Source organism: Physella acuta, unplaced genomic scaffold (assembly GCF_028476545.2).
Source record: "Physella acuta isolate Inbredline_101_S28 unplaced genomic scaffold, ASM2847654v3 ptg001072l, whole genome shotgun sequence".
In the NCBI taxonomy this organism is placed as follows: Eukaryota; Metazoa; Mollusca; class Gastropoda; family Physidae; genus Physella; species Physella acuta.
The window spans coordinates 5,976-78,064 of NW_026732589.1; the positions used below are offsets into that span (position 1 = coordinate 5,976).

Here is a 72,089-nt window from a genome sequence, read left to right on the forward strand (position 1 = left end):
GAATCATAGGAGCCGGGTGTGTGTCTTGATCTCCGCCGAACCCCTGAGATTGACTCACCGAACCCCTGGGGTTCGATTGAACCCAGGTTAAGAACCACTGCTCTCGCTGCTGTCTAATGGTTGATTATGTAGATGTAATGCTGTTACCTGTTGTCTGGTTTCTATGCCGTCTCAACAGAAAATGTCCCACATTTATTGCTCTTGCGTTTGGTATTTCTTTTTAGATATACAACTGTTTCAGAGGAAAATAATTCTGTGCCGCCTTAATAGAAAAAAAGTCTACCATTTATTCAACAATGCTCTTGCAATAGAAAACAGTTTTATTTATAAAACTGTTGTTTCAGAAAGAAAAATACATTCCTTAAATATGTAATACTATCCTAGTCTACCCTAACCCATCGCCTTATTAAAAAAAAAACAGCTAAAAAAAAAATCAAACAAACAAGCAAACGACTTTTTGCATTATTTAATGATTAACGGATTTAATAGTAATAGAGATATATTTATCCAGTTTTATCTGTTATACTGTTGTTTCAGAAAAAAATGTTTCCTAAATATGTAATACTATCCCAGTCTTCACGAACTCATCTTCAAAAAATCCCGACTTTATACATTCCGCGATGGATATAATAGCGAGCTCAGTCATCAGAGATTCACTGAATAATTGAAATCGTCTTTGAATTACAACTAGACTCGTCGGCAGAGGCAACTGTGTTGTTTTCTTCTCTCCCTTGTTTCCTAGGTAACGAATTTTAAGATCGAGTTGCTTCAAGTATTTCGTTTTAAACAGTTGGTGAAGATTAAAACGCGGGGGATTTTTTTTTTAGAAAAAAATAAGTTTAGGTGTGTGATTAAAATGAAAAAAAAGCTTGTACTCTAGACGGAGTAATGTAATGTAAGGTTTCTTTTTCTTCGTTTTAATGTTGGAGATTTCATCAATTAGGTATTGCGTACCAAAATTTTGTGTATCATATGACCCATTGACTTCAGTCGGCTTTTATTCTAGATTTGCTTCTATAGCCTTTATCCATCCCAAGAACAAACTACAATGCAGTAATTGTTTGATTTTGGAGTTGTCTCTCCTGGATGGGTTGCTTTTCCCAGCTAATGAGCTTCATCTAGCGGATGGGTTCAAACTATATGCTATGACGGAAACTTATGGGACAACTGTATGCTATGAAGGGCATATGTATGCTATGAAGGGCATATGTATGTTATGAAGGGCATATGTATGTTATGAAGGGCATATGTTTGCTATGAAGGCATATGTATGCTTAAGCGGCAGCTGATATGGTCTCTATATGCTATGACGGACTATGAAAGGGCAAATGTATGCTTTGACGGCAAGTGTATGCTACTAAGGCGGCAGTTGTATGCTCCTAAGGCGGCAAGTGTATGCTACTAAGGTGGCAAGTGTATGCTACTAAGGCAGAAGTTGTATGCTCCTAAAGGGATAAGTGTCACCGCTACTGTAGGATACACTTACGCCTTGTCCTTTACCACTAAACCCTAGCTAACACTGTAGTCTACAACTGATTGCGATCTCCTACGATAGGAGGATACTATTCAGCAACGTAAGTTGGTATTAGAACTAAGACCAACTTGTTCGCGCTGAGCGTCAACTCTCGCCCTGCCAATACCCCCGTCGATTTCAGCAAGAAAAATTAGCCTATCTGATCTGTAACAGGTACGGCTTTACCTGTATTGTAATCTCACCTGTCCCCCGTGTTGTCTTGCCCCCCACCCTCAGGACGGGATCATCTAACCCCTCCCTCACAACCTGCTGTACAGCGGTAATGTATGCACCACATACCTGCCGTGTGACGAATCCGGTGCGGGACTTCCGGTCCTCGTGGTTGTTGTTCCCTGAACTTTGGAGGTGGTGGAAGGGTTGGTACACTCCTGTGTCTTGTGGTTGGTGCACTCTTGTCTTATGGGGGGGGGGGGGGGCTGGAGGTGGTAGAATGGTCGGTACACTCCTGTCTTATGGCGTTAGCTTGGTCCAGTAATGGGAAGGGGGTTGGAGATAACTTTGGAAGTGGTAGAAAGAATGGTACACTCCTGTGTCTTGTGGTTGGTGCACTCTTGTCTTATGGGGGGGGGGGGCTGGAGGTGGTAGAATGGTCGGTACACTCCTGTCTTATGGCGTTAGCTTGGTCCAGTAATGGGAAGGGGGTTGGAGATAACTTTGGAAGTGGTAGAAAGAATGGTACACTCCTGTGTCTTGTGGTTGGTGCACTCTTGTCTTATGGGGGGGGGGGGGCTGGAGGTGGTAGAATGGTCGGTACACTCCTGTCTTATGGCGTTAGCTTGGTCCAGTAATGGGAAGGGGGTTGGAGATAACTTTGGAAGTGGTAGAAAGAATGGTACACTCCTGTGTCTTGTGGTTGGTGCACTCTTGTCTTATGGGGGGGGGGGGGGGGGCTGGAGGTGGTAGAATGGTCGGTACACTCCTGTCTTATGGCGTTAGCTTGGTCCAGTAATGGGAAGGGGGTTGGAGATAACTTTGGAAGTGGTAGAAAGAATGGTACACTCCTGTGTCTTGTGGTTGGTGCACTCTTGTCTTATGGGGGGGGGGGGGGGGCTGGAGGTGGTAGAATGGTCGGTACACTCCTGTCTTATGGCGTTAGCTTGGTCCAGTAATGGGAAGGGGGTTGGAGATAACTTTGGAAGTGGTAGAAAGAATGGTACACTCCTGTGTCTTGTGGTTGGTGCACTCTTGTCTTATGGGGGGGGGGGCTGGAGGTGGTAGAATGGTCGGTACACTCCTGTCTTATGGCGTTAGCTTGGTCCAGTAATGGGAAGGGGGTTGGAGATAACTTTGGAAGTGGTAGAAAGAATGGTACACCCCTGTGTCTTGTTGTAATAGTTGGGTCCAATAAGGGGGGGGGGGATTTTGAGGTGATGCAAGGAATTGTACAGTCCTGTATCTTGTTGTGATAGTTTGGTCCAGTAATGGTCCTGACTCAAATTAGGAAAATAAGATTAAATGCGCCTTGGTACAGAGCTGAACTCTACTTCACCTATTAACCGCTGATTCTGAAAAGGTATCTTATGTTAAAGTAGTCTAGAAATGATGCACATACTGTCTTTTAACATACCGTATTCTACTCAATGTAAAAAAACAAACCCGGATTCTTTTTTCTTCTAGATCATTAGCTAGTGTGGCTAACTTTCTTCTGTGTAAATTTTCATCAAAATACTAACTAAACTACTTTTTCTTCTGCGTTCTTAATTTAGTTTATGGTTGAGGATTTAAGTCCAACTTCGTGAATGAACTGGACTGTGGTCTCCAGATCCTACTAAACTACGTTAATCCTTATAATACTAATCCACATGTTTTTTTTTAAATATCGTGGCACTAAACTTGAAACAGACACCATCCCATCGTGGGAACAACACAGCATCAGCAACTACAATACAACAATATCAGCAACAACAACATCAGCAACAACTACACTACAACAACAATGGCGGTGTTACCTGCGCAAGGCTTGGGGATCCCTGTTCTGTGACCTAGATTCACCCCCCCCCCTCCAGCACATCCAAGAACACACAAAAATCTTAACCTTTCAAAATAGGATCAGGTCTTATCATATTTTTCCCCCTCCCCTCCTGCTCACCGCGCCCAAAATTTCTTCACTTCCGCTCATTGTTGGCCCGGGAGTCAGGGCTGAGGAGTGAGTCCAAAGCCACGCCCTTCGTGGGGGTCGGTCTAGTTTACAGGAGGGATTTCTTGGTTACTTGGTGTATAGTTGGTGTTATGGTCTGAAAGATTAGTCTAGTTTACTGGGGGGATTTCTAGTTTACTTAGTGTATAGTTTGTCTAGTTTTTTGGCTGGTTGATCTAGTTTACTTACTGTACTGTTTGTCTGAAGGATTGGTCTAGTAGATGACTGTAAAGTTGGTCTAGTGGTCTGAAAGATTGGTCTAGTTTACTGGAGGGATTTCTAGTTTACTTAGCGTATGGTTTGTCTACTTTATTCGGTGGCTGGTCTTGTTAACTTCTTGTAGGGGTCGTCTGAAGGATTGGTTTAGTATACCGTATATTTGGTTAGTGGTCTGAAATATCAATCTATTTTACTATTTTACTCGAGGGATTTCTATTTTTACTTACAGCATGGTTGTCTAGTTTATTGGTTAGCTGGTCTAGTTTGCTTATTGTAGGGTTATTATATTGAATATTGGTCTGAATGACTGGTCTAGTTTTTTGTATAACTGGTCTAGTGGTTCGAATGATCAGTCTAGTTTACTGTATAGCTTTATAGTAGTCTGAAACACCAGTATAGTTTACTGTATAGTTGGTCTAATTGTCTAAAAGATCCGTATAATTTAATAGTCTGAAGGATCGGTGTAGTGTTAAGTACCGAATGCTCGTTCTTCATTCTAAACGGTCGGTCTACTTCAGTGATCCTACTCTGGTCACTCAGAATTCACAATAATTATTTGACCCCTATGTTTCGCCTGCTGCGGGAAGTGGTGACCTTTGAACTTTCCCCCCACAAATAGCTGTACGATTGTGTCTTGGGTGGTCGAGTAACCGCCAGCCTCGCTATCAGACGGGAGCGTTTTTCTTGTCACTTCTGCCTGCATTGTGAAGGTGGGAGCAGGGGGAGGGGGGTGGAAGAGGGGGGGGGGGGGCTACTTCTCAAGTAGAACAGTAGAAAATGATTACTCTGGCTTATTTGTTATTAAATAATTGGATTTGTTTTGTTTTCATGAGGGTTATGGGTTAATGGAAATAATCTTTCGGGTAGTTTTTTAATGTTATTGTCACATATAACTTAAAGCAGAATAAGAGATGTTTATTTTGTTAGTTAGGTCCGTGGTAAGGGTTAGTTATTACCACAAGTTTTAACACGATTTGGGTTATTGTTTCTATCATACAGACTGACTCTCATGTAATTGTAACTTAAATTAGGCTTTTGTCATTATAATGTATCGATATGTACTAGTTCCGTAGGCCGGATTTATTTGAAGAGTTTATTTTGACCATTATTACTACCCAATAATTGTCACTGGTCACAGAGCAGACCCTATTTCTTACCCAAGTACTCACATCGACATCAACAAAAATACTCCTTTCATTAACTGAAGTACAGTACTTATGTAATCTCGGCATGGGGGGGGGGGGTAGCTTACAGGACCAGGCTGCTGGGAAAAATTCAGGTGGGCCCCCCCTGAAAAAATCTCGTTGGGCCCTTAAGTATTGTGCTGTAATAGTCCTAGTAGTGTCTTGATTTAAAAAACAAACAAATGTTATTTTACCATTTCACAATTTCTTTACAACAAGACATAGTATTCAGGCCTTGTTGGAGTAAAAAAATTGCACATTGAAAATAAAAAAAAAAAATAAAAAAAATAATTCCCGGGCCTGTTAGACACAGCAAGTCCACCCTTGAAAGTGTCTAAACTTTTCCCTATCGTGTATCCATTAGTACTGGAACGTCCAAAACAACACATCATACGATACCGACAGTATACGAATGAATCCTACACTACCGATACACACTATTTGTTTCGTGTCTTTGTTTATGTGTGCGCATTTAAAAAAAAAAATCAAGCACTTACATAATATGCGTCAGCACGTTTCAAATTGTGTCCCCCCAAACTGTTTGATGATTTATAACGAATACCGCGACCTCCCCACTCCCCCTTGTCTAAGATAGTGTGGGTTATCAAGGGGCTCGATGCCCCCCCCCCCCCCCTGATAAGACGCTACCTTTTCCAGACCCAAGTGCCCACGGAGTGATCTTCGTGGCTCGGTTGATGACACTTCCCTCTCGGCACTCGGCTCCTTTGACGGAGTCGCTTACATCAGGGAAGGGAGACAAACGCTGTGCCGAGGAGTTGTGGTCCTTGGATTATTGTTATTAGTATCGTCATTAGTGTTTTGGTTCGCTCTCTTTCCTCTGATGTCATCGGATGGTGGGTGATACCAGGAGTATTACTCACGTCTTGGTTTGGGTGTGGGTGTTTGTGTGTGAGAGTGAGTGTGTGTGTGTGTGTGTGTGTGGGGGGGGGGGGGTTAATGAGCTAATTATAACAATTTAAAGACTATTTCGGTTTTAAAATTTGGAGTTAAACTTCATCATTTTCACCCTTTTCGTTTTCTTATACTTACACTTTTTTTTTGGGGGGGGGTGGGCATCTATAATTAGAACTAATTATAACAATCATTATCCATGCTTTTTGTTTAAATTTATTTTACGCTTATGAAGGCTAAAGAATATGCACGTAGGAGTCTTTTGCATATGACGTATTTACTCTCACGCCCCCCCCCCCCCCCCGTCCCCCAATGTCGCAAAAATACCCCTCCCCGACCATCCACCCAGTATCACAAAATAATCCCCTCCAGCCCTCCAGAAAATAACCACTCTACGTCAAAAACAAATCTTCATAAAAACAAATGCGAAACCACCAACACCTAGCACTCGATGTTCTCTCGTGTTTTAGTGCACTGAGGTGAAAACAAAACCCATCTATGGTTGTCGGCGTACCCTCAAGAAGACCATATAACTGTCATTCTTTAGACATCCGGGACACGACTGAACCATTAGAACTAGCCACTGTGCTGTAGGTTTTCTTGTATTTGGATTATACAACCATGACACAACTTTTTTTTTCAAGACGGTAACGCTCTTGCTTGATACAAACCGCAACCCTCTCCAATCCAACCCTCTCCCATCCAACCCTTTCCCATCCAACTCTCTCTCAGACAATCACTCCCACAAAATGCCAACCCTCCAACCCGCTCTTAGTCAATCACGTTCACAAAATGCCAACCCTCTCTCAGACAATCATTCCCACAAAATGCCAACCCTCTCTCAGACAATCATTCCCACAAAATGCCAACCCTCTCTCAGACAATCATTCCCACAAAATGCCAACCCTCTCTCAGACAATCATTCCCACAAAATGCCAACCCTCTCTCAGACAATCATTCCCACAAAATGCCAACCCTCTCTCAGACAATCGCTCCCACAAAATGCCATCCCTCCAACCCTCTCTCAATCACTCCCGCTAAAGTCTCCAATCCTCTCCCAATCACCCCCCTCCCCTCCACACACACACACAAAACGTCTGTCTTCAACCCTCTCTACGCTATTCAGCCCACCCCCCTCCCCAAGCTCCTGATAAAGCGTGCCATAATTTATGCAACACCTTGTTTATTTACAATTAGCATGTCGTACGTATATCTCACCTAATTATTCATTATGTTTTAAATTAACATTGGCCATCAAATCCCCCTCCCCCTCCCTCCCTCCCATCCCCGTCACCATAGCGCTAGTTATTTCACGGCACTGGTAGTATAATGAACGCAGAAACAGATGGTGATTTTTATGGGGTTTTTCTTTTATGTCAAGTAAGTAATGAATCATGCGATCAATAGTTAACGCCGGCTTGCTCCAGACATATTAGGTATGTTTTTGTTTAGCTGTTAATGTTAGATTTTGTGCACCGACAAAACTGCCTGTGACAAAGTGGCCCCCGACAAAACGGCCCCAACCCAACGACCCTGTCTATGCACCTCTCCTTACCATCGGCTTGCTCTAGTCATATTAGGTACGTTTTTGTTTAGTTGTTAATGTTAGATTTTGTGCTCCGACAAAACTGCCTGTGACAAAGTGGCCCCCGACAAAACGGCCCCAACCCAACGACCCTGACTATGCACCTATCCTTAACCTCGGCGTGCTCTAGACATATTAGGTATGTTTTTGTTTAGTTGCTAATGTTAGATTTTGTGCACCGACAATACTGCCTGTGACAAAGTGGCCTCCGACAAAACGGCCCCAACCCAACATCACTGACTATGCGCCTCTCCTTAAGTTGTATTACGCCGAAACTTCACTTTGCCGACGTACTTGGGTTGCAGATAATTTCTTAATACGTCAGGCCATATCATACCATCTTCTTCTTTTCCACAGCTTTAAATATTGAATCCGAAAGTAGACATAATTTTTTGACAGTTATAGCTGTAAAGTATTGCTGCAGCCAGCCATTTTTATTGGTTAACATCATTGCCTGTACCAGCACTGGAGTGCTAGTCATTTAACCAGTGTTTCTTTCATACTTTTTTTCTCCGGGGAGGGGGCGGGGGGCGGACACTGGTAAAAGAATGTTTTCCATATAAATTTCATTTAGTTCGGGGGGCGGTAGATTTTCTGGGGGGGGGGGGGGGGGGGGGGGGGGGGGGGGGGGCTCCGAAGAGATGCCTTGAAGAAACAGCATTTAAAGTCATTGCTGTAGTCAGGAATTCGGTGGATATCAGATACTTATCTGTGCATTTCAGTGTCTGTCGGATACTTACTTATCTGTACTTCCCAATGTCTATCAGATACTTGTCTCTGCTTTTCTAGCAAATACTTAACTGTCTGTGTCAAATTTTGAACATGTTAATATAGCTAAAGCAGTTATTCGGAGTTTTTTTTTTAATACTTTTCAAGCCACTAAAACTGAATGTTGACATAAAAAAAATATTTCCAATAAATTCCCATGCATATACGCAAGGTCCGTGTGTTTTACTGTGAATATTTCGCCAAGTCTTCAGATTATTTGCATAAAACACATCTCGCGTTATTTTAAACGATTATCGAATATTATCATAAGGAAACCCCCGCCATCACTTACTTTGTTGAATTTTGTTTTGTTAACGGACAGCTGAATGTCTAAACACTCCAACTTTTTCAAAATATCTGCACCCGCGCAAAGAAAGCATTCATGTTTTTGTACAAACGGTGGCATTACTCTCTAACTCAATCCCCTTTCATAAAGACACTATTGAATCTCTCTCACAACAAAGGCAAGTAACACATAACAAACACCACCCTTCTCCATAAATACGAACCAAAGCAGGATTTAAAAAAAAAGCTTTGGGTATTTGAATCTGCATATTGTGTTAGCGTTTGAAATGCTGAACTATTTCAATGTTGTCTGTCTATCCGCCGTCATTAAACCAGTATACTAAACCCCATAAAAAAAAAAAACAACATTTGACGGCAATGCTTGAAACACCACATTACTTTGAAGTGGTGAAACCGGTTTCAGAAACACCCTACACCTTGATAGAAGCGGTTGTGAGAAACGAAGCACCTATTGGGAGTGGTGAAGAAACACCGGATCACCTTAAGATATCGGTAAAAAAACACAACACCTTATTGCAGTAAGTTTAAGAAACACCCTAACACCTTATTGCAGTAAGTTTAAGAAACACCCTAACACCTTATTGAAGTAAGTTTAAGAAACACCCTAATACCTTATTGAAGTAAGTTTAAGAAACACCCTAATACCTTATTGAAGTAAGTTTAGGAAACACCCTAACACCTTATTGAAGTAAGTTTAAGAAACACCCTAACACCTTATTGAAGTAAGTTTAAGAAACACCCTAATACCTTATCGAAGTAAGTTTAAGAAACACCTTAACATCTTATTGAATAAAAGTTTTTTAAAAACACTAATATCTTACTGAAGAAAGTTTAAATAACACCCGAACACCTTATTACGGAAAGTTTTAAGATAGATCTACCACCAACAACTTATATTGAAGACACTTTAGAGAAACACCTCAACACTTTACGTTAAAGAAAGTTTGAGAAAAAAAAAACACACATTAAATAATGTTTGATCAACTCCCTAACACCTTATGATGAATAATGTTTAACCGACGCCCTAACATCTTATGATGAAGAATGTTTAACCAACGCCCTAACACCTTATATGTAGGTTTAACCAACGCCCTAACACCTTTATTGTAGGTTTAACCAACGCCCTAACACCTTTATTGTAGGTTTAACCAACGCCCCAACACCCCCTTATATTGTAGGTTTAACAGTTTAACCATCACCCTATAATGTTGAGTGTTTTAACCAACGTCCTATAACGCCTTATATATTTAAGATAGTTTTAAAAAAACTCCCCAACACCGTACTTTAAAGACAGCTTAACCAACACCCTCACACCTTAGATTGACTGAACCTCCTCCCTACCCTTAAAAATAATAAACCCCCGCTCCCTTTACCCCACCATGACGAACTCAATGATCACCCCCCCCCCCCCCCCCCCCGGCTATCCGTTACAGCCCTTCTTTGAGCCGTCTGTTTGACCGGGCACTTCTCCGCCCCGTCTTTTCGCCCTTACCTTCATTCCCCGGCCCTAGTCGATTATAAACATGTACTCTCAGAGATTTAACGCCGATTTCTGCCTCGTCTTTCTGCCTCGGTCACAGCGCCTTATGTTCAAGTTTTAGTTTATTTTAGTTTGATAATGCTGCGTAGAAAAATTATTTTCTCTTTTTTTAAAAAACATACCCCCCTTCCCCTCTTTCTTTACACGTCCCTCGTTTGCAATGGATTCCATTCTCTAAACTTTTGTTCGTCTTCAGCGAAGCGTGACTTTTTTTTTTTTCACTCGGGCGAAGGGTTATTTCTGGATCAATGAATTCTTGAAGGAAATACCCTCGCCTTTCCTACCTGTGCTTTTGACACCGAGACTTGTTCTATTTTTTTTTTTTGTAAAGAAAAAAAAAATTCACTGTAACACACATATTTCTTTCAACCTACCCTTATGCGTGTCAGTGGAGTCTTAAACGCCCGTAATAGCTCAAGTTTCGCGCCTGTTTTTCGCGCATGCGTCGATCTCTACTTCAAGCACAATGAAGTGAATACAGATATTGTGGAATGGATAATGTAAAAAAAAAAATGGCGATAGAGGTATGGGCCCATATCACACCAGCAAATGTCGCAGGTTTTTGAACATTTTTTTGTTACTGTACTTAAAACATGTGACAGCAACTTGTATCTAAAACATGTGCTTTCAATTTGTATCTAAAACATGTGCCCGCAACTTGTTATAGAATATAACTAGTATTTTAAGTCAGAACATCCTTTGTAAGTTGTACTCAAACGTGTGCTCGCAACTTGTATCTGAAACATGTGCCTGCAACTTGTTTTTAAAATAGAATTGGTATTGCTGATCTGTAAACTTTTGTAAGGATGTATACAGTTTACAGTGATTAAAAAAAGGTAATACACAGATTTGGATATTTGGATGGAATAGAGTAAACTTTGAGCGGCGTGGTTAGTTATCATAAGCATGGGGGGGGGGGGGGCTTTTTTGTAGGTGGAGTAGGGGTGGACAGAAGCGTCTTGGGGCCAGGGTGCGTACTTCACGGGTAGACACCATGTAGTTTGGGCATCAACATAATACAATATTGCTAATTTTAATTAAAAAAGATCTGCTTTTCCCTCAATTGTTTTGAAACAACGGTTTAAAAGTTATAAATATCTTAAAGCACAGGGTGATATGTGTTGGCGTTGGTACCATATGGGAGGGGGGGGGGGGGTCTCATTATATGTGATATGGTTACCTTATATGTAAGTAGTAGCTGGGATAATGTAACGCTAAAGTTTAAAAATTCACTTTTTGAAACTGACGGTCTATAGGGCAAGTGAATTCATAATGTTTTTGTTACCTCGGCATATGAAAGGACAGTGTGGTCAGCACTATGCCCATCCGCACTAACCCCCCCCCCCCCTTAAGATAAATAGCTGTTTCAAATAGTTGCTTGCCCCTTTCCTAGCTTGAGGTAAGCTATGATTTAGTAACGGGACACGGTTGAATGAGTACACGACCCGTGTCTATTTTTAACCTGCCGTTTTTTTTATACTTCCTCATTATGCTTTACCTACACGAGGTGTATCTGTCTCAAAATGGCGCCCCGTGTACCTGGTACACGACTATCGTCTCGTCTTAACACTTGGTGGTTGGTGAACGCTAACCTAACCCTAATCGTAACACAAACACATGATAATGGCTAACCTAACCCTAATCGTAACATAAACACATATTGGTGTGTGGGCAGCCTTTATGATTTGATCTTGGTGATATGGCTAAAAGAAATTAAGTTTAAAAAAATAATAAAAAAATTCACACTAGTCACTCTGTTGTTGATATCAGCCATCCTTATGGTGATGGTTTCAATTCTGATCAATTTTGATGAACACTAACCACCCCTTTCACCCCTTTTGCACACCTCTTCCTACTTAACACTTTTCTCTGACACACTTCTTCAACCCCAGAACACTCCAGTCCACCCCTCTCACGCACCAATCCACCCCTCTCACACACCAATCCACCACACCAATCCACCCCTCTCACACACCAATCCACCACACCAATCCACCCCTCTCACACACCAATCCACCACACCAATCCACCCCTCTCACACACCAATCCACCACACCAATCCACCCCTCTCACACACCAATCCACCACATCAATCCACCCCTCTCACACACCAATCCACCCCTCTCACACACCAATCCACCCCTCTCACACACCAATCCACCACACCAATCCACCCCTCTCACACATCAATCCACCCCTCTCACACATCAATCCACCCCTCTCACACACCAATCCACCCCTCTCACATACCCTTCCACACCTCTTCTACCTTCATACACCCCCTTCTCATACACCCTTCCACCCCAGATTCACCAATCCACCCCTCTCACACATCAATCCACCCCTCTTCCACTCCTTTCACTCACCCTTCCCCCATCCCTATGACACAAACACCCTCCATCCCTCACACACCCCTTCCCCCACCCCTATCTCCCTCCCTCTCCCCCCACCCCTATCACACCCCACCTCCCTACAACGTCGCCACTTAATCCACGTAAAGACTCACATGGACATAAAAATTAAAATCGATAAAATTGTCAACTAATCGATTACTTCGTCCGTAACAGCACCACAGAAGTGTATTGTATGAAATCCAGGAGTAGATCGATACCGTCCGTTGTGTTTGATGTTACTTTTATGGGCTGGACTTATTAAAGGAACAAAACTGCAAACTTTCGAGTTGGGTCTGTGGCTGCTAAGGATATGGACATTGATTTTTTTTCCTGGGGGGGTGGGGTTGGTGGGGGGGGGGATCTGAAAATGTTCGATTTCAGATAAAATTTATTGTAAAGGCGAGATTTTTCACACACACACACGCACAAGCACACACACAAAATCACACACACATACACTCATTTTTTTCTCTCCTCTCCGCTTTCATTTTTGTTTTCGTTTTAAAATTTTGTTTTCACCAATCCAAGCTAACCTCACCTACAATGTTTAGTTACTTTTGAACGAAATACCACCCAATGCGACTCGATTTTACCCAATTCTTCTTTTCATTTACGGTGTAACAGGCTGTTATCGATCTTATTCAACAGCAATCGCCCTTACTGACACTAATCCTAACCATATCCTAAATAACTATTCACCCTAACGCCGCACTAACTATTACAACCCTATTTCATTCATAACATTCAGACGTAAAGCAATTACAAATAGTGGTATCAACACGCTTAGCATTTCACTACGTACGTCAAATAAGACCGCATATTATAACCTAAAATCACCCCATGTCAGTTACACATATCTTTACATTTTATTTATATCGACTTTATCAATATAAACTGTATTTCTATGAGCAATCATACACCTACTTAAATCGAGACATGTACGTAGTTTAGAAGCTTAAACCCTCTCTTATACAACGCGGTTGCATTCATTAAGAACAACAAAGGAATAGAAATATAAATAAAAAATGTTTGCTTTTCTTTACCCGAAAAGAAAGAAAAAAATGTCAAGATCTAAGTACATTAAATAGCCTACTCAGAAATCGATTGTGCAGTATTTGCTGGCGTTCAGCTGAGGTAAGGAGTTGATCGAACGGGGGGACGGAGCATTGGCTTTAAAACATTCGTCTCGCCGGGTTGGTGGTCGCGCAAAGGTCAATGAAATGAACATAGATAACGCCTGCCAATTGTCGTACTGTTGAATGTCGTCTGTCGCTGAACAAGTGGGATCCGAGGGGGGGGGGTGTCTGAACTTTATGCTGTGACGCGTCTAGCACTAAATAATTTGCTGTTGGGAGCAGGGAGGGTAGTTAAGATTTAGGGATCGTTTTTTTTTTAACTCCTTAAAGAAGCGTAATAAAGCGTAATAGCAATGTTGTTGCTTTTTGAATTAATATTTTTCCTATACATCTACACAAATAGTGTTTAATTAAATATTACGACAATTTTTCGAATTACTTGCCCTGCGAAACCCCTGTCGTAGTTTTCAATCTGTGATAAATGTTACGAACTGCTGTTAAGAAAATGACATACTTGTGTGTTCTCTATAGACTAATCTAACGTATTGGAACTCTGGCTTTATTTAAAAGAAAGAAATTTTATCTTTTAAAAATTGTACTGTATACAACCTGTCATATTTATAAAAAATAATCTAAACAATGGATTTTAATCCTTTATTATTGAGACCTGGATTGTCGAGGGTTGTATGTGCAACTTGTATCTACTACCTTGTCATGTGCTACCTTGTATGTGCTACCTTGTATGTGCAATCTTGTATGTGTAACCTTGTATGTGCTACACTGTATGTGCTACCTTGTATGTGCTACCTTGTATGTGCTACCTTGTATGTGCTACCTTGTATGTGCTACCTTGTATGTGCTACCTTGTATGTGCTACCTTGTATGTGCTACCTTGTATGTGCTACCTTGTATGTGCAATCTTGTATGTGTAACCTTGTATGTGCTACCTTGTATGTGCTACCTTGTATGTGCTACCTTGTATGTGCTACCTTGTATGTGCTACCTTGTATGTGCTACCTTGTATTTGCTACACTGTATGTGCTACCTTGTATGTGCTACCTTGTATGTGCTACCTTGTATGTGCTACCTTGTATGTGCTACCTTGTATGTGCTACTTGTATTTGCTACCTTGTATGTGCTACCTCGTATTTATAACCTTGTACGTGTAAACGTGTATATGCTACCTTGTATGTGTAAACTTGTATGTGCTACCTTGTATGTGCTACCTCGTATGTATAACCTTGTACGTGCTACCTTGTATGTGCTACCTTGTATGTGTAAACTTGTATGTGCTACTTGTATGATCTACTTGTATGTGCTACCTCTTATGTGTAAACGTGTACACTATGTTGGCCACCAACGACCCTGACAATGATGGATGACATACAACCCGTGCCTTGCCAGAAAACTTTTTGCGGTACACGGGCGGGAGTTTATACCCAGGCATTGTCTGACCCGACGGTCTGGTGGGCTGTAGACACGGGGCCCCTGGGGGGTGGGGGAGCTGCTTCGATAGAGACTCAGGTATACGCAGGGTTAGGGGGGGGGGGTGGTAGTGTACTGCCTAATGTAAGTAAAATACCTCTTGTAACACCTACGTTTAATTAACATTATTATGGTAATGTTTGTAGTTATAATACAAAATACCCTGAACTATATTTCATTTGCTTTTAATTTTATCCCGATGAAGGCTTTTGGTCGAAACAACTTAAAAATTTATCTTGACCCTCTCTGTGTGTACATCTATAATTTTTTTTTCTAACTAAATGCACTCGACACTTTCTCGTTTTATCATACATTACCATTACATTGACATTGGTTATAATTGCTAGGGTACCCAGTAGTGTAAAATATTACTACAAATTCATTGTAGTTGTAGACATTAAAAGATCAAATTCATTGTAGTTGTAGATATTAACAGATCAAATTCATTGTAGTTGTAGACATTAACAGATCAAATTCATTGTAGTTGTAGACATTAACAGATCAAATTCATTGTAGTTGTAGACATTGTAATCTAGACATTAAAAGATTTAGTTTTTCTAGTTAAAATCTCTTGTGAATTAGTTGTGAAACTCGCTGTTATAACATTTCTCTATACCTGTCTACTCTAAAGTCAACTTCACACAACTTTAATAGGTTTCGTTTCCATAAAGTATAAGATGACATTTGGGTCTTGCCATCCTTTCTCTTCCTATTTCTCCTGTCTCTGAAGAGATTTTCATTAAACGTGTTTGGGAAAAAAGGTCATCATACACCAGTCAACATGACATTTGAATGCCTCCCTAGATGACATCTGTATCGAACTATTGATGCGTTGGGTTGTAAAGAAAGAGAGAAAAAATGAATATTCTAGACGGAAATTTTGAAAGAAAAAGATGAATTTTTTTGGGAAGGGGAGGGGAAGGGGGAAACTATCTCTGAGAATTGGAAAAGGAGCTTGATGGCATAAGCTCCCCTGGGAGCTAATAATTCAGAGAAGAAGAATTCAATAAATCATTATCGCGGCGAAAGGGCGGTTCATTTTAAAACTATATCCCGGGTCTGTGGGGACCCTGGAACGGGATCTTTAAATTGGTCGTTATATTCTGTGGTGGGACCCCGTTTCCGGGTCTATGGGGACCCGGGCAAGGGATCCTTAAATTGGTCGTTATATTCTGTCGGTTAAATCTTTGTTTTCTGGCTAGTTTGAAGGCTGGATAATGGCTATTTTGAAAGATGGCTAATGGCTATTTTTTTTAAATTGATATTTTGAAGGGCTAGTTTGAAACTTGGTTAAATGGCAATTTAGAAGGGTGTCTGATGATTATTTTGAAGGGTGGCTTGTTGAAGTAGCTTATGGCTGTTTAAAAAAAATTGATTAAATTGGCGATGTTTAAGGGTGGCTATCGGCTATTTTAAAAGAAGGCTATTGGCTTGATAAAAGGTGGCTAATGGCTATTTTGAAATTTGGTTAAATGTCTATTTTTAGGGGTGGATGATGGTTAAATAGTTCATTTAGGGATTGTACCAAATTTTCTGCCTGTTTTGCTCCGTCAGTCCGCCATGTTGTATAGAGAGAAGTAAAAGGCGGATGTGCATGATGGCGCTGCTGAACACATGACATCTAACTACATGTCATCTATTCACATGTTATTTATCTAATGTCATATCGCCACCTGTCAGCTCTCAATATTTCACCTCTCCACACAATTCACCACATGACATTTCTTGACATGACACCTACATGTCATCTCTACAAATATCTCTCCTTATTTCACCTTTCAACATGACATCTCTCCATATGTCATCTATCCATGCCACCTCTCCCCATGATAATACCACACTTACACCAGTCTTTGTACCTTATACACCGCCATCGTTCCTTATTACAACTACGGCAAACGACATCCACAAAACTCGAGCTCCTATCTCCATTGTTTTTGCTTTGTTTTTCCCTTTCAAAAGTAATTATCAAAGAAAATGGGACGCTTCACTCGGTAATTTTGGAACATATAGACATACACCGCCATCTTTCTGTTTTACAACTACAGCAAACGACAGCAACAAAACTCGAGTTCCTATCCCCATTGTTCTGTTTTGTTTTTCCCTTTCAAAAGTAATTATCAAAGAAAATGGGACGTTTCGTTCGGTAATTTTGGAACATATAGCTTGGGCTTGGAGCCTGGTTCCGTTTTTTTAGGGCATCACGTGACCGCTTGCCGCCCAGATGGCTGTCAGTTTGGATTGAACTGGAGTTTGAGGACGGCTGCAGAATCTTAAGCCCCACCCCGGAGACCGCTGGGTGGTGGGTGGGGGTGTCTTGTTTGATCATTATTGTATTAAACAAGCACGGTATCGATTCTACAGAGTGTTGGGGATAGCTGGTATCGATTCTTTAAAGTGGTGTGGATAACGGGCTTCGATTGCGTAGTTTTTGTGGATATATGGTATCGATTCTGCAGTTTTGTAGATAGCAGTAATCGGTTCTTTAACGTGGTGTGGATAACAAGCATAGATTCCACAGTTTTTGTGGATATATGGTATCAATTCTAGAGTTTTGTGGATAGCAGGCGTCGATTCCTTAAATGGGTTTTGGATAATAATTGATTCTACCAAGTCTGATTACTGGTATTGATACTACAAAACTGTTTGTGGATAGTTGGCATCGATTCTGTAAAGTGTTTGTAGATAGCAGGTATATACTTTACAAAGCTTTGTTGATAACTGGCATCGATACTACAAAAGTGGATAGTTGGCATCGATTCTGTTAAGCGTTTGTAGATTGATGTTGAAGACTTTACAAAGCTGTGTCGATAACTGGCATCGATACTACTAAACTGGATAAATGGTGCCTATAACACAACGAGTTATAGATAGCTGGCATTGATTCTACATAGTTGATATGAATAATTGGCATCGATTCTGCTAATAAGGTAACTCATCGATTCTACAAGTTGATGTAAAAATCAAGAATCATATTGAGTGATCCAAATCATTCTCGTCATATTCTATTTACGACCGTTAAAACCAATTTTAATAAAATCAACTCGTTTATTCAAATATACGCGCCGGTGTACGTTTAGCGAGCAAAATAAAAATACTGCATAGATAAGCATATCATTGCACACACTACCAGCAGGCGTCTTGTACGTTCGCGCACCATTTGGTTGGCTGTTGTTGTTGAGATACTCACCGTACCTCTACACCGGCTGTTGTAGTTTTACTCTCATACCCTCATATTGGTGAGATATTGATTTATATATTTTTAGTTGAATAATTGCTGGTATAAGTAGACGGGTCTATACAACAAATTAAAAATATATACGTGTGTATTTTTCTTGGATTAGGTTAATTGTACGTAATTTATTTTGTAGCCGCGTTTTTTTTTTCTTTTGGTTAAAGAACATTTAATTATTTAAAAAAAGGAACATGGTATTTTTGTAGGTTTACAGTAATGGATTCTTTTTAAAATTTTATATATTTGTGGTAAGCTTGTCTTCAAGACCCCAGCATATTTTTCTATACCTATTTTGGAGTGGACGAGTATTAAGTTGTGGTGGGGTAATATGGCATCGAATCTAAGTTCACTTCTGTTTTCGGCTTTAGGATTATCGTTAAGGTATCGAAACCGCGAGGAAAAATGGTAAAATCAAAGTTAGTTTAAAGACAATTTGTTTCGTAAGTTTGTGAACACATTTTTATATGTTTCATTCACCCCGCCCTCTGTTGTTGTCCCCCCCTCCCCTCACCCCCAATGAGATACGTGCGTGTATAGTGTATGACCACGAAAAAAAAAACCCGGGTGAGTAGGTGAGGTAAAGGTTACGTCATGCACGTGAAATGTCTAGATAAAGTTCACCAAGGTCAGTCCTCGCTCTGATCTATACACACACCCCTCGCAAAACTCACCCCTCACAACACTCACCCCTCACAAAACTCACCCCTCACAACATCCACCCCTCACAAAACACACCCCTCGCAAAACTCACTTCCCACAACACACACCCTTCACAAAACTCACCCCTCACAAAACTCGGGCCGTAGACCTTCTGGGGACAGTTCTCTGTACTCTACTTAGGTACATATGCTTTGTTGGTGTCGTCAACTCTCCCCCCCCCTCCTCACTCACACACACTCCACACACCCACTCTTACAATCTTGACAGTGGACTGGCTAATAATAGTTTTAGTTCTCGACTACATTTAGCTCTTATAAAAACGTCTTTAGTACCGTATCGAGAATTGTTTTTAACTATCGATATCCATATAAGGTCGGGTTTAGATAAAGGCTAGGGTCATGGGGGGGGGGGGGAGGGGGGATGTATGGGGTCATGGGGGGGGGGGGAGGGGGATGTATATAAAACAAAAGATCGCGTTTGAACGAATACATTTTTCTCTGTATTGTAATTTTCAGTGTTATATTTGACGTGACTTTATTCTCAGTGTTTACCAGATATCGAAAGTAGTTGTCAAATCTCGCGATATTTGACCAAACCCGTCATATTCTTCTAACGATGTCGTCAAATCTCGCGATATTTGACCAAACCTATCATATTCTGCTAGCAACATCACGACACCTTCAACTTTGAATTGTCCTCGCGCTCTCTGCGTCTCATTCATTTGTTTGATACTAATTCAACATCACAATAATAGAGTTTTGTCAAATCCAGACCACAATAATAGAGTTTTGTCAAATCAATATAGAGCTAAAAACACGACGCAGGGTCTCGTGGAAACAGGTGCTTCATCGTCTGGTCACTGTGACCTGGGATTGTACCTTGAGTGGATAGTGTGGGGTGGGGTAGGTGTGGATGCGGTTGGGGGAGATGTGGACAAGAGTGGGGGAGGTTTGCCCTAGGGTGGGGAGATTTGTACCAGGGTAGGGACGGTATTCCCTAGGGTGGGCGAGATTTGGACCAGGGTAGGGACGGTGTACACCGGGATGGGGGAGGTGTGGATCAGGGTGGGGGAGGTGTGCATATTTCTGGTCTCAAAATGCTTTCCCATTAAATAACGTTTAACGTTTTTACTAAGGTTCTTAAAATCGAAGTTATTTTTTCTAAGAAACTTACGGATTTGATTTAATTTTAGTGCGTTTCATTTCTTAATACCCTAACTTTTTAACGCAGACTTTGTTTTAATAAAGTAAGATCTTATTTCAAATTAACTGAAATATTACTATAAAAAACCAGCTTTTAGTCTCTTCTCCTTTTATAATAAAAACCAATTTTAAAAAGATTAGCCCCACATGTCCCGTAACTCTCTCTCTCCTACGGGCAAAATTACTAGTACAGTAAAGTTTAGCCTACCGCGACCGGATCAGTTAATTAGACCAGGCTTTACACTATTGCACACCGTTCTACGCGTAGTCTCGACACAATTCCTTTAATTATGTTGGATAAATGTATGGATAAATTATCCGCTAACCCTGTGGGCGGGGGGTAAATAAAGAGATTCATATCATTTATGTTTTGTGTTTTTTTGTGTGTTACAGGTTGGTTATGGAGAGATTTGTGTAACGCTGTGAACTTGGGCTAGCCGCTTACCAATGGTGGTGTTAGGTTTATCCATTGTGGATACACTTTATGGGATACTTTGTCGGACGTGGGTTTATGGATATCTAGGAATCAACGACACAAAGGTGAGTAAAATTATACGAACGCATATTCGTTCACACTTACGAACACACATATGAATGATATGTTCACGCATAAGAACACACTTACGAACACACATACAAACACATACAAACACACGTACGAACACACATATAAATATTTGAATATGTTCACGCATAAGAACATACATACGAACACACATACAAACACACGTACGAGCACACATATATTCACACATACGAACACATAAAATGATACGTTCACACACACACGAACATACACCTGGTAGAGCCACACACACACACACACAACACTACCGTATGTGATTGTGGCCATAGATCTTTAATCACTGCAAGTAATTGGTCATCGATTTTTGCTTTAGTTTAACCTGGTTTGGGTGAATGTTTGAACTCTAATTTATGGCCACTGGCTCATCTACTTTTTTCGTAATTGTACCTAATACCTAATTACAGCACGTCTATTAACCTGATTTCTCTGTATATATATATATATATATATATATATATATATATATATATATATATATATATATATATATATATATATATATATATATATAATATATATATATATAAAACATACACCCACCCCAACATCACACAAGACAGGTACACCGTTATACCAGCACCTACCATACCAAACACTCTATTACCTCTAACAGTAAATTAACGCTGACATCGTCAAGTACTGAAGGTGCCATCAGGAGAGCATCTCACCCCCCCTCCCCAGTTTTACACGTGTCACCATGTCTGGCATACGTCACGCCAACCCCCACCCTTCCAAGCACATCTCACACCTCTTGCTGTGATAGGGGTGGTCGAGTTGTAGAATTATTAACTGCGAACCCCATAGTTCCGTTCGGTTCCCTGGCTTCGAACTTCTACCTCTACACAGTTCTAATAAATTGAAGTTACAGTAATTTGACGAGAATAGAGGCTGTTGTCCTCGTTTATTATCACTTACAAATACCTAGGTCACAATATGGTCACACCCCTCTCCCCCCAACCCCCTTCTGTCCACTCCCCCACACCTCCACACCCCTCTCCCCCACCCCCCCCCTTCTGTCCACTCCCACACCCCTCCCCCACCCCCTTATGTCCACTCCCACACACCTCCACACCCCTCTCCCCCCCACCCCCTTCTGTCCACTCCCCCACACCCCTCCCCCACCCCCCTTTTGTCCACTCCCCCACACCTCACACCCCTCCCCCAACCCCCCTTCTGTCCACCCCCCACACCACTCTCCCCACCCCCCTTCTGTCCACTCTTATCAAGGAAACATTGTCCGCTATTTCAGGCTTCATCTAAGAGCATTAACTCGCGCTGATGTCACGGTGACCCTCAAATAATTTCAACCCCGAATTTCGACACATTTCTCATCGTCATTTTTAAAAGAACAGGAACATTTAAAAGCCGAGCGCTCGATTAAAAACTAAATATCGAATACGGGATTAAGTAAAAAACGTTACCTCGCTTGGGTCGATACCCAACTTGACCTTAAACCTGTTCCAATACAGTGTAATGTAAATCGCGGGTAATCACATATTTATTGATTGTATTTAACGTTTAGTAAAAAAAAAAATATCAAGAATTTGGAACTTAATTTGTAAATGTTGATGATATTTAGTACATGTATACTAATTGTATTCGTACATTTGACTTCCGCTGTTTGATAGTAATTATCGCGGATGACGATACTATCAACGATACTGAGACTGTGGTTAGATTTGATGTTGATTTTCTCATGCTCGATACTTTCGATTATGGTATCGCGATACAACGTTCAGAAAAGGTATTTGATTTAAAAAATAAAGTCAACTCGCAACAAGTTAATGTTCTATGTAATATTTTGTTCTCACAGAACATGTATACTAACTTGCTGCGATTTGTTTTATTCTAGACATGTATAGTATACATGTCGCAAAGCATGGTATACATGTCGCAAGTGTAAACGTAATGTAATGGAGAAGTTCAACGTCATTATTGAAAAAAGGATATCGGCTTTTGGTGTATTTTCATATAGGTCTCCAGTAATGGAAACTTCCAATAAATAAGGTTTTAGGTTGTTAGTATTCTAACAACGGTCAAAACACGTGTGGAGTTTAAGGATAGGGTTAGTTTTGATATTTATATGTAGAAGATTTAATAGTTAACAACGACACACTTTGTTTCAGAAACATTATAATGGGATGATAGAATAAAAATTGTGAAGACATTACGCCCGTTTTATGTATTGGGACTTGTTATCATTAAGTTGATCTATGTAGGCCTATGCGATAACGTAGGGTGTATCCTTGGTTTAGGGTTAAGGCTAGTATATATGGGGGTTACGGTTAGTGTCCATGGAGGGGGGGGGGGGTAGATGTCAAGGAAGGTTTTTGTCCAGGAGTCAGTACTGATACATAAGCCGCATGTGTGACTTAGAGTAACAGTACACTCCCAAGCCAAGATTTACCCTTAACAACCTCCCACAGTACCGGACTCTGTGTGTGTACTCGCATCTTGGTTATCTGCCCTTGTCTTTGAGTTGAAATAAAGTAGGCCGTAGCCTCGGTTTGAAAGTAGGTAGGATGGTACGAGAACGAGGCTTGTGGTGATACCGCGGGGGGAAAGACTAAAGAGAATATTATCTCGACACCTAAGCTAACGCTGAGTGGAAGAATGGGTACTGTGTTGCTGGTTTTCACTAGCTTAGACTGTAGACTCGGCGTCTCTGACTCTTAGACTCGATGTCAGCGTCGCTGGCGAATTTTAACCGGGATTTTATATCCGGGTTTCTGGCGAATTTTAAACGGACTTATCCGGGTCTCTAGCGAATATTAATTGGGATTCTGTATATCCGGGTCTCTGGCGAATTTTAAACGGACTTTATATCCGGGTCTCTGGCGAATTTTAAACGGACTTTATATCCGGGTCTCTGGCGATTTTAATTGGGATTCTGTATATCCGGGTCTCTGGCGAATTTTAATTGGAATTTTGTATATTAGGCTCTTTGGCGAATTTTAACTTAGCCTTTGTACATCTGCGTCTCTAGCGAATTTTAATTTGGGTGCCTGGCGAGTTTGTACTGTACATCATATAAAGACGTAGCTCACTATTCTGCACAATTGTGCAGCTAGTTGGTGCCAGAGATGTAGGCCTACCTTGCATATTTGCAAAGTTGGGCAGCTAGTTGATGTCGCATTTAAAGATGAAGCTCAAGATGTAGCTCGCAAGTCTGCACAATTGTGCAGACAGTTGACTCTATCACATATAAAGATGTAGCTCGCAAGTATGCACAATGGGACAGTTGTCGTCAACACGCGTACAGATACATTAAGACAATTGTGCAAATAGTTGACTATATCAAATACAAAAATGTAAATGGCAGGTCTTCACAAATGTGTTCATAGTTAACTCCATAAGATATAAAGATGTAGCCTGCATTTCTGCACAATTGTGCAGAAAGTTGACTCTACACAGATGTAGCCCGTATGTCTGCACAATTGTGCAGATCGCTGACTCCATCAGATGTAGCCCGTATGTCTGCACAGTTGTGCAGATAGCTGACTCCATCAGATGTAGCCCGCATATCTGCCTATTGACGCCAACGCCGTCTCTCAACTTGCCGATGACATTTTTCTGGCAGTAAGCAGATTTTTTTGTGTTCAGTTTTGGCAGAACTCTGGGTTCTGCTGTAGGGTCCATGCGGGCGTTTACCTTTTTTTTGTGTGTTGGTGATCATATGGGGGGTGGGGGGGGGGGGTGGGGTGGTACTGCAGACCTGTTTGTGGGCCATTGGAGTTCCTTGGTTGAGCCCTGTTAAAATCCATTCGGGGGGGGGGGGGCACTCTCCTCGTAGCAAATCACTGGACCCCAGCACCATGAGCCATATATTGTCACATGGGACCATCTTATAATAGTCACGTGGGGCCCTCTTATACTAGTCGTTAAGTTCCCTAAATGAACCTGACGTGTCCATGGGGCAAGTGAAGTCGAGTTCACCTGTTTCCGTGACCTCGGCATAGGAAGAGATAGTGTGGTCAGAACTATGCCGAGCTGCCTTTTACTTTACCTAACGTGTGAGTCAGGTACCCATCAGAGCTGGGTGAACTCAGGGACGTTCTACTGAATTGTACCCGGATTTGAACTTGAGACCTTCGATTAGCAGTCTAGCGCTCTACCGCTAGGTCACACCGTCCCATATGCTAGTTATTATGTGGGTTGTGTGACCCTCTTACAATATGGTCATGTGGAACACTGTCAATATCGTGTGGCTGCTCTGTACGCACTTTTATCTACACACTGCTGGTGTAGGCCTATAATCAATTAACACATTTATTCTTGGTTTTACTTCTTGATTGGCTCACTACTGACTTTTTTAAACAGACACATTTTTAAACTGTTTGAAAATAAGACCAGTGTTGGGATTTGATATAATTCGTAGACTTTCATTAAGGCGCCGTTGATTGAGAAGTTCCGAAATGGGTTAATTAAAAGGAAGTGGCGAGTCCACCATGCACGTGCCTCAGGTGAGTGGCGGGCAAGCTGACCTGACCTTCTAGACGTGAGAAATCTTCACGTTTTGTGATACATCCAACTATCACAATTCTACTTTATATAGGCCTACAAATGAACGATAACTTATCTACTTTATAGATTTATGTATTACACTCTGCAACAATTCTACTTGACGAGTATATACAAACGATCCCACGTCTACTTTATAGGTTTATGCATAACAATCTACAGAAATTCTTCTTTATAAAGACATCTAATAAGCTATAATAATTCCGCTTTACGGGTATATATTAAAAAGCTAAAACAAATCTACTTTATTATTATACTAGCTATTATAATTCTACTTTACGGGCGCACATTCAACAACTTAAACAATTCTACTTTATAACTATACATTCAATAAGCTTTCACTTAAAAGGCAGGCATCATTTAAGAGTATACGTGTCCTATAATGAAACATCGTATGGTATCTTAGACTATTCTAGACCAGTATAGGGTAGCTTTCGGATTCATTTAGAGTTAATTAAGACAAGGTGTATTCAAGATAGAAACATTTAAATTTTGCCTATTCAAATTATGTTGTATGCTTTTTGTCAAACTCGAGAATTGTATTTCTAAGTAAGTTGAGAAATTGTACAATCACATATAAATCACACACACGCACGCACGCACTTACACACACACGCACTTACACACACACACACGCACTTACACACACGCACTAATACACACACACGTAAAAAGAGAGAAGGAGAGAGAGAGTTTATTATGCTATTGCTTTTTAATAAGTTTTCAAAATGCCTTCAGTGTTTCTAAATATAAACCCAGACCCGTTGTGTTTATTGTGATAATAAGTGTGAGGATATTTTCAATTGAAAGTGTGAGAACGGATCTGGTTTAGAAGCCGGAAACAGTTGAGAGAAAGGGTAAGGGTTGGGGGGGGGAGTATCTATTTATCCGTCGTAGGCAAGTCTTCCTTAGAGATGGCGTACCCCTAAAAAACTGTTCACTGGCATCAAATTCATGGTCCCTCGTGATGGGGCTAGGTATTTAAATGCCGGGGGAGGGGGGATTATTTTTTTTTAAAGTGACCTTTTTGAGGTTTCTTACTAATCCCGTGCAACAACTTGAGCATTTCGTGTTCCCACGGACGTCCGTTTCTTCTCCCCCCCCCCCCCTTCTCTCTCCCCCATCTTCTACACCCCCCCCCACCTCACCCTTTTCACGCCCCCCTTTCAGTATTCTTAGACACAAACACACATCCTTTCTGTGTGTGAGCTATTTCAATCCACCCCCCCCCCCACCCCCCCTCCCCTCTGATGTAGCCTTCATCTCTATTATCCGAACTAACTCCCGTCTTCTCTTTGCTCTTTCTTTTTTCAGTGTCTCCCCCCCCCCCTCCCCTCCCCTTCCCCATCTCTCGCCCGTCTTTCATGCTCCCTGCATTTCGGGAAATCAGGTCATAAGGGAACTAACTCTAGCGGGCTAAGTGACGACTCGGAGTTGGCAGCAATATTGATTCAACTTGTTTTCGCAGTTCTCCCCCTTTATGATGGCGGGGGATACTCTCTCGGAGGCTGTGAGATTTAACGAGAAAGACGAAAAAGAGGGTGTGTGTGTGTGCGAGGGGGGGGGGGGGAATATATTTAAAAAGAGTCGAGAGGCAGGCCAAAAAAATTGAAGAGGGGGAAAAGAAAATGTAGTAACAAACGGTTTAATATTTCCCTTAATTTTCTTTTACCTTGCACTAGCATTCATCCCAGCATTATAAAAAAAAAAATGGCTAACAGGCATTATGTTAGGTGAAGCGCCGTAAAATCTAGAAGCTTCCCTGGGCATTGCGATTGTTTGTTGGTTAGGTTTCTGCTGGGGTATGAGATCTCTTATTAAATCTTTTTTTTTAAAGTGTTATTTAGGGACTGTGTGTGTGGGGGGGGGGGGGGGGGGGCGGAGGTGTTTGGATGTATACATCAGTGGTTCTTAAACTGGGTTAGATCGAATCCCAGGGGTTCAGATCGAACCCCATGGGTTCGGTGGGTCAGTCTTAGGGGTTCGGATACACACAAGACTCATGTGATTTGCGATCGGATTTTGTCAATACGGATTATTGAACTATTAAGACGGGTTCGGTGAATGCGCGTTTGAGACTGGTGGGGTACCTCCAGAACGATTAAGAACCACTGGTATAAAGTGAACCTTGTTAAAAGAGTCATCGTTTCAAAAAGAGTATTACACGAGTTAATTTTATGAGATACCAATCGGACATGTGCTTACTTGTGTGTTTACTTGTGTGTTTACTTGAGGGATAGGGGTGTGTGTATGTGTATGTGTGTGTGTGGGGGGGGGGGGTGTTTGTATGTAAAGGTTGAAACATAAGAAGCGGCAAAGTTTTTCTTAAAGAGTATCATAAAAGGTACTTTGCCGTTATGAGGTACCGATCGGCTTCTATAGTTGGCGTTGATAAGGTCAATGTTTTTTAAATACTGTCGAATAGAGGGGTGGGGTGGGTCATCAAGATCGGTCTGTATTCGATTATAGGGTTGGGTCATCGTGATCGATTTGTATTCGATTATATTGTTGGGTCATCGATATTGATCTGTATTCGATTATAGGGTTGGGTCATCGAAATCGATCTGAATCTCATGATGCTCTGTATATTGTTTTACCCAGTCGTAGTGGAATACATAAATTTAAAAATATAAGAATTTCATTCTTTTAGAATTCATGGGATGCCAGTTAGGATTGTATTTAATTAGTGTAGATTTTTAAGCAAACGGCCTGATTACACACATACTCAGCACATCCACCAACGCAACACATACCCAACACATCCACACATACCCAGCACAGCAACACACACACACATACTCAACACAGCCACACACTAACCCATACCCAACACAGCCACACACACATACCCAACACAGCCACACACACACATACATACCAAACACAGCCACACACACACACATACCCAACATGGCCACACACACCCAACACAGCCACACACACCCAGCACAGCCACACACATACCCAACACAGCCACACACATACCCAACATGGCCACACACATTCCCAACACAGCCAAACACACACACACACATACCCAACACAGCCACACACACATACCCAACACAGCCACACACACACATACATACCAAACACAGCCACACACACACATACCCAACACAGCCACACACACATACCCAACACAGCCACACACACACACATACCCAACACAGCCACACACACATACCCAACACAGCCACACACACACATACATACCCAACACAGCCACACACACATACCCAACACAGCCACACACACACATACATACCCAACACAGCCACACACACACATACCCAACACAGCCACACACACACATACCCAACACAGCCACACACACATACCCAACACAGCCACACTCACACAACCCAACACAGCCACACACGCACACAGCCACACACACACACCCAACACAGCCACACACATACACAACACAGCCACACACACACACGCACACAGCCACACACACACATACATGTGTGTGGCTGTGCTGGGTGTGTGTGGCTGTGTTGGGTGTGTGTGGCTGTGTTGGGTGTGTGTGTGTGGCTGTGTTGGGTATGTGTGTGTGTGTGTGGCTGTGTTGGGTATGTGTGTGTGTGGCTGTGTTGGGTATGTATGTGTGTGTGTGGCTGTGTTGGGTATGTGTGTGTTGCTGTGTTGGGTATGTGTGTGTGTGTGTGGCTGTGTTGGGTATGTGTGTGGCTGTGTGTGGCTGTGCTGGGTGTGTGTGGCTGTGTTGGGTGTGTGTGTGTGGCTGTGTTGGGTGTGTGTGGCTGTGTTGGGTATGTGTGTGTGTGGCTGTGTTGGGTATGTGTGTGGCTGTGTTGGGTGTGTGTGTATGGCTGTGTTGGGTATGTCACACACACACATACATACCCAACACAGCCACACACACACATACCCAACACAGCCACACACACACATACATACCCAACACAGCCACACACACACACCCAACACAGCCACACACACCCAACACAGCCACACACACCCAGCACAGCCACACACATACCCAACACAGCCACACACATACCCAACATGGCCACACACATTCCCAACACAGCCAAACACACACACACACATACCCAACACAGCCACACACACATACCCAACACAGCCACACACACACATACATACCAAACACAGCCACACACACACATACCCAACACAGCCACACACACATACCCAACACAGCCACACACACACACATACCCAACACAGCCACACACACATACCCAACACAGCCACACACACACATACATACCCAACACAGCCACACACACACATACCCAACACAGCCACACACACACATACCCAACACAGCCACACACACATACCCAACACAGCCACACTCACACAACCCAACACAGCCACACACGCACACAGCCACACACACACACCCAACACAGCCACACACACACACATACACAACACAGCCACACACACACACGCACACAGCCACACACACACATACATACCCAACACAGCCACACACACACACCCAACACAGCCACACACACACACACGCACACAGCCACACACACACCCAACACAGCCACACACGCACACAGCCACACACACACACCCAACACAGCCACACACACACACATACCCAACACAGCCACACACACACACGCACACAGCCACACACACACATACATACCCAACACAGCCACACACACACACCCAACACAGCCACACACACACACGCACACAGCCACACACACACACCCAACACAGCCACACACACACACATACCCAACACAGCCACACACACACGCACACAGCCACACACACACACCCAACACAGCCACACACATACCCAACACAGCCACACACACACATACCCAACACAGCCACACACATACCCAACACAGCCACACACACACATACCCAACACAGCCACACACACACAACCCAACACAGCCACACACACATACCCAACACAGCCACACACACACACCCAACACAGCCACACACACACACATACCCAACACAGCCACACACACACACGCACACAGCCACACACACACATACATACCCAACACAGCCACACACACACACCCAACACAGCCACACACACACACGCACACAGCCACACACACACATACATACCCAACACAGCCACACACACACACCCAACACAGCCACACACACACACGCACACAGCCACACACACACACCCAACATAGCCACACACATACACATACCCAACACAGCCACACACACACACGCACACAGCCACACACACACACCCAACACAGCCACACACATACCCAACACAGCCACACACACACATACCCAACACAGCCACACACATACCCAACACAGCCACACACACCCAACACAGCCACACACACCCAGCACAGCCACACACATACCCAACACAGCCACACACACACACACATACCCAACACAGCAACACACACATACCCAACACAGCCACACACACACATACATACCCAACACAGCCACACACACACATACCCAACACAGCCACACACACACACACATACCCAACACAGCCACACACACACACCCAACACAGCCACACACACCCAACACAGCCACACACACCCAGCACAGCCACACACATACCCAACATGGCCACACACATTCCCAACACAGCCAAACACACACACACACATACCCAACACAGCCACACACACATACCCAACACAGCCACACACACACATACATACCAAACACAGCCACACACACACATACCCAACACAGCCACACACACATACCCAACACAGCCACACACACACACACACACATACCCAACACAGCCACACACACATACCCAACACAGCCACACACACACATACATACCCAACACAGCCACACACACACATACCCAACACAGCCACACACACACATACCCAACACAGCCACACACACATACCCAACACAGCCACACTCACACAACCCAACACAGCCACACACGCACACAGCCACACACACACACCCAACACAGCCACACACATACACAACACAGCCACACACACACACGCACACAGCCACACACACACATACATACCCAACACAGCCACACACACACACCCAACACAGCCACACACACACACGCACACAGCCACACACACACATCCAACACAGCCACACACATACCCAACACAGCCACACACACACATACCCAACACAGCCACACACACACATACCCAACACAGCCACACACATACCCAACACAGCCACACACACACACCCAACACAGCCACACACATACCCAACACAGCCACACACACACATACCCAACAAAGCCACACACATACCCAACACAGCCACACACACACCCAACACAGCCACACACATACCCAACACAGCCACACACACACACACCCAACACAGCCACACACATACCCAACACAGCCACACACACACATACCCAACACAGCCACACACACACACCCAACACAGCCACACACACACACATACACAACACAGCCACACACACACACACCCAACACAGCCACACACACACACATACCCAACACAGCCACACACACACATACCCAACACAGCCACACACATACCCAACACAGCCACACACACACACACCCAACACAGCCACACACACACACCCAACACAGCCACACACATACCCAACACAGCCACACACACACATACCCAACACAGCCACACACATACCCAACACAGCCACACACACACCCAACACAGCCACACACATACCCAACACAGCCACACACACACATACCCAACACAGCCACACACACACGCACACAGCCACACACACACACCCAACACAGCCACACACACACCCAACACAGCCACACACACCCAACACAGCCACACACACACACCCAACACAGCCACACACATACCCAACACAGCCACACACACACCCAGCACAGCCACACACACCCAGCACAGCCACACACACCCAGCACAGCCACACACATACCCAACACAGCCACACACACACACACACATACCCAACACAGCCACACACACATACGCACACAGCCACACACACCCAACACAGCCACACATACCCAACACAGCAACACACATACCCAACATGGCCACACACACCCAACACAGCCACACACACCCAGCACAGCCACACACATACCCAACACAGCCACACACATACCCAACATGGCCACACACATTCCCAACACAGCCAAACACACACACACACATACCCAACACAGCCACACACACTGAGCATCCACCAACAGAAATATCCAACACAGCCACAAATGCACACATACCCAACACAGCCACCATCACACAACACCCCCCTCCCTCCCCAACTGTCCCCGTTATCCTAACAGCAAAAGTTTGCAGCCAGCCGTAAAGAAAAGAATCTCCAGTTAGCTCAGTGTAAACAAAATGTGTCTTCTGTAATCGTTCGCCACCAATTGTTATTTTAAAGGACCTCCCCTTCCCCTCCCCCTCTCGCTATCCCTCCCGCCACGCCCCCACGCTTAGTGTAACCATGAAAGGTGTGTCAGTGTGTCAATAGCGGTGTGTGTGTGTGTCAGTCAGTCTGTCAATAACGGTGTGTGAGACACTAACCAGCGAACGGAAGATCTAACCCTGGTCAACTTGGTCAGTTAAATTAGGGCGAAGTCGTGACCGCCCAATCATCATTAGTACCCACCCCCTTCTCTCTTCCTCCCCCACCCACAAGAAATCAGCAGTGAAGGCTCACTATCAATGACGTCACTAGTACGGGTGTCACCAGGTGCAGTAACTGAGGGTGTCACCCTCCCCACCCCCTATAATTTGTTGCATTTGAAATTTGGTGTCATCCCTTTCCCCTGCTAATTTACTTTCACTGGATAAAACAATGTTTTGATTGTAAATTTTACGACTTTTCGATTTCATGTCCGTCCCGTCCCCCGTCCCCCCTCCCCGAAATGATGTCACTAATATTTGTTCCTATTATATCTAAACCTATTTCTCTATGTTGCTAATACTCCTCATCTTGTACTAAAGCCTAGTTGCATACTCCTAATGCAGTGGTTCTTAACCTGGGTTCAGTCGAACCACAGGGGTTCGGTACACACCCGACTCATAATATTCACGATCCGATTTTCGATGAGGACGATAGAATTATTATGAAGAGTTCGTTGAATGCACATAGGAAACTAGCAGGGTTGTTACCTCCATAAAAGTTAAGAACCACTGCCCTAATATTTGTATACTATATTAACCTAAATCTAGTTCTATTCGCATAATGTTTGTCCAAGTTAACCCAGACCCAATTCTCCAAATTTAGGATCACATTATACTTAACCAATAGTTCAATAAACCGAGTGGGTGGCTTCAGTGTTTTGTATCAATGCGTCTCGGTGTTAATCCTCATAACAATACAAAGTATGTCGTTGGTGGTGGTGGGGGGGGGGTCAGGGGGGTGTCTTTGTAACCGACCGATGATGTGTCGTCTCTAACACGCCATGTGTTTGAAATCGTGTAGAAATCCTGTGTAGGGGAGCAGCTTTCAATAGCCGCCAGTATGAACGTTTGTAGTTCGACGTGTGAACATCAATACACCTCCATTTTTGCATTGTGTTTGTCGAACATCTTTTTGTTTTTTAATTTTTTTTTTAATTATGCAGATTGCAGATTACCACTGTTTGGACTGACACTATTTCGTTGGTTGAAGCATCATAATAATGTACTTGCAATATTTAGTTCAGTGGCGATTTCCTGTAGTCAAATAGTCATATAATTACAATAGTTTGTTTAGTGATGAATTCCTTTAGTGAACTAGTCATGTACTTAGTTTATTAGCGAATTCCTTTGTTAAAATCATCATAAACTTAAAATATTTAGTTTAGTGACGAATTCCTTTGGTCAACTTGTCATATTCTTCGTTACATTTATCGAGTATAGTATTATACACTATTTAAATTAATATAATTCTTTCTCTGCACTTTCATTTTAATTCGTGAATGCGCGATATGGTCGACTTAATGACAAATCAAAGTATACCCAGGTCGGTCTGTATTATGTTTTAAAATACATATTGACTTGCTGAGGCGGGGGTTGGAGTACTTTAAAACTCTAACCATGCCATCACCACGGCTTGCTGGGTAACCTTAAACTTTTATTCCCCATCTCTGACTCAGACTAAGGGCCGTAAACCCGCGTAGATTACACCCCCCATCCCCCGGGTTAAAAGAAAGCCCCCCCCCCCCTTCTTTTCAAGGGAACACTTAGCTGACTGATAAAGCCCTACCGTCCGCCTACCCCCCCCCCCCGTGTTTTATTCTGTTTGTACCTAGAGTAATATCCAGGTCCGTATCTGGGGTTTGGATTACTGTAACCCCCGACGTTATGGCTTCGGCCGTCTCTTTGTAGTGTGACCTCTGAACTCTGGGGGTGACTCTCTTGATCACATACCAACCCCGCAGTAGTTGTATGAGGTTAGTTTACGTCGAGGGCAGCGTGTTAGCACATATGCCCGGTTAGTTTACGTCGAGGGCAGCGTGTTAGCACATATGCCCGGTTAGTTTACGTCGAGGGCAGCGTGTTAGCACATATGCCCGGTTAAAAAACGTTGAGAGCAGCGTGTTAGCACATATGCCCAGTTAGTTTACGCCGAGGGCAGCGAGTTAGCACACATGCCCAGTTTACGTCGGGGGCAGCATGCTCGCACATACGCCAAGTTAGTTTACGTTGAGGGCAGCGTGTTAGCACATGTGCCCAGTTTACGTCGAGGGCAGCGTGTTAGCACATATGCCCAGTTTACGTCGAGGGCAGCGTGTTAGCACATATGCCCAGTTTACGTCGAGGGCAGCGTGTTATATGGTAGTAAAATAGTAGCGTGTTAAAAGGCGTGTCTGCACTTTAGAAGACGCGTATTCTCATTGTAGGGTGTAGTTAAAAGATTAGTCTGCACATGTAGGGTAGTTAAAAGAACATTGGCACATTGTATGGTAGTTAAAAGATCTGTCAGCATATTTTAAGTAGTTAAAATGTATTTCTGCACATTGTAGGATAGTTAAAATAACATCATCACATAGTAGGGCATTTAAAAAGATTTTTCTGCACATTGTAGGATTAGATTTAAAAACTGTGTCTGCAAATTGTAAGATTAGTTGAAATATGTCTGCACATTTTGGGGTATTTAAAAGATATATCTACACATTACATGACAGTTAAATGATATGTCTGCAGATTATAGGATAGTTAATCACATCACACAAATCACAAGTATCAAAACTGTTTAACCACACCCATTTGAGAAGAATAAATTGACGCTTTCGATGCTACAACCACTTTACAAGTCTCAAAATCAATGATTTGAGCCTGCACCCTACAATTAAAACAGCGAGAGCCACCAATTATCAATTGAACTGTGAACGAGGGCTGCAATGTCGAAACGTTAATGTGATAATTTAAAAGAAAATTATTTGTTAGTTTAAATGGAGTGCTTGTTGTAAATTTGTGTTCTAAATTGGATAAGTATTAACTTTACCTATTTTATTGAAGTAGTGTCTACTTTTTGCGACATCTTATTATCAGTGTTTCTTTCTGGCATTTTTCTACGGGGTAGAGGGAGGGGGGGCGGACATAGGTTAAAGTATATATTTTGTTAGGGGGGGGGGGGCTAAATACACCCCCTCCCCTTCCAAGACATGCCTGAATTGAAATAAACTGCATATTACTTTATCGCGAAAAAAATACTAACAAAAGTGGCGTCATTTGGTGGGGTGTCACCCTGTGCAGTGAGTGAAGGTATCGCCCCACAATAATTTTTCATTTTCAATTTGGTGTAACCCCCTACCCATCTCGTATTTTTATTTTTTTTTTTTAATTTTTATTTTAACTGGAGAAAACATTGTTTTGACTGTCAATTTTACGAAAAAAAAAATTCAATTTGGTGTCATCCCCTACTTAAAAGGTGTCACCCCGGTGCGGACCGCACCCCCTCCACACGCGCCCTGTGACGCTACTGACATCAACATTCTGGTGTGACACGCTAATCGTCCATAATTTCTTCTACCAATGTTGGGAACAGTTGCAATAGTTCAATACACACCCTGATTCGCCAACGCACTGGAATCTCACAGTATCCGATACCCTATGACAGTAGTATCGATGTGTTTGCAGTAGAACGGCTTATGAAAAGTAACTTAAATTTATGTACGTCTGTATAGTGTTCTCTAGCTCAACAGTATACACGTAAGATCCTTACAGCCCATTAAATATTGATGATGTGAAACTAACCGAAACACTAATTAAGACCCCCACCCCTCCCTCCCCACCAACCACGTTTTATTTTATCCTAACAGCACTAACAACCCTTCAACCACCCGTCAACGCATTCGCCTAACAACCCGTCAACCCAATGTTTTAAATTTCTTTTTTTTTATAAGCTCCCCCAGATTGTTCATTGATTTTATTCATTATTTATTGCGCCGGCTTTAAAGCTTGCAGCCTCACTTTAAATATCAGCTCGCGCTGGGCGCGCCAATGTGATGCGCGTTCAAACAAGGTGATGTGCGTGTGTATGTATGTATGTGTGTGTGGTGAGCTGGTGTTTGCCTTCTTGTTAGTGTTTAGATATTTCACAGTTTTTGTATAGCTATACGTGTCTAACTATCTATGCGTTTGAGAATAATTTACATTTTAATACGGGTAAGGTTTTTAAATGTTACGGAAGGAAAATCTCTCTCTCACTCTCTCTCTCCCCCTCACTCCAACCATCCTCCCTGTCCGTCTACCTCCCTCCCGGCCATTCCCCTCCCCTCACTCCACCACCCTCCCTGTCCGTCCACCTCCCTCCCGGCCATTCCCCTCCCCTCACACACACTCCACACAGCATGATCGATCAACAAAGTGAAGCAATAAACTGTATTGAATCTAGATGCTGTTAGCTGGCCTCAGGAGCAGTGTCTTCATCTACCCCTTCCCCCTTCTATACATCTTTCTTAGTCTACACCCCCCTTCTATTGTTTCCCCCTTCTTAGCGTACACCCACTCCCTACTGTACATCTTTCTTAACCCATCACCCCCCCCCCCTTCTGTACATCTTTCTTAACACATCATCTTCCCTTCTATACATCTTACCATTTATAGTTGCTATTTTCAGATCTTGTTTCACGCAGTTGTCTGAGAATCTAGATTACAGGAGTGTAAATAGTATTCTTTCTTTTACTAATTAAAATGCTCATTAAGAACACAAAGGCTGTAGTTTTCATTTCAAAATTTGATTATTAATTTTTTTGGCACACTGTCAGGCCAGGTGGGTCTAGAACCTACGACTCTGTTTGTTTTCTTTAGACCTGGTAACTTTTTGGCATTGGCGCTCGCACGTCGGAGTCATTGGTTCAAGTCCAGACTCAACCCCTGTGTGTTGTGTTTTTTTTTATTAAACTATTGTTAGAGAAGGCAAAATTTATTTCTGGCTTATTTATAAGTTAAGCGACAGTGTCAAGTTTACCCCCTCTCCTCCCCCCCCCCACCTGGCGACAAAATATATAGTTACGCCTCTGATTTAAAGAAATGATATAAGCAAGCCTTTCTACCCAAACCCACACCCCACAAGGCTACACCTTTGATCTAAACAAGCCATCACTTCGCCCCTCCAACCCCTCCCCTCCTCAGCTGGTGACCAAATATATACCTACACCTCTGATATATACAAATGACACACACACCACTGGCGACATATAGCTACGCCTTTGATCTAAACACCCCTCACACACACCACTGGCGTCATATGGCTACGCCTCTGAACTTAACCCCCCCCCCCACACACCACTAGCGTCATATAGCTACGCCTCTGAACTTTCCCCCCCCCCCCCCCACACCACTGGCGTCATATAGCTACGCCTCTGAACTTAACCCCCCACACACACACCACTGGCGTCATATAGCTACGTCTCTGAACTTAACCCCCCCCCCCACACACACACACCACTGGCGTCATATTGCTACGCCTCTGAACTTAACCCCCCCCCCCCCCCCCCAACACACACACACACCACTGGCGTCATATAGCTACGCCTCTTAACTTAACCCCCCACCCACCCAATTAGCGACATAATATAGCTACGCCTCTGATCTAACCCCCCCCCCCCCATTGGCGACATATTATAGCTACGCCTCTGAACGACCAACATGGCGTCAAACTTTGATGAGTTGTTTAAAAGCACATTCGCCCGCCCATCCCGTCCATCCGATCGCCCGGCGTTTGATTGTCCGAACCAGCGACCGTATCGTCTCCGCCGGGCCCGACTGATTGCATTTCTCCGCAGCGGGCACGGCTGGCGAAGTGGTCACCCCGTATCGCAGTCGGCGCGAAATCGATTCCGTATCGAGCCCGATGTTTTTTAATTAAGTAGAGAGCAACGTGGGCGAGTCGTCAACATCGATTCCCCGGCTGCATTACATCCTGCGATCTTCTTCACTGCCCCCCTCTCGCGTTCTGTGCATAAATTGTGTAACGCAGTAGTCTAATGCAGTATTATCCCACAACACACTAGCCTTAATTAAACACCTGTAAGCAGTGTGTAGGAAAATACGTTTTATGCTCTTTGATATGGCAGCCTCAACACGAAAATTCACGACGCGGTATATTTTTTTTTAATTAAAAAAAATATATAAACATTTTTAACTTTCGCAGCAGATGGCGGTAAAAATCCTAACCGCGACAGCTGACTGCTCTTAGTAAAGGGGAATAATTACGGTGTAGTTATAGTTCTTTCCCCTTTTTGTTGCGTCATTCGATGCTCGGGTTTACCCGGTGTCACCCGATAATTGCCGAAAATGAACGATTGTGGTGGCTCGGCCGTGTCTAAAGATTGACAGTTTAAAACCTAATCAAAACAGGTTCACAAACAGTTTACTTTTGTGAAGGATGAGGGTTTAGGAGTACTTTCAGATGTGGGTTTCAATGAAGGCAGTAATTAGAATACGCCATCTGTAATTACGATTAAAATACACTTTAAAATGGCAATACAAGTATTTTATTTTTACTACTCAAGCTGTAATTTGTCTAGTGATGTTGCAATCAGTTTCGAGCAGTTTAAAATGTCAATAAATGTCGGGGGTATTGTGTTTTATTCAGAATAGTTGCTCCGTCTGCAGTATTTAGGGTGAAGTCTGTGTGGCCGGGGGGGGGGGGGTGTTCTTTGTGTGGTGTTTGTCTGTTTTCATGACACTTTGTAAAGTGCCTGGAGAAATCCGATAGACCGGCGCCCTATGAATCCCTATAGACCGGCGCCCTATGAATCCCTATAGACGGGCGTCCTATGAAATCATATAAACCGGCGCCCTATTCAATCCTGTAGATGGGCGCCCCTTGAGACCGGCACGGTAACATTCGTCTTTGCTCGGTAACATTCATCTATTTTCGGTAACATTCGGATTATTTTTTTTTATCAGGCAAAATGTATAAGAAATAGTCTACAGTAGCATTTTTAAACATGGTTAATTACCGAAGAACCTAAACGCATTGTTTTCCAATGATCGTTGAACTTTTTTTTTTAAAATGCACTTTAATTATTTCTTACTTGAATCCGAAAACTGACCTTGAGCGTGGGATGCCTCATAAAATTTTAAATCGGCCGCAGTGACCGCCAGTTGATTTGAGATCAAGAAAAAAACAACTGCGATCAATTAATCCCTAGATTTGAGTTGTTTTATCCAATCGATTGGACATTGCGGATGGGGAACCGGAAGTTGGGGGGGGGGGGGGGGGGGGGGAGGGGGTGCTTTAATATATTTTTTTTTGTTTTTGAAGATCGGCCCCTTATTTTATTTCCTCGACTGTCAATAAAATGGCACCGAGCCAAAATTTTCCAACGTCGCCCCCCCCCCTCTCTTGATAGCTGCTGTAGGTAGGGATGACCCAATATACAACGCCTGTGATTGCCTGCCTGTCTGTCTGTCTGTGTGTGTGCGTGAGTTTGTTAATAAAATGGCAAATCGCCAAAATTTCGAACGCTTCCAAATGGCAACGCTAGGTACGGATGGCCCTATATGCAAGTTCTGTTCTTCAGATTACCTCGCTGAACGTCTTGTATGTGGTTTGTATGTATGCATGTATGTATATATGTATATATGTGAGTCCGTGTGAAGGCATCTTTCAAAATTAATATGTTACTTACTTGTGTCTGTCGGATACCGAATCGCCGAAAATCACAGCGCTTTCCCGGTGTGGGGGGGGGGGGGGGGGGAGAGAGAAAACCGAGTCCATATAGTTAATTGTTTAACTCGCATACAGTACATTTAGATCTATATATACCTTATGCGTGTATGCATTTGTGTGTGAGTGGTAGTTGTATAATACCTCTGCTATACGTCCCCACGGCGGTCCCGAGTTACCGTATTCTGTTTAAAAAGCTGTATCTATTTATTTACTGACCGCGGCAATGGTCTTTATTTTCATTGGCTTAAAAATTCCAGTTGTATCCACTGATATTAATTTACTTAGTGGCTCTAAGTACTCTCGTTTCTGCTTATAAACTAGAGATTGTGTTTTTTTTCATCATTGTTAGTTTTTCCTTTATGAAGAATTAGTTTGGTAAATATTGCAGTCTACGTGTTCACAAGCTCATTTCCGTTAGCCGGGCCACACAGCTGATGTAACTGTCGATCATTAGTTTGTAAATAAAAAATTTTTTAAAAAGATTTAAAATTTGAAACTTTTGGATACTTTACTCGTATCATTTTGAGGGTTAATACTCTAGTTAACGTTGCATTATTTAACTGAATTGCGTTTATACTAGACTATATCCCGATATTAAGTGAGGTTCTAGTCAACAAAAAAAAAAACCCCACTAAAAACGACGTTTTATATAGACAAAACTATTTCTTATCACATTCATTGTGGGGTTTTTTTTTTTTTTTTTTGACTTGTGTGTATTCATGTCTGCACGTGCTTCTTTATGTCTGTATGTTCGATTGTGTATGTATATATGTAATTGCCATTGTATGTTTACTTGGAGTGTACGAGGTTTTTTTTTTAGGGAAGTGGAGTTTTTATGTAGATCTATGTGAGCGTGCGTTGAACGTGTATATTTGTTAGTTACTGAGGCGTATTTTCACATAATTCAACATGTGTGTTCATGTACATAGAAATGAACACATGTAACATATTGATTTAGTGCTTATGGAAGTTTTAAAAAATAACCTAAAAAAAACAACACATGCCTGTAATACACAACACAACCTTGTTATATACTAGACACCCCTGTTATATACAAGATATCTCTATTATAATATACAAAACATCTGTTATTTACAAGAATCCTTGTTACATACACGATAGCTATTCTATGTTATATACACGCTATCTCTGTTATAAACAAGATATCTCTGTGATATACAAAACATCTGTTATTTACAAGACATCCCTGTTATATACAACACACTCCTGTTATACACAACACATTCATGTTATATACAACACATTCCTGTCGTACTCAACCCATCCATCTCATGCACCAATTATTAAAAAACAAAACAAAAACCCTTTCAACAAAATCTAGTCACGCTTAGCTGAGCGCTTTCTTTCTACTCCCCCCCCTCCCCCCACCCCCACTTCATCTCGCTCACGTGCACCGTCGTTGCTGAGTATGACGTACGATGTGTGTGTAGTTTTATGACAGATTGAGAGAACCAGACACGTGCATATGATTGAGTGAAAGAGGAGTTTTTTTTTTAAATATTGATATCGGTCTTTTCACCCGGGGATTATCCCTGTTTTCGCTTGAAATCCCTAAACCTCAGGTGTAATCCCGACCCATATAATCCCGACCCCTTTTATGTAATACAAGATATCCTTTGTTATCCTAACACCCACCATTCCCGAGTAACCCCGATCCCTTTTTCCCCCGATCCCTATCAAGTAAAACCAGACCCCTCTAGTCATAACACTGATCGTTCTAGTGTAACACCGAACCTTTATAATATATATAGCACAAGATCTATTCCTAATACTGAACATTTTAATATATGATTCATCTAACCTAATCCCGACCCCTCTCGCGAAATCCAGACCTATAGTATTGACTCGACTTCTGTCGTGTAACCCCGATTTCTTCCCCCCCCCCCCCCTCCGTCTAACCCGGCCGTTCATCTCGTTGCGTGATGCTCTATTACACTGAAGTCGCTTCACACACCACATACTCAACTGCTAACCCCCACCACACGCATCCCTCCCTATACACCTCCCCTCACTACCACACCTCATTCCCTCCCCATACACCCCCACCACACCTCATTCCCTCCCCATACACCCCCACCACACCTCATTCCCTCCCCATACACCCCCACCACACCTCATTCCCTCCCCATACACCCCCGCCACACCCATCAGTCCCTCCCAACATTTCCCCTCAGGGCTCATCATTCCCTCCAGCAAACTCGAAAATCAGACCCCGTGTCCTTGAGTCCACCCAGCTCTAAAGGGTACCTGACTCGCTTTAAGGAAAATAAAGACAGCTTAGCATAGAACTGACCACACTATCCCTTCACATACCGAGATCACTGAAACAGGTACAGTCTGCTTCACCTGCGCTATTGACCACTTTCAACTCCCCCTCACCACGCCTCACAACCCCCTTCGCATACTCCTCCCTCATCACCCCCCCCCCCCCCCACACACACACACACAACTAAACTCTGATGGGTACCTGATTCACAAACCCACCCACAAACACATTCACACAAACACATTCACACAAACACACACAAATACACCCAAACTCATCATATCGCCATATCGATACTTTGCAATCGCATCCGAACTGACCCCCCCCCCCCCACCTCTTTCCTCTTTCATGTTGAATTCTTTTTTTAAAATTCCCAAATCATGAAAAAGGAAAGCGTAAATAGATACGGGTTATTTTTGCGTATTTTTTTTTTCATGAAAAAAACTATTGACCAAGGATAGGCCCAATGGCATCCAGTAGAGGAGTTGCAATATGAAGGGAGAAAATCAATTTGAGGCAAGCTTGGGCTAGCCAGTCCCTCGGCAGTGTTGATTCATATCAAATCAAATAATCACATTAATAACTGCATCAAGGGGGAATGAGATGTTTTTTTTAAAATGCTGGTGTAGGATAACGGGGTTTGGTGGGGTGGGGTTTAGGAGAGGTGGGGTTGTTGGTAGAGGTTAAGGGTGTGTTGGTAGAGGCTAGGGGGTATGTTGGTAGAGGCTAGGGGTATGTTGGTAGGTTATTAGTGTGTTGGTAGATGCTAGGGATGTGTTGGTAGAGGTTAGGGGTGTGTTGGTAGAGGTTATGGTTGTGTTGGTAGAGGTTAGGGGTGTGTTGGTAGAGGCTAGGGGTATGTTGGTAGAGGTTAGGGGTGTGTTGGTAGAGGTTAGGGGTGTGTTGGTAGAGGTTAGGGGTGTGTTGGTAGAGGCTATGTGTGCGTTGGTAGAGGTTAGGGGTGTGTTGGTAGAGGCTATGTGTGCGTTGGTAGAGGTTAGGGGTGTGTTGGTAGAGGCTAGGGGTGTGTTGGTAGAGGTTAGGGGTGTGTTGGTAGAGGCTATGTGTGCGTTGGTAGAGGTTAGGGGTGTGTTGGTAGAGGTTAGGGGTGTGTTGGTAGAGGTTAGGGGTGTGTTGGTAGAGGTTAGGGGTGTGTTGGTAGAGGTTAGGGGTGTGTTGGTAGAGGCTTGGGGTTTCCTGTCAATAGAAGTTTATATTTTGAGGCAATGTGATTACTTGTTGAAATGTAATGAATTCATGCTTGTTGTATAGTCGCAGAAATACGTTGTATTATGTTTAGTAGGCTATAACGTGTTCAATTCCATTAAAAATAGCAGTGAAAAGCTTGCCCTTGTGTGTAGTATGTCTAACGAACCACTCAACTCTGTTGTGTTTTATAATCTTTCAAAATACTACACATTTTTAAACTAAATTTTGAACACAATAAGCTGGCGTCTCCTAGATCTCCCCCTTCTCCTATCCATACTCCTACCAACAACACACCCTATAACCTGGCTTGCCCCCCCCCCCCCCCCCCCCCCCCTCACAAAACTGTTCCCCCCTTTGAACTTTGGCACCGGCTTCTTTCACTTTGTCCCTAAACGAATCTACCGCCATGACCTCTGACCCCGGTAAGGCTGGTGTCAGCAAGGTCACTTCAAGTTTTTAATAAAACCTTTTGGTCTTTGATTTGTAGAGAGTCAGTTTTCACCAGCTGATTATGAAAATAATAACATTGGGAACATGACAATCTTAAACAAACATAAGATGCTAGATCTAGTCTTCTAGATCTGTCTTTTAAATAATCATCTGGTTAGTGGTCAATGTGAATACAACTGGAGAATGGTCTAGTCTAGAGATAGAATCTAGTCAGCATTTTCTCCCTTTTCATAATCTTTCTTTAACATCGAAGGAGTGGAATCTAGATCTAGAATCTAGTCTAGATCTAGAATCTAATTCTAGTAATTCTAAATGTAGATCTACTTTTTTCCAGATCTAGATCTAGATTCTTTAAGTCAAGTTTATGTATTTAATTGTTTAATCATTTGAATTTATGCCTAATTTAATCTAAATCTAATTGTAATTTATTTATCTAAATCTAGAATTCCTAGATCTACTACTAGATCTACTAGATCTAGATTCTAGAATCTAGAAAAATAAAATCTCTACTAAATTCAAAGTATTTCTCTAGGACTCTAGACTCTAGGACTATCTATCTAGATCTAGTCTAGTTTATTTCTAGAATCTAGCTAGACTCTAGAACTTATCTTAATCTAGATTCTAGGTTTAGAGAAGTAATGAAATGAGAATGAGATTTATCCATTCTAGGCTTTTGATCTAGATTACTCTACTAATCTAGATCTAGATTCTAGATTCTAGACTAGATCTTTGTTCATTATAGATCTAATTCAGTCTAATTCTAATCTGGATTCAGTTTTTTCCTAATAATAAAAATTCAAACATCACAGACAATTATTACACCAACATAATTAATAGGATGAAAAGCTGATTACATCTGCTAATGGCTAATGGACACAAGTGGATTGAATATCACCAAGTAATTTAGACTTTAAAATTTCCTTAAATAGTCTATAGTCTATAGGCCTATTATCAGAATTATTCAGAAAGCTGGGGTAACCTTCAAGTTGAATATTCCAGACAGTTTGATGTGTGTGCACTTCCTATCACTACTTTTAGTTTACTCTGCTCAAATCTCTATGGAGTTTCTTTCATTTTAAATCTCTTGTGTTGGGTTGATCACTGCACCCCCTCACCCCTCTCATATATTAAGTCTCATCTACTCACCCACTGCCCCCTTGGTCAAGTGTCATTCTAGTTAGTCCATCATTTAGCACATATTTGACTATATCAAGCCATATTTATGTTAGCGGTATTTATCTAGTACACCAAATGGACAATGCACATTGTTGTCATTCTTACATAGATCTAGTAATCCCATGATAAACTTACCACACCAAATTTAAATTCCATAAAAAGGATTTTTTATACATATTGTTAATATACATTATTTTCATTTCAGATTGTCAAAGGTGTTTTGCTGACGATAACTCATCAAAAAGGCATCCACTAAGTCATCGTATGACAGCTTCAGATTATTTCATTGTTGCCGCACACAAAAAATAAAAAATCAGCTTTCACCCAGGCTCCACAAGTCTACAAGCAACAGATGTCCTCTGTTTACATTGTGGATTATCAAAATTTTGGATTAAGTTTTAAGAAAGGAGAAAGTAAATCAGTGATGTTCTTAAAGTATTGATCATGTTGGAAAACTAGCAGTCTGTTTGATCCATGCTTGATCAGTTTAGCTATAGGGCTGTTAAATAGTGCTGATAACAATAAGAGAGGAAAATATATTATCACAAAGCTCTAAACTTTGTAACATTTGGATTCATAATTCAGCTGCTCTGTGGATTTTACATTGCTCCTGGGATTTGTCCTATCACATCTATGAATAAGAATTGGATTTTTACATTTTTAATAAGAAATAAATTGGATTTATATTTTCCCGGATAAATAAAGGAGATTAGTTTGGAGAATTCAAATTGATAGTATTTGTTTCATGTGTGAATTCTAGTTTGAATTTGCAATAACCTAATTATAGTGTTTTCTGGAAATTTGGATTTATGTTTATTTCTTCTGGAAATATTCAATTCATAATTTAGATTTATTTTGTGAATTGTTTTCTGTGGATATTAGAATTATTTTTTCTTCACAAAAAAAAAAATAATCGTGGAAAATTCTTCGCCATCAGGAGTTGAGGCACTAATGTAAACATGCCAGATGGTACACCTGCTGTAGGCCTAGCCAGCCTACAGTGACAAGTTGGCTGGGTCAGGGCGACCTGGAGGGTTGGGACTCTGGTCAACATGAAGGAGAGGGTCGACTCCAGCAAGATGCTGAGGGAGCCTGGAATCAACGGCCCTGCCCAGGACGCGGTGGCAGGGGGAGTAAGCAAGCTGGACAGCGCGGACGTCAAGGCGGAGGTGAAGGAGGAGGATGGAAGGAAGTCGACGGACATACGGCCACCATCTAGAAAAATACCTAACGGAGATTCTGGTAATTTTTTTGTAATTGTATAGAGACTGATTTTTTTTAAAAAAAATGTATGCAAATTTTGGTAATAATTTATGAAATTTCAAATCTCATGGAAATTCTGGTAATTAATAATTTAACTTACATGAAACACCAAATTTCGTAATTTAGTTATAAACGCCAAGTGACCTTGACCTTGTTACTCTTGGTTAAGATGACCCATTGTTTCTCTTGTGTTGCAGACAGTACACTGGCTGTGAAATCCGAGGACAACAACAACAAGAGGATTAAACTGGAGAAAAAGAATGACAACAGTAAGTCAGGGTGTAGGAGAAGTTTCACCAGGGAATAGTGGCTTGTACTTTTATAGTGCTGCACGCATCATCTTTTTTTCTTTGTTCGTGTTCAAGACACATGGGGAAGATGAAGTAGAGTTCATCTGTTTCAGTGTCCTGGGTATACAGTGGGATTTTGTTGTCAGCACTATGTCCAGCTGTCTTAGTTTAGTTCATGTGAGTCAGGTACTCATCTGTGTGGACTCTGGGATATCCTACAGACCCGGGATTCGTACTCGAGACTTTTGGGTTAGCTGTCTTAAGCTCTACCATCTGACCATGCCGTCTCATAGTACTACACTACTCTATGTTAATTAAAAGCTTGATGAACTTCTGTATTGAATTTTCTGATAGCCCGCTACATTTTTTAAAAGAAGTATTGCTATTCTAACAATCTTATGCTAGCCCTATTCATAACCCTGATAAAAAACTGCATCTTTGGCAGAAAAATACCTGTATTATTTAAGTACCAAGCCAACTTTAGTTTGGCTTTCATTGATAATCCATACATAAGTCACAGTATTACCCTGCTGGAGATATGAAAGCACAAGCTAAACTTTTGTATGGCTTGTATAGGTTAGCCTTTGCCACTTGTTCCTATATCAGGCTTCTCTGTATACTTTAAACCCTTAAAGGTTATGGGAGGTCAAAATATATTTTCTGTAGTTTTAGCCTTATAAATAATTGATATGGCTAATTGACAGTATTCTTAATTGGTATGTTGTTATTTTTGTAGAATTTTATCCAGCTAGTTAAAAAATTAGTTGATTTAATTTCAAAATGGCTTGTATACATTTTACTTTTAAAAAAAAAGGATTACGCACTCCAGTATTACAATTATTGCTATTTTAATGAGTCAAGAAAGATAGATTTCACAATTTAATTTGCTCTAGTCAAAAACAAAAAAAAAGTTGTTTTATCAAACATTGAAACAGAAAAACAATTTGTGCTACTAATTAATATGATGAATATCAAGAATCTAAACCTTTTTAAAATTAAAACAAACAGTTTTGAAACAGCTTATTTATTTGTCTTTAAAATTTAGTTTACAAAACATTTTGATTAGTATGATAAGGAAAAGAGGGGGATACATACAAGTTACTTGATTTTTTTTTTAGATAGCAAAACTAATTATAATAATTGATGAATTAATTAAATTAACAGCTTGTATGTGGAGATATAATGCTGCTGTTTGTAGCAGCTTGGTGTACTCAAACAGAGGATAGAGAAGAAAAAAATCTGAAATCATTGCTGTTCACCGTGCATTAGTGGAGTACTCAGAAATTATAATCCTGTTATTACTTAGTTGTCAAGCTGCTCTCCAGCGTCCAGAGAAATTTTTTTTTTCTTTCTTTCTTTCTTTCTGCTGGAACATGAATTAAAAGCCTGTCTTTGATTGGTTGCCACAGCAACATAGCCTGTAGACAGGATGTTCATTTTTCAGGTGGGCAAGGATTAAAGGGGGAGGGAAGGAGGGGGAATGGTGGTGAGTTTTTTTTTTTTTTACACCTGTCTTCCATCTGAAATTGAAGGATTTTGTGTGCTGGGTTTGACAATATCTGTGTGCTGTTGGGGGGGGGGGGGGGGGGAGGAGGGTTAGGATGGTGGGCTTCAGGAAATAAAATTGTTAAGATAATTCATTGAAAGCAGAGGCTTATTTTGTAGCCCTGAGATTACTTAGGATTTTACATCCACTTAAATATATGCTTATATAACATTTATACACAGATAGGAGTGTGTGTGTATATATATAGAGAGAGATAGATATATGGATAGATACCTACACAGTCACATATATATTCAAAACACCACACCATGCCCTTAAAGCCCAAGTGTCTATACTGATAAAAGAATGTGGAAGAAGCATTTTTAAAAAGTTTCATGTTACTGATGTGATATGATAATGATGATGAGTTAAAATGATTGCTTTTTTTTTTTGGGATGGACATAATTATTAAAGATAAGAAAAACCAAGACCTGAATCTTTATGTAAGGGTTAGCTGTCCAGAGTGATTCAAAGAAAAATCTTCACTTAGTAAATGAAAGTAGCTTTCCTCAGGTAGTTGTTGTATCTTTAGTTTATGAAAGCCAATCAGCTGTATAGCTTGAATGTCTTTAACGATAAACACAGCTACATCGTTAATATTAAAGTGAAGTTGTCTAGCGGTAGAGAGCTGGACTGCTAACCCATAAAGTCTCAAGTTCGAATCCAGGTTCAAGTTAGTAGACCGTCCCTGAGTCCACCCAACTCTGATGGGTACCTAACTCACGTTAGGGAAAGTAAAGGCGGCTGGGCATAGTGCTGACCACACTATCTCTTCATAAGCCGAGGTCACAGAAACAAGTTAACTCTACTTCACTTGCCTTATAGGCAGTCAGGTTTAAAAAAGGGAACTATCAAGACTAAGCTCCCACTATCAATGCACTTATTTTTTTCATAAACACATTTTGTTGTTGGAAAATGTAATGGGCCCACTATCCAAAAAAGGTGAACTTCACTTTAAAAATTGTACCAAAGTACAAAAAAATAACCTTGCTACAGTGTGTTTCAAATTTTTATTTTTTTCTTAATGCTGGCTGTTTTAAATTATAATTTTAACTGTCTTATAGATTTAGTGATGTAATTTTTGTTAATAGCTAGTGTTAAGTATTATTAAGTATAATTTATATATTCTTTAAGAATTAAGAGACCTATTAAATAGGATATTTCTGTTGAGATTCCAGTGGCAATTCATTTGCGGTATTTAATTTTTTAATAAATTATTTTACATTTTATAAAGCATCAAAACTATTTAAACATTGAGTTATTTAACGAGTTAATTAAACTAATCAATTTTTATTTTTACATTTTTAGATAGCAAGAAAGAAAATGGCAAGGCTGGATGCTTGGGGACAGACAGCCAAAAATCTTCCCCACAACCAAGCACTCCCCAGCACCCATCGTCAGGGGGAACAACCCCGGCAACTATGATGTCTGCTCAGCACGGCATGGTGGCCTCCCTTGAGCCGCCATTTATGCAGCAACAGAGTGAAATTTTTGTATTCTCTACTAACATGGCTAATCAGGCAGCAGAGAGTGTTCAACAGGGCCATTATAAATCTATTCTACAGTTTCACATGGACCACCCTGAGACAAAGGCTTTCTTGCAGGTTAGGTCATTGGGTGTATTCGTTTCATAGGTCTGGCTTCCATGTTAATCAAAGCTAGATTTAGTAATCCAGCATTTTATGATTTTTTTCCTACTATATTTCAGTTAGCAGGAAAAAATGTTTTATTTCATGTTTTTAATGTTGAAGTTTATATGATATGATAAACAAGCTTAACGTTTACTATGTTAAAAAATATATGTATTTTTTTACTTTATTGTTAATATACAAACCAGAAAAGGAAAACTATTTTTTATGTTAATAATTATAAAAAAACTATGTATAAACTTTTCTTTTAGATCTACTTATTTATATTTTATAATTAATGGATTAAATTATTTGCATAAATCTGATGTTAATAATTGCTCTATTTATCAACAGAAGAATCCATTAAAGGCCAACTATCGTCAAGGAATGGCCCCAAACATGATGGGTGGGATGAAAGGCCAGCCAGGGCATGGGATGATGCGCATGCATGGCCCAATGCCACCCAGCTGGGGCCCTCAGATGCCCCCCGGCCCAGGAATGGAAGATCCCAACATGATGGGCCCAGGTGGAATGATGCCCAACGGACCTTACCAACCAGGCGGCCCTGGGCCGAGAATGATGGGCGGATGGCCAGGCCAAGGGTGTGGTGGACCTCACCCGCATAGCCACGGACAGATGGGTCCTTGTGGATATAAACCTAGCATGATGGATATGGAAAATGAGATGATGATGGCTGGGCACCATAATCCGAACATTTCATCCAGTCAAGTACCGGATGAGAACCTGACGCTAGAACAGAGGCAGCATAGGGCTAAAGGCTTGTCACAGCTCACTAAAATACACCAGATGCTGATGGGAGGCAACGGACAGCACGACGGCGGCCAGCCTCCCATGGGGCCGGATGGCCATCCAGGTGGGCCGGGTATGTACCCAGGCGGCCCCGGGATGATGTCACCACAACAGCAGGCCATGATGTCACAGCAGCAAGCTATGATGTCACAAGGGGGGATGATGCACCCCCACGGCATGATGTCTCCGCAACATCAGCATATGATGGCCCAGCAGGGAATGTCACCGTACGGCCCACGGGGGCCACCAGGCATGGGCCCTGGAATGAATGGAAAAGAACAGGTTAGGTTTCTGTTTTATGTGTATCAGGATAAATTTGCCTGTATATAAATATATTATTGTATTGTAATACCTATCTACATTACATACATATATTATTATATTGTAATACCTATCTACATTACATACATACAATCTTAAATATTTAAATTCTTTACCACCATAGTTTTACGGTTTTTTTTCAACACTTTATACAATTATTCACTGAAGTAGGTTTGTATGTGCTGCAATTAAAGATAATACTTCAAATAATGTATCAGTATTTGGTTTTATACCAAACCTTTTTTTATCTCCTAATGATTTGTGAAAGTTCAATTTTATTTATCATATGCAGATGACACAATCATTAAGTAATTAATTGAAACCTTTGAACTTCACAATATAATCAATCATTACAGCATTTGTCACATTTTTTTTCACAAAGCAAGTTCTATCAAGAAAGTACAAATGCAATGACTAACATATAATTTTAAATATACAATGCCATTAAATTTTTTAATAATGTTAGTTAAGAGTGTCCTAAATAAAGAGTACAGTAAACACAAAACTCAAGTTCAAATTGTACTAGTGAGTTATTGTACATTGTGCTTATTTACAGACTACCCCAACATAACACATGAAACAAGAGGTTTAAATTTTTTTAAATTCTAGTATCACTGGTATATAATATGCCTTAAAAAGTAGTCAGTTCGATTCTAAAGATTGTTTATATATTAAGTCTGTTCAATATTTAAGAACAAGTTGTTAAATCTATGTAATTATATATTACATCTCTTCAATGTTTAAGTACTAAGACATGTATTCATTTATTAAGTCGGTTCAGTGCTTAATTACTAAGATGCTTAAATCTTCTATGCATTCATCTATTAACTGCCATCTTGTTTGTTTCAGTACCAGGCACAGCATGACTGGTTCCAGATACAAAGAGATTACTACATGGAGAAACAGCACCGGATCCACATGGCCAACAGGGGCCCACCTCATATGGAGCCCGGGCCCCCTCCGTCTTACTACTCATCCATATCCCAGAAACACGGGAGCATGGGCCCGGCGTCACCCACCATGAATGGGATGAGGATGCCCATGCCGCCACATGGACCCCACGGTCCCATGGGACCAGGGATGGATCCGGATGGCATGGGAATGTATGGCGGTCCACCGGATATGTGCCGGCCTCCGCATATGGGCATGGAGCCCATGCCTGGGATGCATGGATACCCACCCCATGGGATGCCACCTCAGGGGCCGATGGATCCCGGGTTCGACCCGACAATGGCGGGAGGAATGCCACCTGTTATGGGTCCTGGGTCTGGCGGCCCTCGCAGCCACGGGCCGATGCGCCAGGGCCATATGATGGGACCTAATGGGATGATGCCAGGCATGAAAGGTCCCAACCAAGTGACTTTACATAGGGCAGGTAACCCTGAGCAGTTTAACCCTGAAACAATGGGCGGGGTTGTCCCCCCTATAACTCCATCAGGCAACAACAACAGTAGCAAACCTCCCCCCAGCTATGCACAGGCACAGAAACGAAAGAGGGGGGATGACATTGATGATTCCTACGCCAAAGGTAACTTACAGCAGACGCCATCACCGACTAAAATACATTATCACCTCAGCCAGTTTGAAGGCCAGGAATTGACTATCACAAAACAGCTTAACTCCGCATTTGTAGCCGGGAACGGAGGCGACGAATCTAACAGTATAGGCCCTATAGTGGGCAGCGGCCCAAACACCACCCCTGGCCTGTACAACAGCCACGCCAACTCCCCACTTCACGGGCCGGGCTCGAACAAGGGACCTCACTCCAACTCCAGCCAAACATCTGTCCATATGGCCAACTCCCCAGCCGTTTCGACCGCTGGGCCATCCCCACATCAGCTTCCCCCTGGGCCGGCAACCCCGCACTCGTCCACCACCAACAACAACAACAACGCCGGAGCAAGCATGAGACTTTCGCACTTTGACCCCACGCCACTCAGTAACGGGGTGAACAGCGCCCCGCACACGCCCAACCCTAAATCATCCTCCTCGATGTCAAACATCACCTCGGCAAGTTTAGCCAACCTGGCTAAAGGAGTTGAGAACTTATCAAACCAGATGCAGCAGAATATGATGCAAGGTGGACCTTTCCACAGTATCCAGGTCCAAGGCCAAATGACCAGCAGTAGTGGTAATACCAACAATGCAAACAGCAACTCAAACAACAGCTCATCCGCCGCCGCAGCTGCCACGACATCATCATCCACATTGTCATCCCATTCAGGATCCGTCACATCATCCCAGGCCCCCAGCACCCCCAGCGTCAACAACACGTACATCGCCACCAACATGTCCATCTCCCAGGTCAACGTGCCCAACCACCCTTCTATGAATAGCTACGTCAGCATGCAGATGCAGAGCATGAGCACCGAGTCACCACACATGAACATGCCGCCCTGTAGCATGCAGCATGGGATGGGACCTCAGATGGGGGGCCCCGGAATGATGGGACCCGGAGGGCCCCGACCAGGGATGTCTCACCATTTGGCCCAGTCTCAGGGCATGATGACCTCCATGGGGCCCATGCCTGGCGTGCCCAGCCCCGGGATGGGCCCTGGTCCTCTCATGCCCTCGGGGCCCATGCCCGCGAGTATGAACCCTGTAGGCCCCATGCCTCCACATAGACCAAACTCATCCTCCAGCATGCCCCCCACCCCACCCACCATGACCAAGAGCGGTCAGTTCACAAGCCCTCCCCTCTCACACGCTCAAATGAGCAGTGGTTCAGGCTCCTCGATGAGCGGCGTCACCTCCCCCTCGTTCCCCATCACCTCCAGCTCCAACTCCAGCGTGCAGATCCAGCAGAAGGGCCACAACACCATCCAGTACCTGCCTGCCAACCCCCCCTCATCCCAGCCCTCATCAGCCAAACAAAGATCCGACATAGACTACAGCATGCCACGCTACCCTTCACCTCTACACAACATGGATGGGAAAAACCCCCCATCAACTTTACAGTACTTTCCTAATTCTTCACCAACAGGCCACCGTCCACAGATGTCGAGCGCCCTCTCAGCCGCTGCCGCCATGGGCCCTGAGTTTGCAAACCAAGCTACAATAGCCATGCACCAGTCTGCGTCGATGATGCGCAGCTCCAGTATACCTGATCTTCAAGCCTTGCAAGGGAACGGCCCAAACATGCCACCATCTTCTATGGGCATGGGCCACGGTATGGGAGGCTCAATGGGAATGGGGCCGATGGATAATCCCGGACATATGGTTGGCCCGATGGGTGGTGGGCCTATGATGGGAGGACCAGACTCCATGATGGGGATGAGGCCGGGCCACTCGCCTGGGTCTATGAGGCAGATGCCGCCTGGGATGGGGCCTGGGAGCTTGGAGTGTGTGTCTCCCATACCAGGGATGGGCGGCTATATGAATAACGGACCTTCTATAGAACAGGCTCAGGCGCAGGCCCAAGCTCACGCAGCCATGATGATGCAGGGTAACAACCAGATGCCGGTGTCCTCCCCGCACGGACCTATGTCCTCAGGAGGACCTTCACCGCTAATGGCACCTCATGGACCTATGCCGGGGTCCTCCATGCATGGCCCCATGCCTCCTGGAGGCATGCCGGGGTCCTCACCTCACCACATGCAAGGACCTCCACAGATGTCTTTACAATCTCACGGCTCAATGTCCGGCCCCTCGCCGCATGGCCCTATGGGAGGGCCGTCCCCACACGGGCCTATGGGAGGGCCATCTCCTCACGGCCCGATGCCAGTCCCCTCACCTCATAGCTCAATGTCTGGCCCTATGCCCCCCCACATGGGACACATGCATGGACCAGGCATGCCCCACGGTGCCATGCCACGACATCCGGGCATGGCGGGGATGAGGATGCCCGGCCCAGGGATGGGCGGGATGCCCATGGGACCTGGACAGTACAGTGGGATGCAGTACCCAGGCTACCAGCAGGACTATTACTCCTCAGGTCCCCCCAGGGGCCATCCTCGTCAGATGATGGCCGGCATGATGGGCGGACCGGGCCAACCGTACGGCATGATGCCAGGGCCTAGCTGAGACCGACTTAGATACTCGTTGTAGATACTTGTTGTAAATAGTTGCCGCATCATGTGAGAAACTACAGTCCCTAACCGACCGCCATTGCATTACTGACTCGACCGTCATGCATTACTTACTGCTCATATCAGTGTTAAATAATTTCAGTGACAATTTTCAGTGTAAATACAACACATGACATTTGGATAAACTCATTCAGTGATGGATCTGATGGTTATCAACAAACATGACAACATATGGATATATGTGAATTGATTTATTTTTTAAAAAGACCAGTTTGGAGTGGATTATATCATACATTTTTTTTTTAGCTTTTGGTCCCTAGTATGTATAATTAGTTCAACTGGACATCTTACTTTAATCCTTTTACACAATTTTTTTTTTGGTTTGAAGTGAACACCTATATAAGTTACTGTAACATCTATGGTTTATCTCCCTTACTAGTTTATATACAGCAATTTATCTCCCTTGATAGTTTGATGTACACAATGTAGCAGAGAAACTGATTGAATTCTTTGCTGTGACAAATTTGTTGTTGATAATATCAATGTGTTGAAGTTATGCATTCATATCTTTCTAAACAATGGTAATTTTTTTGTAAGATTGGTTGCTACAGTCCCAGCAGTTTTATAAAAGTAGGAAGGATTATGACTTTTTTGTGAAACAAAAGATTTTTAAAATTTAAGAGTCTGAGAATTGTATAAATATTTCTAAACCCCTTTTGAATGGCAATACCTTAACTGTTTAATTTTTTTTGGAGCTTAATTTATATGCTTAAATTTTATTTTGTGAAAATATTTGACATCGTTGATGTAAAAAGAGTGAACATATCCACTTAAACTCTCTAACTAGCACACCATATCTACACCCATTTTGTTGGCATCTGTAAAATGCTGCAGGCTAATTAATGAAACAATGAAAAGATCTCTTTGTAATACTACAGGGTATAGCTGTCATCTGTAATACTTGTATAATATCAGTATCTTTTTGGGTAATTCACACTCTTCTTTAAAAAAGAAATGTTGTACCTAAATAAAGCAGTTATTCTGCTTTTTTTTTTTTCAATTTTCAAATTTTTTTTTCAATCAAGTTGATTGTTTTGATTTTTACCTATAATAGTCATTATGAAAATTATTTTAGTAGAACAGGTTTTTAAAAAAAAAATTTTTTTTTGCATTGTAAATTATTATTACAGACAGCTGTATATTACAATTTTTTTTTTTCTTCTGTCTATCAGGTGATGTTTCATGTTAGTCCTTAAACTTGTGCCTTACAGTGATGATTAATTGGAGGCTATTGCGTGTTGTGTGGTTGCTGCAGCTTTGAATCTATTTGTTTTCTTCTCTATGTCCTATCTCACCTCAAGTGATCTCATTTGCCACCTCAGTTTTCTTATTCAATTTTTTTTTTTATTTTACAGTAAAAAATTTTGTGTACTTTTTTTTTTTTAATTATTCCTAAACCTGCTGAATATGTTTCTAAAATGTACACATGACCTTTCTAGTTTAAATTTTTTTTTTTTAAATTATTAGGCTTTGATTAATAATGTTGTGTTCAGGGGAAGTAAGCCTCTTTGATCTTTAACTCTTTGCTTTAATCTTTGGTAATGGAGCCAATGAAAAATGTGTACAGACAAATCACATTGAGATCTCAGTTTACACATCTAACAGCCTGAATTGTATTTCACACATGAATGGGTCTAGTTTTATTCAGCTGTACATAATGTCCTCACAATAACTTTTTTTTTGTAACACCATGGTTTTTTAAAAATGTCGAAACTTCTTCAGCTAAACCTATCTGTTGATATAATTTTTAACAGCTTTTGCAAAAAAAATTTGAATTGCAAGATTTTTTTTTAAACGAAATCAGTAAAGTGAAAAAAAAATTTTGGTATAATTTTAATTAAAATTTTTATTGCTTTTCAAATCTCTACAATAAAGTTTATTTTAAATAAAATAATGAACATCTTGTATCAACCTATGCAATTGAATACACACTCCACTGATCTCAAGCCAACATTTAAATGATGTTATCTTTACATAAGTTCAAGCTTCGTTAAAAAATCTTTGCCAAAATAATCAACCTGAATGTTAAATTTGTTCTCATTTTAAACAATTTAAAATTTATGGGTATTTAGAAATTAAAATGATGTTAATTACATCCGTTGGGAAAAGAGTAAAAGAAATAAATTTAATCTTTACAGAAGGCCTCATAATACTGTAATACTACATTTTTAATATGGTTTTTATCTTGTTATGCAAAATACGAGAATTACAATTATTAGTAGGTTCTTTGCTAGACATTTTCAGACATTAGTAAATTTTAGTCCACATTTGGTCTAATGCTTGTAATCAGCATATCAAAAGTCAATAGAAAAAAAAAAGAATTTATTGTTAGATTAGAAACCGATTTTTAAAAATCAGTAATTTCATTTTAATGGTTTTTTTTAATACAATTTAAAATAAAATGGCGCCATTGAAAATTATTTTAAAAAAGTTTAACAGTTAGCTTTTTACAGATGATTGTCAAGTTGATTACAACGTTAATCCTAATCTCATCATATACTAGTTTATTTTAGGAGCCTGTATATTTGTGCGCAAGAAAATTTATTAAACATGTTCAATGGACAATGAAAGAGCTGTACATAATGTAACAACAGGTAACAGAAATCTCAGCAACGATGTGCACCAGTTCGATTCATGCATGTTTAAGTTTTATTCAGCTAAAATTATTTTCATGGCTTTCTTTTACCTATAATAACATATCAAATGGATTTTCTTTTCTTCCATGCAATGTTTGAAAAAAATAAAGCTAATCTGTTTTTTTTTATTTTCTTGAACAGAAATGTATATTGATACTTAACTATTCACTTGTTGGTTTAAACTCATCGAGCTAAATATCAGTTGTTGCCCTTATCAAGTGAAACATGAGTTAACGCCCTTTATGATAAGTGGCTTGTTTGTTGTGACTGTCAGACTGTTTGTTACCCATTATTGTGATACATAACAACTTAAAAGTGAGAGCTTCAGTAATGGTAAAAATGTTTTTTAACTGCTGGTGCTGCTTGCTACAGTGAAAGTTTGTGTAGGGGGGATCCACTCCCATGCAGTAGTTTTGTTATTTTCTTTGTTTAATGCTGCTGTTGTTTGGCTTTAAGAATAAGAACTTAAAACCGTAATTCTCACGTAATCTATCAAAGCTAAATCATATTTCTAGTAAGTTCATTCTTGATAATTTAATCATTACTTTTTAAACTAGGTCTTTGTATTAAACCACTTTTCAATTTTAAAAGTTATAAAACTCTTGACAGGGTCATTTACATAAATTTGACAAACCACAATTATTTTTTTTTTTTTAAATAAATATTCTGCTCTATTTTTTTTATAAACTAGCATTGGGAAGCTATTCCACAGGGTATAAATATTTTAAATATGTGCCATTCTTATTGGTTGATAATTTGTTCATTGCGATTAGCATAATAATGTTTAACAAAACTTTCTTTTGTTTGTTTGTACAAATACATTTATGCCACTGCTGGAAATAGTTGATTTTATGTTTAGTTTTTAAGTTTTTAGACCAGACTTGTTTTTAGGTCTAACTACATAGGCAACCTGCTTAGCATAATACAACAGTAAGCTTTAAGAATACCTGTGTTATAAAGTAATACTTAGTTTAGAGAAAACAAATCTCACTTTAATAAGAGTTGATCAGCATTCCTGTACTTAACTCCCTTTGTTCCTAATCTTCTGCTGGTTGTATAATAATTATTTTATAATAGAACAACAAAAATATTATTTTCCTTAAATAAGTGTTCTTATTTATTGTGGAAGTTTCTTTTTATTCCTTTCCTCAATGAATAACTCTCTCATGATAAATACAAGAACGAGCGTGCTAATTATTTTATTTTATTAAATATTGAAAATGCATCAGAAGGCAGTTTTCTGTTGTGTTTTTTTTTTAACATATAACTACTTGATCCATATGTATAGACCTCATATGATAATCCATTTTTGTACATGTAATGTATGTAAATTTATATAATGAGATTTGTAATTAGGAAACTATATAAACGTGTAACAAACTATGATCTTAAAATGATCTTTTTAGATCTTTGAAGATCATGGTAAATGACCTTTTTTTTACATTTATTTTGCAATGTTTTATAGAGTATATCCCTTAGAAAATATCTCCTTGAAGAGCGTATATGTACTAAAAACTTTGCTACTTTATTAATTATTATGTTAACATAATAATTGTTTGTTGGCTTGTGTTTCGGGCATGTCACATAGTTGCATACAAAACTATGTGTCTTTTGTATGGGTGTGTTAATCCATTTGTTACATATGAGAGTATTTTGTGTCCCATGGCTGATCATTATTATCCAACAGATTAACTAGCCAATCAGAAGAGTTGATATCATTTGTTGCTTTGTTCTGTTTAACATGCTTTTTTATTTTCTCTTTTGTATTGTTTTTCCTCTTTCTCTCTATTTCAATGACAAAATAAATTTACTATTATTTTTATCTGTGTCTTATCGATTATTTTCAATAAGAATTTAAATTTTAATATTTTCTAATTTAATGAAATCCAACTTTTAAAACAAAATGCGCTTAAATATTTAATTAAACCATACATTATTACTTAAATTTACATTAGAGGATAGAACAAAGTCTAGCAGTAGAGAGCTCGACTACTAACCCGTAAGTCTCGAGTTCGAAGACGATTTCAAGTCACTAGACCACCCCTGAGTCCACCCAACTCTGATGGGTACCTAACTCACGTTAGGGAAAGTAAAGGCGGCTGGGCATATTGCTGACCACACTATCTGTTCATATGCTGAGGTCACAGAAACAAGTGAACTCTACTTCACTTGCCCTATTGACCGTCAGGTTTGAAAAGGGAACTTTACTTTTACATTATACGATTTGAACTCACACGAAATTATGTTGATAAGCTAAAAAAAAGTTTTATAAACATGTTTATTTAAAAAAAAATAATTTAAGTTTAAATTGCAAAAAAATGTAGTTCAAGTAGAATAAACCTTAAGAAGGTTAGTTATGTGATTGAAACAGAGGACTAAGAGAATACTGGCTGAAACTACTGAACAAATGTTTTCAAGTCATCAAGCAGTAATAGGGAGATGAAATTGAACTATTACTACAGCAGGTCCAGCGTGGATTAAATTGAGGGCTGAGAGGGCACCAGCCTGTGGCCCTCAAATATGATCTTACAGTTTAATAGTAAATTTAATTTTCCTGGAACAAGTCTTGTGTTTTTATTATAGCTGATGACTCCATTTTGACTCAAATTTTCTCACAATTCTTTTTCAAAATTAGAATATCTTATTTATTTTAGGGTTTTGTTATAAAATGTATGATTGCAGACTACTTTAATGAATGCAATTTTTCAAAGTGTAAATGGCTAATAGTTAGATTGGGAAGAGGGATGGTTTACTGCTTGGTGTATTGTGTTTCCTGAAGAAATATACAGGAGACTTGAAAATCTTGAGTTCAACCCAGTAGTTAAGGTTTTTAACTACATCACAGTACATAAATGTAAGATGCTTTTTATTGTACCAAAACTTACATCATTATACCTAATCTTAAGTCATGCCACAGAAATTTGGTTCAATTCAGAGCGACCCTTCCATTCAATTTGGCGCCCCCTTGGGTGCAGACTTTCAATTTTCTATTTGCACCCCCCTAACTTTCGATTTGCACCCCCCCCCCCGTCGCTACGCCTCTAGTTCAATTGACCTAGAGTCATTGCACACAACTTTGGGTCATTACTATAAAATATAAATCTAAACCTAATAAAGGTCATTATCCTTATTGTAGTTATTAAAGTTAACATTGGGTCATTACATTAATTCTTGAGCTTTCACAACTTATCTTGGGTTATTACAAAAAATGGTAACCTAATCTGGTCATCACAGCTAATCTGGTCAATACAGTTCAATACACTAAGCCTTGAGCCATCACACCTAATCTTGGGTCATTGCATTAAATCAGTGCTATTAGACCTAAAGTGAGCCATGTTCCAACACCTGTATGTTAACCATCTGTGTACTTTATACTTCCATTCTAGAATTTAGATGCTTTTTTGTATCAAATGGATTAATGAGACTGAGCAGGGATCATCCATAAAGGAGTTTTTGTGATAATGTGTGGCATATGGTGGGTGACGTGGGGGAAGGGGGGGGGCTGGTGGATGGGTAAGGAAGTATGAAGTTACACTTGCATTTTTAAAATGTTAATTTAAACAGAATTTTAGCTTTTTTTTTAAAAAAAATTTTATGAACTTGCTAATACATCTAATAATTCAACGGATCAATTGTTGATCAAATTTCCGTACAAAGGGAAACTACTAAATTAATATTTTCAGAAAACTCAGCTTAGTCTGGTTATTTCCCTTTTCCAAAAAAAATGTAAGCTAAATTTTCCCGAATATTGGGAAGGGGGAGTTGTCTTAAATTGGATTTACATTGTTTCTGGACGACCTCCGGAGCATTGTTACATAATACGTGTGATTAAGCGTCTCCACTATCCACGTTAATATTGAAAAAATAATGGGGATGGCGTGGTCTAGCAACTCGTTAGCTCGGAAGTCACAAGTTCGGAAGCCGGGCTCATTCGCAAAATAAGAGGTGCGAAGCAAAAGCCTAGTGGAGCCCACAAAAACAACAGGATTGAAAGAAATGATCGTTAACGCTGCTCAAATCAGCCAGGCTATTGGGCGAAAGCTTGAGCCGGCAATGAAGGCATGTTATATATATAGAGAGAGCAGAGTTTCTTTCATGTATCTCTTCAGGGGGAGGGCACACATAATACACAAAAAGAAAATGTGACATTTTTAAAAGCCACTTCCTACATCATATAACGTTATCAAACATAACACAAGATCCCCGCATAGACCACCACCCTAGCTATAATACAACATTCCTTATACTTATAAGCCTTCATCCATCCGTGTTTTTTTTAAAGTCTACTAAAATGCGTAATAACGGCTTAAATTAGTTTTTAATATGGCTTTAATATAACTATTTGAAATGTTTTATTTTTTGAACCCCCTACTCCCCAGTCCCCCTCCTCCCTAGTCACAAAATTCTCTATCCGCACCCCTTCTATGAATATGAAGTGATTTATAGACTAAACCGATTTCGACTGATAGTGTTTTTTATTTATTATTTTCTAAGGGGGTAAGATTATCCACTTTCCCCGTAGATCGATCTGCTAATTTATTTAAAGTTAAATTGTTCTTTCCCCACAATAAAAGGGCACACTATTTATTTATTTTTTGCTGTATCTTCGTTTCGGTATATTCTAGATCTAGATCTACCAGTTCGATTTTTTATATGTATTTAGAACAAGATAACTCCGTTTTTTCAAACGGAAGTTATTTCCACTGTTATTTAGAAAAAAAAAGTTTATTTTTGGAATTTTAGTACAGTCCAGAAATCGGATATTTTACGTCTCGTTCTGTTGAAAAAGATTTTTTTAATAGAACTTTTATGTGATATGATTCTCTTCATTTAGATTCTAAATGAATGGTAAATTTTAATCACATGGTACAGGCTCTAATTTATTTTGAAAATCATTTTTTAATATTTTTAGATTTTTAAATCACAATCTCAATCATTCTTCTCTCATCATCATCGGCAGGACATGGTTTGAAATCGTTGAGATTTTCCAATTTACTAAAATACTATAGATTAACACATGTCGTACTGTAACTTATTGTTAAATGAAACACGGCGTGTTAGGCTGAATAATAATAATGATGATTGGTAGCCTAATCATTAAAAAATGTAAGCTTGTTGAATATGAACAGTGATTCTATCTTCTTTGAAAATAAGAAATGTAGGTTAGTAGGTTAGCTTCACAGTACAGTCACAACTAAAGTGCACTACTTAAAAGAAAATGTGCCTTTTTAAATTTTGAAATCAAAGTTTCAAATATTTTTATATTATATAATCCGAAGTGTGTTACAATGTTTTCTAGGATGATTTTAGATACTGATGTCCGATGATAGACTCTTCCATAAAATAGGTGTGTAGGGTTGTTAGTAGTAATATTGTAATCTCAACTAATTTTATGGTTAGAAATTAAGTTTAGGCGCATGGTACGTAGGGTTAGGGACAGGGTTAGCATTGACATTAGCCAGCCATGTATTTAGTTAACTATCAGTACCCTAACACCCCTATTTTAAAGAAAATTCTATTATCGGACACTGGTGTAAAAAAAAATTCCCCCATTTTCTGTAACAATTTAAAAATAAAGCATTAGGCCTAACTAATAGGCCCAATGTAATAAAACTAAAACCAATGTGTATTTCTTATGAGTAATAACGCAGTCTAGTCTGTAAAAACTAAGTCATAGACATTGGTGATTTGGTTAAACTTGAAATTCCTTTGTGACTCCAGAGAACAAAAGGCTGCAACCACAGCTCCATCAGACTCTGTTTATTTGCGCCCACATAAGCCCAACAGCCTCATCTTCTACTGCCTTCTCCAGGACTTCCTTGGCCGGTCTACTTTCCCCTACCCCTGGGGATTCCAGTCTAACGCTTTCCTCGTGATGTTATCCTCTTCCCTTCTTACTGTATGCCCAATCCATCCCCATTTGTGGGCTTTCCTGTCTATTTCATTAGGTAAAGTTTTCACTATAGCCCTAACCAAAACTGATAGCCTGTTGTACTAACAAGTCTGCCCTCTGCAATTTCCTCTGTAATTTTATTATTTTAACACTCAAGTTATGGTGTTGTGTTCATGTTGAGTAATTATGTTTATGGCTTCTATAAACCTTTAAACATTTCATGGTAGGCAGGGACTTTTAGTTAGGTCATTGTAACCCTGTGAATATGTTACCGCTGTAAACGTAAATGTTATTAATCGCCTATCAACACAGTTTTATCATATTCATGAAGCATAGGCCATTTAACATTATAAAACGCGTCGGTTATGAATAGGATTATCTCTAGAATACAAATTTCTTGTTTTGATAATTTGATAAAGTTTTTAAGGCTACATCATAATTTGTCAGTTGCGTTAAAAACATCACAATTTGTGATTTAGCTTCTCATATGCCAAAACATTGTGTGTTCATTTACAAGGTTTCAATAAGGTATTCATAATTCAGTAATAATCAATACACATTGTCTTTTTATTTAGGCCTATATTTAAAATAGTCTGTTTTGACTTTACATTTTGGTTTTATAAGAATAATACATTTTTTTTTAAGTTATAGATAGGTGGCATTTTTATGGAAAATCCAGACTGAAAAATGTTTATCAATGTGCCAAAAATGGTGAATCAAATTATTAGTTGAAAAATTAATTCATTATTTATTGATAGCAGTGGATAAAACCTCATTTTTTGTAAATATTAAACAGATTTTAGAGACGGATGAATCTAGTTAAATTGGTTAAATATGGACGATCTAGTACGTATCCGGGCAGTGCTGCAACATCACCATCGTGACAGACCGCCTTTTGCTATGCAACACTTTCAACAAGAGTATGATCAGGTTATCAACAACAGAGGTAGACGTAGAATATACAACTATCAAGGGCCATTGCTGCCAAGAGTTCCTGGCCCAGTCCCTGCAAGAAGTGAGCCACGATTTCAGCGTATCAAAATAGAAGAGGATGTTCTTAGGTAAAATTTTACTATCTAGTGTCTACTAGTAATTAAGTAAATAAAATTTAGAAAAATAGAAGAAAATGTTCTTAAATTGTATTAAATAATAGAAAATTTATATTTTCATGGGTAAAAAATATTATTTAGTACCTTTTATTTGAATAATATGATAACTTTATTTATAGTTAAAGCATCTGCTCTCTATACTAAAAGTGATAATTTTTGCTTTCCATCAATTCAAGCTCATTTATTTTACTTCCTGAGTTTAGTGAGTTCTGATTGATGTTTAAAGAATCAGGGAAAGGAAAGGTGGATATGTACAATACCATGCACGCCAGTTGTCATAGTTGAACTTAACACCATATGCCCTTGTAGCAAAGTACATTCCCATCAAAATATTTTATTAAAAGACCTTTTTTTTTTGGTATTTTTTCAATGCAGAAATTAATGTAGTAATGGAGTATAACCATGCGTCAATTTTCTTTTCCAGCTATAGTGGTGTATCAGAGGATCCCCCTGGCTTGTACATTGCAGCCCACTCTATAGATCACTACGGCAATTACTTTGAAATTGAAATTCTTGATGTAGGTGACACAGGACAAATTGGTGAGAGAACAGAGGGCATAACCAATTAGCATAATAATATAGTTTAAATAATTACTCATTAAGATTTATATTTGTAGAATTTACATAAATGTTTGGTGTAGACATTATTTTTCAAGTTAAATTAAAAGATATAAAATATTTATTTATTACCTTGATGTAGATGATTTAGGATTTGAAATGTATCCATAAATAAGATTTAAGATAATTACTTTGGTGCATTTGATATGAATTTTATTGTAATGTATTTTTTAAGTTATTCATGATGTTAAATTTTTTGAAGCCGTCAAGTTTAGTGTTTAGAAAAGTTGAGTGTATGCTCCTATTCTGATCAGTACCTATGCATTGTGTCTCCAGCAATAGGTTTAGTGCCTGACAAGTACTCACTGAACACACATCCAGGCGTAGAGGCTAACTCTGTGGGTTATATGGCAGAAAATGGAAAGTAAGTCGCTGTCATGACGTCAGTTCACATGAAATTAGTCTTAATTTTTCTCAATGTTTTTTTATTAACTTAATAGAAATTAATTATTAAAACTTTAAAAGATAATTATTTTATTTTTTTTTTCATACATAAGTATATTTCAATTATAGCAAATCAGAAAATGGAAAGTCACTCTCAGGACGTCAGTTCACATGAAATTAGTCTTAATTTTTCTCAACGTTTTAAAAAAAAATAAATGTCATTAAAAATGTTTCGTACATAAGTATATATATATAATAAGTAAACATACATAAGTATATATATATAATAAGTATACATACATAAGTATATTTATATAATAAGTATACATACATAAGTATATTTATATAATAAGTATACATACATAAGTATATTTATATAATAAGTATACATACATAGGTATATTTATAATAAGTATACATACATAGGTATATTTATAATAAGTATACATACATAGGTATATTTATAATAAGTATACATACATAGGTATATTTATAATAAGTATACATACATAGGTATATTTATAATTAGTATACATACATTAGTATATTTCAATTATAGCCAGTCAGCTGGCATAACATGTACAACTAATTGTTTTACAATATTAATTTCCATAGAAAGGAGGCGTTAGTCTTAAAGTCTCTTATTATCACTTAACAATTATTGTAAACATTATTCTATTTATCAAATAATATATTTTTTCTCTTCAGATTTTATATAAACCATGGTCGGGGTAATTTTGACATGAGTCAGTATGGCCCTACTTGTGCATTGGGCGACAGAATGGGAGTCGGCATACGGTTGATTGATGACCCCGCTGGTGGAGACAGGCACAGCTCAAGGATATTCTTTACAAAGAATGGCCAAGAGGTGCATGGTGTTTGTTTATATTTATTAAATTGAATTTAGCTTGAAATATAGTATTATTTTTTTAAGTAAGGTTAACTGTGTTATAGTATTCAGTGATATCCGTCTATCTTTACATAATACATCAGATCAGTGTTTATTTAAAATCAGATCTCATTCTTTTTGCAAAACCAAAAGAACATTCTTGTCGTTTCAGACCAAATTCAATTTTATTGTGGCTGTTTTATTTTTTTTGTATGCTGGATCCGTTTTTTGACCTAATTGAAAATCACTCTTTTAAGTTGTTTTTTTTTTTCTAAAAATCCATCAAATAAGGCCTACTTGTTTAAAAGTAGACATACTCTTTCCGATATGGTGGTCAGTAAGGAAGATGAACTAGAGTTCACTTGTTTCTGTGATCTCTCCATATGAAGAGACAGTGTAGAAACCTGCATTTTTGACACTTTTTAATTCTACTCTCAGGTTAAAAGCTTCGAGCTAGCCCTCCGGCCGCATCAGTTGTACCCAGCAGTGGGGCTACAGTCTGAGGGGGAGGAGGTGATTCTACGGCTGGATGCTCTATGGAACCCTGACGATGTCACCCAGATGGTGGTGGACTGTGGCGAGGAGGACTGGGTTCGTTTAGAAGATGTTAGGCTCAATGGAACGGTATGTTGCTTTAAACTGTTATCATTGGTTTCTGTAACTATGATCAAAATTTTATATTTTTTAACCGATTATTATTAATGAAATAAATTTAATGTATGATAAATCATATAAAATAAAAGTATCTTTAAAAAAAAAAAAAAAAAATGTTTTTTAAATTAGATTTTTTAAAAATTTTTGTTATGAAAAGACCGTATTTACAATGTAGAATTATTTTTATTTAGACATTAGAATATACTGAGAGGAAGTTAATTTAGTGTACAACAAATCATGTTAAATAAAAGTATCTTTTTAAAAAAAATGTATATGATTTTAAATTAGATTTAAAAAATATTTTATTATGAAAAGACCATATTTACAATGTAGAACTATTTTTTATTTAGACATTAGAATATACTGGCAGAGGACGGACTATACATGATGTTGGACTCGCCCAGGCCAAGTACCCTCTCGATACAACGAATCATTATTTTGAATTTGAGATTGTCGACCCAGGGGACAAGTGCTATGTTGCTATAGGACTTGCTAAACAGGTACAGTAATATCAACAGCTGTAGGTATTGTACTGACAATCTTATTAGTCATTCAGTAAGAACGAGCTGTAATGCTTATAAGTTCCATTTAGGATGATAGCCAGTTGGGCAGAGGAAGCAGAACTTGATCATAATCACTAACCCTCCTTTCCAACCTGGTATTCAAAGATAAAATTTAGAACAACACAAGGTTGGTTTACCGGGGGGGGGGGGTTAAAGGGTAAAGCATCAGTTGAACTGAATGTAAAGTATTGAACATATTTGCCTAGGTGAATAATATATTAAGAGAGTAAGTGATCAGCTAAATGTCTTCATTCTTTACCTGTGAAAGATAACCATTATGAAGTAATCAGTACAATGTCTGCAATCTTGATTTATTACATTAGCATTCAATTCGCTTAAAGACAGAACCCTTTTGCTGGGATTATATGCATGATGCACTAACGGTTTTGCAATTGTAACTAGATTAACCTATTCAAATAATTGAGTTTAATGTTTTTAATCTCAGAACTACCCCATGAGAAGACATCCAGGATGGAATAATGGCTCTATAGCTTACCATGCAGGTATGTTTTGTTTGTAAATATTGTGTCTAGTTTAAAAGGTTTTCATTAGTTCCTGAATTTAGAAAATTGTGGAACTTTTCACAAATGGTTTCTGGATGTAAATTTAAATAGATCTTGCTCAACAGTTGGTTTTTTTTTTTTTAAAAAAAAGGTATGTATTTATTTTAAGATATAATTTAATTTTTTTGAAATTGAGAACTAATATTACCTGCTTTTCCCATGTGTTATTATTATAATTATTGTCTTGTTTTATTTTGTTTTATAGATGACGGAAAACTGTTTCATGGCTCTGGGATGGGTGTTCGATTTGGTCCAAAGTGTTCAATGGGTGAGTTCAACTGTTAAGATGATTTTAAAATATAGGGGGATTTGCATGTTTTGGAATTAGATTTATTCTATATACAATTATTTAAAAGCTAAAAAAATCATGGTATATTTGGAGCTAAGTTATAATTTGGTATTGTGTTTAATTATAATCATGGCATGCCTGCAGGGGATGCAGCAAGGCAGATTTATCATTTAGTGTTATTTTATCATAAGCATGGTAGTCTAATTATAATCATTGGTGTTCAGTTATTATCATGGAGGTTTAATTATTTTATGGATGTTTAATTATTATTATGGGTGTTTAATTATAACTGTACGAGCCGACCCGTTGCGTATTATAAGCCGCTATTTAGTTGTTGTTTTTTCTACTTTTCAGTAATTCATAATTTGTGAATTCGACAGTACCAATGTTGCCACTGAATATATTTGCTTTAAATCACTATCAATAACTCGTTAAGGATGATAACCCCCCCTTCCTTTCCCCTACCCCCCCCCCCCCCCCACCGTGAAAACAGCCTCCTCTTAGTTACCTCCCCTAAGTTTAAAATCGTTTCAAACTAAATTATCTGCCCCTAATAGCCGCCACTAAACCCGGCTCTACGATTGTAAACATTTAGCATGGACCACAGCTCACAAGACCATGTGGGGAGGGGGAGGTTGATTTATAAATAGTGAAGAAGAGAGGGGACTGCAAGGCGTGCTTACAGCTTGTTTTCTAGGGTCTCCAAGAAGAAAATTATATATATAGATAATTGATTATTATCATAGACGTTTAATTATAACCATGGATGTTGAATTATATTCATGGATGTTTAATTATAATGATGTATGTTTGATTATAATCATGTATTATACACGGATGTTTGATTATCATCATGTCATGCCTCTAGGGGATACAATGGGATGTGGTATATACTTTCCTCCTGATTACGACAATGAAGCAGAGGTTTTAAGTAACGATGAAGATGATGACGTGAGGAACCAGGAAGAAGACGATGAGGATGAAGAGGAAGAGGATGATGTCCAGCTCGATGAGATTCTTGGTCTAGGTGACTCGGATGATGACGACCTGTTTTTTAGGCCACCCAAACGACGTAATAATAGAGGGAAAGGTGCCAAAGTAACTGTAAGTAATGTTGAAACTTGTGTTTTATGGTGGCTAGAAATATTTTAATTTGATAAGAGGTTTCCCGTTTATGATGTTCTCATTGAGTGGGATGGGGTCTGAAAAAAAATTTATGGGAGTAGATTGAAGGATGGGGTGGGTTTGGGTCCATGTGGATGTCCAAAGGTTAAATTTTACATCAAATTTCTTAAATTTTATAAGACACAAAACTTTTAACCTGTATACAGATGTTTGGATTTAAATATCAGTGACTGTATTTTAAAGAAAACCACATTTAGCAAGTAAATAATATCCAATAAAGTTTGCATCTCTTGTGTCGATGAATGAAAATAGAATTAGAGGTCATGCACTTTACGGCTTTACAACTTGTTATTATGCTGCATAAAATTACAGAAAACATACTTTAAAAACTTTTTAATACCCTGCATCTGTTTTTGTTCGATAGTGGGAACAAATAGTTGAAAATAAAACAAGGGCACATCATATAATGATTCCTTTAAAACATGTAAAATAGTAAACTCAACACATTCCAGATTTTAGTTTTAATATTTAATTAAAGACATTTAGAATAAATATTTTAATCTTTAAATGTTTAGCATTGCAAGATTCACAACACATTATTTAAGTAAGCCTAGAATACGTTTTTTGACACAATTTTTGTGGATGTCCACATCACGCCTGCCTATCCACCCCCCATCCCAAATCCACATTTTTTGTTTTGGTACCATGAATGGATAACACCTAATATAAGCTGTGAAAAAATGTGTATGGTTGAACAATTCATCTGACTTGGGTTAGATAATTAGGTATTGTGTTCACAATATTCCACATTTTACCTTTTTTTTGTAATTGTTTTTAAACTTCCTGGAAATTTTAAATAAAAAAGTTAATAAAAAGTCTAGTGACAATTTAAGCGCTATTTCCTTAATTAATTTTTTGTGACCGAATGAAAGGATATTTTTGAAAACTTTCTTCGGCAATATTGTTCTAAATTATGGCAGGAATCGATTGGTAAATGTTTCAAGTCGCTAAGTGGTCTGGTTGCCGAGATATGGGCCAAAAACTGCATTTTTTAAAGGTTTTTTGGCTTTTCCGGGAAATCCAGGAAGGAATTGGCCCACAATCATCCTCAGAACTTGCTTAACATAATTGCTTTTGTAACTAGTCATCGATATTGCTTCGTTGAGGAGGAGATACGACTTAAAGCTTAGGACACACATCCATCCATCCATCCATCCATCCATAAATATCGAATTAATAATCGCAATTGCCAGTATGGAAATTGCGCTAAAAAGTACATTGCTAATTATATTTATGCTATAATATTGAGACATTGGTTTTTAAAAAGAAGTGCTGTTGAAAATTCTCTTAGACATTAAATGTTTGCTTAACTTAAACCTTATGAATTACACTTGTCAAATTTTGTTGACAATTTCCTAGGCAAAACAAATAATATTATGCTGACAGTTTATTAGGCAGAACAAATAATATTGTGCATAGGACAACTGAAATGTTTATTTCTAGTGCACATCAACTTTAATGATTTTTAAATAGTTACATTTTCTTTATTACTTCTAATATTGTGTTCTTGTCTTCAGGTATTTTTCACAAGAAACGGTAAAGTCATAGGTCATAGGGAGGTGAATGTACCCAAAGGTGGCTTCTACCCAACTATAGGGATGCTCAGCAGTAATGAAAAAGTGAGAGTTGATCTACACCCGTTAACTGGGTAGTACACACTTTTTATCGTCAGCATTAGTACAATGACTAGATTTTATAATGCAAGAAACACTGTGGTCATGTGATTGAGGGAAAGATTATAAAT

General features: G+C 40.1%; 2 protein-coding genes across 3 annotated transcripts in view; both read left to right on the top strand.

Annotated features, from left to right (window-relative positions):
- Positions 1–20,649: 20,649 nt before the first annotated feature.
- On the top strand, positions 20,650–58,850 carry LOC131955517 (B-cell CLL/lymphoma 9-like protein). Its single transcript, XM_059319666.1, has 6 exons — positions 20,650–20,776; positions 45,822–46,858; positions 47,077–47,148; positions 50,024–50,319; positions 50,698–51,435; positions 52,324–58,850. Exons 2-6 carry the CDS (start codon positions 46,669–46,671, stop codon positions 55,495–55,497), a joined length of 4,470 nt encoding a protein of 1,489 aa, XP_059175649.1. The 5' UTR covers positions 20,650–20,776; positions 45,822–46,668; the 3' UTR covers positions 55,498–58,850.
- A 4,067-nt stretch (positions 58,851–62,917) lies between these two features.
- Positions 62,918–72,089, top strand: part of LOC131955518 (SPRY domain-containing protein 3) — a 10,317-nt gene continuing 1,145 nt past the window's right edge. Inside the window, exons 1-11 of one of the 2 annotated variants that reach the window (XM_059319668.1) lie at positions 62,918–63,046; positions 64,888–65,152; positions 65,625–65,740; positions 66,095–66,182; positions 66,911–67,070; positions 67,530–67,715; positions 68,096–68,245; positions 68,754–68,811; positions 69,077–69,139; positions 70,029–70,264; positions 71,863–72,089. The exon at positions 71,863–72,089 is cut by the window's right edge and continues 1,145 nt beyond it. In XM_059319668.1, the coding sequence (XP_059175651.1) occupies positions 64,926–65,152; positions 65,625–65,740; positions 66,095–66,182; positions 66,911–67,070; positions 67,530–67,715; positions 68,096–68,245; positions 68,754–68,811; positions 69,077–69,139; positions 70,029–70,264; positions 71,863–71,997 (1,419 nt within the window). In that variant the 5' untranslated portion in view covers positions 62,918–63,046; positions 64,888–64,925 and the 3' untranslated portion in view covers positions 71,998–72,089. Of the gene's footprint in view, positions 63,065–64,887; positions 65,153–65,624; positions 65,741–66,094; positions 66,183–66,910; positions 67,071–67,529; positions 67,716–68,095; positions 68,246–68,753; positions 68,812–69,076; positions 69,140–70,028; positions 70,265–71,862 lie in introns of both variants that reach the window. The other variant, XM_059319667.1, reaches the window with a different exon arrangement.

Coding starts and splice junctions, on each gene's coding strand:
- LOC131955517 (XM_059319666.1), top strand. CDS start 46,669: ATGAAGGAGAGGGTCGACTCCAGCAAGATGCTGAGGGAGCCTGGAATC. Junction 46,859..47,076: donor AATACCTAACGGAGATTCTG/GTAATTTTTTTG, acceptor CTTGTGTTGCAG/ACAGTACACTGGCTGTGAAA. Junction 47,149..50,023: donor GGAGAAAAAGAATGACAACA/GTAAGTCAGGGT, acceptor TTACATTTTTAG/ATAGCAAGAAAGAAAATGGC.